The 60,948-nt window shown below is 34.6% G+C and overlaps 1 protein-coding gene, 1 long non-coding RNA gene and 1 other non-coding gene across 25 annotated transcripts; all 3 read left to right on the plus strand.

The window, feature by feature from the left end:
* The first annotated feature begins 14,281 nt into the window (after positions 1-14,281).
* LOC112787483 (small nucleolar RNA R71) lies at positions 14,282-14,389 on the plus strand. The gene has a single exon (XR_003194895.1). It is a non-coding gene; the product is annotated as a small nucleolar RNA R71 (small nucleolar RNA).
* Positions 14,390-19,024: 4,635 nt separating this feature from the next.
* LOC112783322 (ABC transporter B family member 25) lies at positions 19,025-23,161 on the plus strand. 17 transcript variants are annotated; one of them, XM_025826234.3, is made up of 8 exons: positions 19,040-19,278; positions 19,610-19,638; positions 20,167-20,400; positions 20,502-20,620; positions 20,902-21,093; positions 22,407-22,464; positions 22,584-22,659; positions 22,945-23,161. In XM_025826234.3, exons 3-8 carry the CDS (start codon positions 20,190-20,192, stop codon positions 22,949-22,951), a joined length of 663 nt encoding a protein of 220 aa, XP_025682019.1. In that variant the 5' UTR covers positions 19,040-19,278; positions 19,610-19,638; positions 20,167-20,189; the 3' UTR covers positions 22,952-23,161. The 17 variants fall into 17 exon arrangements, 16 of the variants coding, with proteins under 16 accessions (XP_025682015.1, XP_025682017.1, XP_025682016.1 ...); XM_025826241.3 differs by having other exon boundaries at positions 19,153-19,278; positions 20,229-20,400; XM_025826242.3 differs by having other exon boundaries at positions 19,235-19,372; positions 20,229-20,400.
* A 9,305-nt stretch (positions 23,162-32,466) lies between these two features.
* LOC112783652 (uncharacterized) lies at positions 32,467-37,613 on the plus strand. 7 transcript variants are annotated; one of them, XR_003193506.3, is made up of 9 exons: positions 32,467-33,244; positions 33,329-33,515; positions 33,617-33,652; positions 34,396-34,465; positions 34,625-34,680; positions 35,029-35,352; positions 35,969-36,460; positions 36,550-36,618; positions 37,242-37,613. It is a non-coding gene; the product is annotated as an uncharacterized lncRNA (long non-coding RNA). The 7 variants fall into 7 exon arrangements; XR_003193505.3 differs by having other exon boundaries at positions 32,580-33,244; positions 35,013-35,352; XR_011879125.1 differs by having other exon boundaries at positions 32,624-33,244; positions 33,335-33,515; positions 35,013-35,352.
* Positions 37,614-60,948: the final 23,335 nt, after the last annotated feature.

Raw genomic sequence — 60,948 nt, forward strand, 5'->3', positions numbered from 1 at the left:
TTCATGTGTACTTGGATTCAATCAACCATGAGTAAATTGATACATTTTCATGAGGTTTTGTGCTATAATTGCTTATATGTCAAGGATAAGAAGAAGTCTCATGATTTTAGCATAGCTTTGATGCATTTGTTGATTGATGATAGGTGACCAAAAAGCTTGGAGGAAGGTTGAAGAAAGGGGATGGCAGGAATGGAAATGAAGGCAGCATTGAGAAGATCACGTTTGAGTTCACGTTTGCCTCAAACGTGGATAACAGCACAGCCACCCTGGAGGAGCTCAACGTTTGCGCCAACGTTTGCCTCAAACGTGAGGTCAAACGTTGGCCTAAGAAGTACCCTGGAGGAGCTCACGTTTGCGCCAACGTTTGCCTCAAACGTGAGGTCAAACGTTGGCTGAAAATTACCTTGGGGAGAATCACGTTTGAGCTCACGTTTGACCTCAAACGTGAGTGACAGCAAGCACCCGTTCTGCATGATGCCATTACACGAAGACGTTTGAGTCAACGTTTGCCTCAAACGTTGACTCAAACGTGAATGATCCCAAAGTCCATAGTGCAAACGAATTTCTTCTCAAGACCAAGAGCAAACAACGGAGGCTATCTTCAACCCAATTCCATCAAGGCCAAGGGCCCAAATTCAAGGCTTAATGATCATTAGAAGGAAGTGTATAAATAGAAGCTAGTTTGATTTAGAAAGGACCTTTTTTCTTCTTTGAGAATTTTCACTTGTAATTTTGAGAGTTTTTACTTTGATTTTCGATCTTGGAGAATTGGGAGGAGAATTGAGTTCTCTTCCTCTGGGTTTTCTTGTTTTCTTTTCTGCAAAGCTTTACTTGAGTCTTAAGTGTGAAGAATTGAGGAAATTCTTTCTCACTCTCCTCTTAAGATTTCTTTGTTCAATTTACTACACAATTCAAGAATTTGTGTTCTTCTTTACTGATTTGTATCTTCAATCCTCTTTAAATTGTCTTCTAGATTGGATTAAGGAAGGTTGTGAGATCTAGACTTAGTTTTCTAGTCTCTTGACCCCTGAGATCTTGCATTTTCATTTAGTTTATCTGCTGAATGTTTCTACGAGCAAATTTACCTTTCTGCTTTAGATCTACTGCAATCCAATTCATCTTCTACTCTTCTGCTTGTTGCAATTTACTTGTGATTGTTTAATTTCTGCACTCCCAGTCCCCAAATCCTTTTATTATTCAAGCTATTTACATTTCTTGCATTTTAAGTTTCAGTTATTTACATTTCTTGCAATTTAAGTTTCTGCAATTTACATTACTTGCACTTTAAGATTCAGCTCTTTTAATTTTTCTACACTTTAAATTCTTGTCAATTATCCCTTTCCCTTTAAATTTAAAGCAATTTAGCTTTTGTTGGATACAAATCACTCAAATCAACTCTTGTTCGCTTGACTAAATCAACCACTAAACTAAAATTGCTCAATCCTTCAATTCCTGTGGGATCGACCTCACTCATGTGAGTTATTATTACTTGATGCGACCCGGTACACTTGCCGGTGAGTTTTGTGTTGGATCGTTTTTCACACATCAGCGTACACATGGATGACGTGTACGCGTGACCAGGAATTTGTTCAGCGACGCGTACGCGTGGCTGACGCGTATGCCTGATAAAGCATTACGTGCTGCAGATATCAGAATTCGCTGGGGGCGATTTCTGGGCTATTTTTGGCCCAGTTTCAAGCCCGAAAATGCACATTAGAGGCTGTAGAGTGGAATTGGAAGGGAAAATCAATCATTCACTTCTCTTTCACATTAGTTAGGTTTTAGATGTAGTTTTCTAGAGAGAGAAGCTCTCTCCTTTCTCTAGGTTTTAGGGTTTTTAGGTTTATTTCTTCTCCAATTTAGATTTCTATCTTACTTTAATTTAGTTTCTATTCTGCATTCTCTTATTCTAGCATCTTAGTTTATTTTCTCTTGTTGATTTCTCTATTTTCCCAATTTAGTTTATGAACTCTTCATGTTAGATTCAATTTCCTTTTAATGCAATTTGAGGTATTTCATGTTTATTGCTTCTTTCTTCATTTGTTATTATTAATGCCTTGCAATTGTTGGTTTTAGATTTTTCATTCTCTTATTACTTTTCTATGCTTTTATTTCGTGCCTACCAAGTGTTTGATAAAATGCTTGGTAGGATTTTAAATTAGATTTTTATGTTCTTAATTTGGATTGATCAATTAGAGACTCTTGAGTTATCAAAACTCTTTTGTTGATTGGTGATTGAAGATTGCCAGTTAGCTTGAATTTCACCAAAGCTAGTCTCTCTCTATCAGTTGACTAGGACTTGTGAACTCAAGTTGATTGTATGTACTTGACCTTCCTCCATTGGTTTGAGGTTAACTAAGTGAAGGCAATTCACATTTACCATCACAATTGACAATAGTAATAAGGATAGGACTTCTAATCCTCTTTTCTTGTTAAGAGCTTTCCTAAGTATTATTTTATTTTCTTGCCATTTTACTTTCCTGTCTCTTAATTCAAAAACCCCAAAAAATATTTTCCATAACCAATAGTAAGTACACTTCCCTGCAATTTCTTGAGAGACGACCTGGTGTTTAAATACTTTGGTTAATTTTATTGGGTTTGTATTTGTGACAAACAATTTAAATATTGATTGAGGTCTAATTGTTGGTTTGGATCTATACTTGCAACGTGATATTTTTATAAAAATCTTTACCGACGATTTACCCCCCCCATCAATTTTTGGCGCCGTTGTCGGGGAATTGCAAATGTGTGTCTTATTATTGGTTATTGTGAATATTGTGAATATGTTTACCTTTTATTTCTTTGTTAGTTGTTTCTAGTTTTAGGAGTTTATTTTCATTATTTCTTATTAGGTTTTGTTTTTATTTTCTCTTGTTACTATGAATTCTCACCCATTTGGCTATGAGTTTGGTTCAAATTATGTTGTAGGGAATGGAAGCTAAAATGAGAACATGAATCAAGGATGGGACAATCAAAGATGGGAGGAGCCACAAGGATTTGAGCAACCCTCTTGGAAACAACCTCCATCAACGTACTATGAGCAAGAGCCATTCCAAGGTGCATATCAAACCAATAGCTATGGTGGACCCCCTTGTAGTTACCAACAAGCCCCACCATATGCCTATGAGCCCCCTCCTCAACATAGTTTTGAACCATTGTACTCACAAGCCCGATGTTACCAAATACCCCCGTATGACCCTAACCCATATCCACCATACTAACCACCTTATGAGCCATATGAACCATACATAGAACCACCCCAATTCCAACCCAATTACTCCCAAGAACCACCACTTTAATATACACCACCTCTAATGTATGCGAACTTTCAACCACAATATAATCCTAATTATGTTGGCCAAGTGGAACAAGAGCCACCAGATTATTTTAAGGAAGCAATGGATCGACTTCAAGCAACTATCCATCAAATGGAGCTAAAGGAAAGCCGAAAAGCACACAAATCTCTCATGGCTAACAAATTTCAACTTGAGAACAAGGGACTGGAGTGTGTTGTGCAATAAGTGGAAAAGATAGAGAGTGTTGAACCGCCACTTCCTTATCATGACGAATCACCTTCCTATCAAGAACATTTTCTCCCAAGCAATGAAGTCTCATATCCACTCCAATCTCCAATGGATGACACTCTTGGTGTTCTTTTTCAAGGACAAAGAGAGATGCAAAGGGAGGTATTAGAATTCACGGCTGCCTTGACTGAGGTAGTAAGTCGATTAGCTTCCCAACGTTTGGACACTCAAGGAACTCCCATGGCTACATGTGGAGAATATAATCAAGAATGTAGCATGAAGGAGAGATTAGGAACCCCGGTAAAAAATGAGGAATGTGGCTTTGTATTGGAACAATTGGAGGCAACCGTAATTATTGAAGAGGAAGAAGTGGTCGAAGACTTAGGAGATGCCAAACCTCCATGGGAATCTAGAGTTGTAGAGTATTCCTCCAAGAAGCTTGAGATTGATGTTGAGGAGGATAGTGCACAACCTCCAAGGCATGTTCCCTATGAAGAATTGGACGGGATAGATCAAGAAGCAAGTTCCCTTGGTGATGATGATCATGAATCAAGCCATCCTAGTCATGAATTTGCATCCGAAATTGAACTCCTTGAGTTTCAAGAACCTTCTCCCGAAGAAATTGAAAGCGACGTTGAAGTAGATTTCTCTTAACCTCATATTTATAATTTGAGTGACGGAGAGGAGTTGGATGAACTCGGTGAGAAAAAGCTTGAAAGTGAAGAATCTCTTCAAAAGGTGGAAGTCCTTCGAAAAGGATGGACGTATATTATCTCCAACAAAACCCTCTCTAAAAAAATTAGAGTTCTAACAATGTCTTTCCATACGTACGATAATAATCACTTGATTCGGTTATCCTACACATACTTACCTAGCCATTTTGTCTTAATGGTACAAAAATTGCCAAACAAACTTATCAAGCAGAGATATATTTACCATCAGAGAATCCCTAATAAAGCTAAATCACCCTACCTTTTCAGATATCAGAATTTTCCACGAGGTTAAGGGTAAATCGTGACTTCCAGATCCACCCCAATAGATTGTCTCACACAAGACAATCAATTTTTGCACAAAGAGAATTAGGAAAAAGACTAACTTGTATTATACACACTTGGATGGATGCTATGATGCTATCAAAGATTTCACTAAACAAATCATACGACCTGTTGTATCCAAGAAGTTGCCCTTCCAAGAAGCTAGTTACTATTGACTCTATCAATATCATTTTAGGAGGACTTTCGAACCCGCTCATGACATAGAAGGCTTTTAAAATACTTACTTAAGTTATTTACAAATCTAATAGAAACTTTTTTGGTAAAAATGTCTCTCTTCTGATGAGAAACATTCAAATAATATAACGCCTTTTATTGACTTTTCAAAATTTATTTTCATATCCGATACTTGATAAAATTGATCCATGGTATTCAACACCTGATAAATTTAATTTTACCTTATCTTGAAAAAAGGAGCAGATCATCATGAGCAAATGTAAAATGAGAGAAAACAGGTCATTTCAAAGACAATGGAATTAGTACCCCACTAACTATAATAGACTTACTAAGTAACGAAGCATCTAAAATGCTTTATGTAGAGAACAAAGAGATAAAATGACAAAAAATTTCTCTAGCTTGCATCTCTTAAAAGGTTTAAGCTTGTCTAGTTAATTTTTAGTGCAAAGAAAAAAAAGAAAGAGACTGCATATTAAATTCATAAAACAAAAGTTTTAATTTAAAAAATGCAATAGATAATTTATAATATTATTTAAAATATATTATTTAATTTCATTATAAAAAATGCCATAGCGTTCTTTAACAGTTTAAATTGTTTTAGGATTTAAGATCTTTTATTTTTAATGTTTAAAATAAGTCTTAATTTTATTTTTAACAGTTAAAATATCTTATTTTTATCTCAAACTTCTTAATTATTTTATCGTAATTTAGTCATTTAGCTAAAAGAAAATCTTTCATACATAGCTGTTTCTTTTATTATCATCATCTTCTGATAATAATAATGTCGTAATTGGGGTGGTAGTAACAGTAGTTATAGTTATTTGAAAGTGAAATTGGTAAAAGAAAAATAAATAAATAAATAATAGTAATTAAAAAATAATATTTTTGCAAAAAAAATATTTTTGACTAAAGAATAAAATAAGACAAAATAAAATATTTAGAACAAAAATATGATATTTTAAATATTAGAAACGAAATTAGAATTTAACTCAAATGTTAAGAAATAAAATAATATTTTATTCTAATATTAAATTTGTGAGACATTACATCAGTTTTGCCAAAGAAATAATACTAATCAATAAACAAAAATTTTGTTCTTGTCTATTTTAAATTTTAAAATTATATATTTATGATTTTTTAGGATATTTTTCAATTCAATAGATTGAGAATTAATCTGTGTGAATTAAAATTTCATTTAAGAATTTATCGCTGATCAATAATTATTGTGTATATGCATGTAAGACGGGATTCAAACTTCTAATACTTATTTAAATAAATTATAAACTAATCACTCAACCAACTCACCATAAGTTTTACTCCCATGAAATCTAAACTGATATTGATATCTAACAAATGTGGACGTACTATCTAACTCTTGACAATTATATTAGTAAAATTATTTTCTGATGTAATCTTTGTTATCTTTTAGAATTTCAAAGCATAAAATAAAATTTATTTTCTGATGTTCAAAGTTAGAGATTTTCCTTATAGATGGTGAGATGTTTGCTAGAGATCAAGGCTTTATTAGAGGATCCAAGTGAGTTAAAATCGAAAATCTAATAAATTTAGAGGAAGAAATTTATTAATAGAGTGGATAATATTAACTTTAAAAAAATCTTATATAAAATTTTCTTGTGTTATAATTTTATTTTACACTCATTATGTGTAACCCGTAAAAAGTTATTGCAAGTTTGAGACAACAATGACAATTATGTTGCAGATAAACCAGCTAAAATATTATATTTTACCTTTATGATTGATATTTATGTTTCTTAGGTCACATCTATATTGAGGAATCACATCACCAGGTTCTCAAAAGATATGTTGAAGCTTTTGCATTACCAAATGTATGTCATAAATGTTCTAAGTATTTACTTTTTTACTAACTGGGAGATAATTAATTATTTTCATGAAAGTTTTATTGATGATATTGCCTGAGAAATCAAAACATATTTTCAATTGAGGATTTGATAATTGAATCGTCAACTCAGAACAATTTTAAATATTCTGACTTAAAGAGTTTAATTATTATTAGGTTCTATATCATACAATTTTGTTATTGAGGCCTACTTGTACTGGGGACCGAAGGCAGGATACGACATTTACTATATGGTATGATAATGCGCTTAAATATCAAATACTAGGAGAATTCATTACAAAAAGAGCTTAGTCAAAGCGGTTCTATTTAAGACTTAGTTATTGATAGAGTCCAGTTGGATTCCTCAACCTCTTCTAATAGGTTAAAGATTGATTGTTATTGTAGTTGTGAATTTATTAATATTTATGAAAATTTTGCTTCTTTGACAATTTTATTATTTATTTTTTTTGGACAGAGTAATTGGTGCACGAAATTGTGATCGTTCATTCCTTGGTAACGGCGCTAAAAACTTAATACGCACGTTCATAATCTTAGTTCTTTGTCACAACTTCGCACAACTAACCAGCAAGTGCACTGGGTCGTCCAAGTAATAAACCTTACGTGAGTAAGGGTCGATCCCACAGAGATTGTCGGCTTGAAGCAAGCTATGTTCACCTTGTAAATCTCAGTCAGGTGGATTCAAATGGTTATGGAGTTTTAATAATTAAAAGATAAATAAAACGTAAAATAAAGATAGAGATACTTATGTAATTCATTGGTGAGAATTTCAGATAAGCATATAGAGATGCTTTCGTTCCTCCTAAACCTCTGCTTTCCTACTGTCTTCATCCAATCATTCCCACCCCTTTCTATGGCAAGCTTTGTGTAGGGCATCACCGTTGTCAATGGCTACTTCTCATCCTCTCAGTGAAAATGGTCCAAGATGCGCTGTCACCGCACGACTATTCATCTGTCGGTTCTCGATCATACTGGAATAGGATTCAGTAATCCTTTTGCGTCTGTCACTACGCCCAGTACTCGCGAGTTTGAAGCTTGTCATAGCCATCCCTTCCCGGATCCTACTCGGAATACCACAGACAAGGTTTAGACTTTCCGGACCTCAAGAATGGCCGCCAATAATTCTAGCCTATACCACGAAGACTCTGATCTCACCATCAGAAGGCTAAGAGATACACATTCAAGCCTGTTTGCATGTAGAACGGAAGTGTTTGTCAGGCACGCGTTCATAAGTGAGAATGATGATGAGCGTGTCATAATCATCACATTCATCATGTTTCTGTGTGCGAATGAATATCTTAGAGAAGAAATAGGCTTGAGTTGAATAGAAAAACAATAGTACTTTGCATTAATTCATGAGGAACAGCAGAGCTCCACACCTTAATCTATGGTGTGTAGAAACTCTACTGTTGAAAATACATAAGTGGTAATGGTCAAGGCATGGCCGAATGGCCAGCCTCCCAAAGAGATTTCAATCATCAAAACATGATCAAAAGATGTCTAACACAATAGTAAAAAGTTCTATTTATACTAAACTAGTTACTAGGGTTACAGAAATGAGTAAATGATGCAGAAATTCACTTCCGGGCCCACTTGGTGTGTGCTTGGACTGAGCATTGAAGCTTTCACGTGCAGAGGTTTTCCTTGGAGTTAAACGCCAGTTTGTAACCTGTTTTTGGTGTTTAACTCTGCTTTGCAACCTGTTTCTGGCGTTTAACTCCAGAATAGGGCAGAGAGCTGGCGTTGAACGCCAGTTTGTGTCATCTAAACTCGGGCAAAGTATGGACTATTATATATTGCTGGAAAGCCCTGGATGTCTACTTTCCAAACCAATTAAGAGCGCGCCATTTGGACTTCTGTAGCTCCAGAAAATCCACTTTGAGTGCAGGGAGGTCAGAATCCAACAGCATCTGCAGTCCTTCTTCAACCTCTGAATTTGATTTTTGGTCAAGTCCCTCAATTTCAGCCAGAAAATACCTAAAATCGCAGAAAACACATAAACTCATAGTAAAGTCCAGAAATGTGATTTTTATTTAAAAACTAATAAAAATATACTAAAAACTAACTAAATCATACTAAAAACTATGTAGAAACAATGCCAAAAAGCGTATAAATTATCCGCTCATCACAACACCAAACTTAAATTGTTGCTTGTCCCCAAGCAACTGAAAATCAAATAGGATAAAAAGAAGAGAACATACTATAAATTCTAAAATATCAATGAAACTTAGCTCCAATCAGATGAGCGGGACTAGTAGTTTTTTGCCTCTTGAATAGTTTTGGCATCTCACTTTATCCCTTGAAGTTCAGAATGACTGGCATCTATAGGAACTTAGAATTCAGATAGTGTTATTGATTCTCCTAGTTCAGTATGTTGATTCTTGAACACAGCTACTTTATGAGTCTTGGCCGTGGCCCTAAGCACTTTGTTTTCCAATATTACCACCGGATACATAAATGCCACAGACACATAACTGGGTGAACCTTTTCAGATTGTGACTCAGCTTTGCTAGAGTCCCCAATTAGAGGTGTCCAGGGTTCTTAAGCACACTCTTCTTTTTGCTTTGGACCTCAACTTTAACCGCTCAGTCTCAAGTTTTCACTTGACACCTTCACACCACAAGCACATGGTTAGGGACAGCTTGGTTTAGCCGCTTAGGCCAGGATTTTATTCCTTTAGGCCCTCCTATCCACTGATGCTCAAAGCCTTGGATCCTTTTTATTACCCTTGCCTTTTGGTTTTAAGGGCTATTGGCTTTTTACTCTTGCCTTTTGGTTTAAAGAGCTTTTGGCTTTTTCTGCTTGCTTTTTCTTTTTCTTTCTATTTTTTTTTGCCAATTTTTTTTTCGCAAGCTCTTCTCTATTCACTGCTTTTTCTTGCTTCAAGAATCAATTTTTATGATTTTTCAGATTATCAATAACATTTCTCCTTTTCATCATTCTTTCAAGAGCCAACATATTTAACATTCATAAACCACAATATCAAAAGACATATGCACTGTTCAAGCATTCATTCAGAAAATAAAAAGTATTGTCACCACATCAAAATAATTAAACTAGTTTCAAGGATGAATTCGAAACCCTGTACTTCTTGTTCTTTTGTTTTTAGAACAGTTTTCAATTAAGAGAGGTGATGGATTCATAGGACATTCATAGCTTTAAGACATAGACACTTAGACACTAATGATCATATAGTAAAGACACAAACATAAATAAACATGAAGCATAATAAACAAAAAATAGGAAAATAAGAACAAGGAGATTAAGGAACGGGTCCACCTTAGTGAGGGTGGCGTCTTCCTCTTCTTGAAGAACCAATGGTGCTCTTGAGCTCCTCTATGTCTCTTGTCTTTGTTGCTCCTCCCTCATAGCTCTTTGATCTTCTCTAATCTCATGGAGAATGATGGAGTGCTCTTGGTGTTTCACCCTTAGTTGTCCCATGTTGGAACTTAATTCTCCTAGGGAGGTGTTGATTTGCTCCCAATAGTTTTGTGGAGGAAAGTGCATCCCTTGAGGCATCTCAGGGATTTCATGGTGAAGAATTTCTTCATGCTCTTATTGAGGTCCATGATCTCTTATTTTGCAGTCAAATGCTCTACTACTGAGCTATGGACCCTTGAGATGAATCTCTCCATCTCCCATGACTCAGAGGTGGAAGCTTTTGTCTTCCCTTTCCTCTTTCTAGAGGTTTTTCCGGCCTTAGGTGCCATAAATGGTTATGGAAAAACAAAAAGCAATGCTTTTACCATACCAAACTTAAAAGGTTTGCTCGTCCTCGAGCAAAAGAAGGAAGAAGGTAGTAGAAAAAAAAGAAAATGGAGGAGATGGAGGGAGGTGAGTGGTTCGGCCATGTGTGGGTGGGTTTGGGAGGGGGAGAATGGTGAAGAGGTGATGGGGAAGAGAGAATGAGGTAATTGGTGAAGGGTATTTGTGAAGAGTGTTATGGAAAGGTGTGAAGAGGAGAGAAGAAAAGGTGGGGATCCTGTGGGGTCCACAGATCTAGTGGGGTCAAGGACTTAACATCCCTGCTCCAATTAGGCGTGTAAAACGCCCTTAGCATGCATGCTTGGCGTTAAACGCCAGCTTGCTGCTTGTTTTTAGCGTTAAACGCCAAAATGTAGCATGTTTCTGGCGTTTAACGCCACTTCCATGCTCTGTTCTGGCGTTAAACGCCAGTCTGGTGCTTGTTTCTGGCATTTAACGCCAGCTTGATGCTTCTTTCTGGCGTTAAACGCCATTTTGATGCTTCTTACTGGCGTTTAAATGCCAGTAAGTTCTTCCTCCAGGGTGAGCTGTTTTTAAAGCTGTTTTTCATTCTGTTTTTAATTTTTCAGTAGTTTTTGTGACTCCACATGATCATCAACCTAAAAAAATATAAAATAACAATAAAATAGATATAATTAAATAACATTGGGTTACCTTCTAATAAGCGCTTCTTTAATGTCAATAGCTTGACAGTGAGCTCTCATGGAGCCTCACAGATGTTCAGAGCATTGTTGGAACCTCCCAACACCAAACTTAGAGTTTGACTGTGGGGGCTTTGGTTGACTCTGCAGTGAGAGAAGCTTTTCATGCTTCCTCTCTATAGTTACAGAAGGAGATCCTTGAGTTTTAAACACAAGGTTGTCCTCATTCAGTTGAAGGACTAATTCTCCTCTGTCCACATCAATCACAGCTCTTGTTGTGGCTAGGAAGGGTCTTCCAAGGATGATGGATTCATCCTCATCCTTTCCAGTGTCTAGGATTATGAAATCAGCAGGGATGTAAAGGTCTTCAACCTTTACTAACACGTCCTCTACTAGTCCATAAGCCTGTTTTCTTGAGTTGTCTGCCATCTCTAATGAGATTTTGGCAGCTTGCACCTCAAAGATCCCAAGTTTTTCCATTACAGAGAGTGGCATTAAGTTTATTCCTGACCCCAGGTCACACAGAGCTTTCTCAAAGGTCATGGTACCTATGTTACAGGGAATTAAGAATTTACCAGGATCCTGTTTCTTTTGAGGTAGAGTTTGCTGAACCAAGGCATTTAGTTCCTTGATGAGCAATGGAGGTTCATCCTCCCAAGTCTCATTACCAAATAATTTGGTATTCAGCTTCATGATTGCTCCTAAATATTGAGCGACTTGCTCTTCAGCAATGTCTTCATCTTCTTCAGAAGATGAATACTGATGAGCGGATAATTTATACGCTTTTTGGCATTGTTTTTACTTAGTTTTTAGTATGATTTAGTTGGTTTTTAGTATATTTTTATTAGTTTTTAATTAAAAATCACAATTCTAGACTTTACTATGAGTTTGTGTGTTTTTCTGTGATTTCAAGTATTTTCTGGCTGAAATTGAGGGAGCTGAGGAAAAATCTGATTCAGGCTGAAAAAGGACTGCTGATGCTGTTGGATTCTGACCTCCCTGCACTCAAATTGGATTTTCTGGAGCTACAGAACTCCAAATGGCACGCTCTCAATTGCGTTGAAAAGTAGACATCCAGGGCTTTCCAGAAATATATAATAGTCTATACTTTGCTCAAGGATAGACGACGTAAACTGGCGTTCAATACCAGTTCCATGTTGCAGTCTGGCGTCTAGCGCCAGAAACAAGTTACAAGTTGGAGTTCAACGCCAGAAACAGGTTACAACCTGGCGTTGAACACCCAAAACAGCCCAGGCACGTGAGAAGCTTAAGTCTCAGCCCCAGCACACACCAAGTGGGCCCCAGAAGTGGATTTCTGCGCTATCTATCATAGTTTACTCATTTTCTGTAAACCTAGGTTACTAGTTTAGTATTTAAACAACTTTTAGAGATTTATTTTGTACCTCATTACATTTTTAGATCTGAACTTTGTACTCTTTGACGGCATGAGTCTCTAAACTCCATTGTTGGGGGTGAGGAGCTCTGCAGCGTCTTAATGAATTAATGCGATTATCTCTGTTTTCCATTCAAACACACTTGTTCCTATCTAAGATGTTCATTCGCGCTTCACTATGAAGAAGGTGATGATCCGTGACACTCATCACCTTCCTCAATCCATGAACGTGTGCCTGACAACCACCTCCATTCTACATCAGATTGAATGAGTATCTCTTAGATTTCTTAATCAGAATCTTCGTGGTATAAGCTAGAATTGATGGCGGCATTCATGAGAATCCAGAAAGTCTAAACCTTGTCTGTGGTATTCCGAGTAGGATTTAAGGATTGAATGGCTGTGACGAGCTTCAAACTCGCGATTGTTGGGTGTAGTGACAGACGCAAAAGAATCAAGGGATTTTATTCCGACATGATCGAGAACCAACAGATGATTAGCCGTGCTGTGACAGAGTATTTGGACCATTTTTATTGAGAGGACGGGAAGTAGCCATTGACAACGGTGACACCTTACATACAGCTTGCCATGGAAGGAGCCTTGCGTGTGTGAAGAGGAGTACAAGAGAAAAACTGAAATAAAGAAGACAAAGCATCTCCAAAACCCCAACATATTCTCCATTATTGAGTAACAAGTCTTTGTTTCATGCCCTTTTATTCCTTGCAATCAAATTTGATAAGTGAATTGTTTTATTGTTTTCCTGACTAAGAGTTACAAGGTAACCATAGATTGCTTCAAGCCAACAATTTCCGTGGGATCGACTCTTACTCACGTAAGGTATTACTTGGATGACCCAGTGCACTTGCTGGTTAGTGGTACGAGTTGTAAAAAGTGTGATTTACAATTTCGTGCACCAAATACTCATCAGAGCTCATGAATCGTAAAAGGAGGTTCAATGGAATCTCTATGGTCTCTAGATGAGCCTCAGATTCCTTTGGTTCCTCAAAGGGAAACTCCTTATTGGTCACTGAACGTCCCAGGAGGTCTTCCTCACTAGGATTCACGTCCTCCTCCTCCTCTTTGGGTTCGGCCACACCAAGTAAGGTAATGGCCTTGCACTCTCTTTTTGGATTCTCTTCTGTATTGCTTGGGAGAGTATTAGGAGGAGTTTCAGTGACCCTTTTACTCAGCTGGCCCACTTGTGCCTCCAAATTTCTAATGGAGGACCTTGTTTCATTCATGAAGCTTAAAGTGGCCTTAGATAGATCAGAGACTATATTTGCTAGGCTAGATGGATTCTGCTCAGAATTCTTTATCTGTTGTTGAGTGGATGATAGAAAAGGCTTGCTATTGCTAAACCTATTTCTTCCACCATTATTAAAGCCTTATTGAGGCTTTTGTTAATCCTTCCATGAGAAATTTGGATGATTTCTCCATGAGGAATTATAGGTATTCCCATAGGGTTCCCCCATGTAATTCACCTCTGCTATTGCAGGGTTCTTAGGATCATAAGCTTCTTCTTCAGAAGATGCCTCTTGAGTACTGTTGGATGCAGCTTGCAGTCCATTCAGACTCTGAGAAATCATATTGACTTGCTGAGTCAATATTTTATTCTGAGCCAATATGGCATTCAGAGTATCAATTTCAAGAACTCCCTTCCTCTGAGGCGTCCCATTACTCACATGATTCCTTTCAGAAGTGTACATGAACTGGTTATTTGCAACCATGTCAATGAGTTCTTGAGCTTCTGCAGGTGTTTTCTTTAGGTGAATGGATCCACCTGCAGAATGGTCCAATGACATCTTAGACAATTCAGACAAATCATCATAGAATATATCCAGGATGGTCCATTCTGAAAGCATGTCAGAAGGACACTTTTTGGTCAGTTGCTTATATCTCTCCCAAGCTTCATAGAGGGATTCACCTTCTTTCTGTTTGAAGGTTTGAACATCCACTCTAAGTTTGCTAAGCTTTTGAGGAGGAAAGAACTTGGCTAAGAAAGCCGTGACCAGTTTATCCCAAGAGTTCAGGCTATCTTTAGGTTGAGAGTCCAACCATACTCTAGCTCTGTCTCTTACAGCAAACGGGAAAAGCATAAGCCTGTAGACCTCGGAGTCAACCCCATTGGTCTTAACAGTATCACAGATCTGCAAGAACTCAGTTAAGAACTGAAAAGGATCTTTTGATGGAAGTCCATGAAACTTGCAGTTTTGTTGCATCAGAGAAATTAATTGAGGCTTTAGCTCAAAATTGTTTGCTCCAATGGCAGGGATTGAGATGCTTCTTCCATGTAAATTGGAATTTGGTGCAGTAAAGTCACCAAGCATCTTCCTTGCATTGTTATTATTTTTGGCCATGCCTCCTTCTTTTTCGAAATTTCTGTTAGATTTTCTCCAGAGAGTTGTGTTTTAGCTTCCCTTAGCTTCCTCTTTAGAGTCCTTTCAGGTTCAGGATCAGCTTCAACAAGAATGTTCTTATCCTTGTTCCTGCTCATATGAAAAAGAAAAAAATAGAACAGAAAATATGGAATCCTCTATGTCATAGTATAGAGATTCCTTTATGTGAGTAGAAGAAGAAAAGAAATTCGAATACAGAAAGAGGGAGAGGGTTCGAATTTTAAGAAGAAGAGAAGTGTTAGTAGATAAATAAATAATTAGAAGGAGCTGAGAGAGAAGAATTTTCGAAAATAATTGAAAAGAAAAGAAAAATATTTTTGTTTTTAATTTAGAATTAAAAATTAAAATTCGAAAATTAAAAAATAAAATTAAATAAAATTAAATATTAAAACAAATAGTTAATTAAAAAGGAATTTTGAAAAAGGGGAAGGTGATTTTCGAAAATTAGAGAGAGAATTAGTTAGGTAGTTTTGAAAAAGATATGATTGAAATAGTAAACTTTTAAAATCAAACAAAAAGTCAAGTAGTTAATTGAAAAAGATTTGAAAATCAAATTTTGAAAAGATAGGAAGTTAGAAAAGAAGTTAGAAAAGATTTTGAAATTGATTTTGAAAAAGATGTGATTGAAACTTATTTTGAAAATTAAAGTTGATTACTTGACTAACAAGAAACAAAAAGATATGATTTAAACTTTAAAGATTGAACCTTTTTTAATAGGCAAGTAACAACTTGAAAATTTTTTGAATCAATCACATTAATTGTTAGTAATAATTTTGGAAACATGAAATAAAAATAAGAAAAAGATTTTGAAAAATGATTTTAAAAATTTTCGAAAATTATGAAAGAAAAATTAAAAAGATTTGAATTTTGAAAAAGATTTGAAAAAGATAGAATTTTTTTTTTAAATTGAAAATTTGATTTGACTCATAAGAAACAACTAAATTTTAAAAACTTTTGACTAGATCAAATCAAATTTTCGAAAATTATGAGTGAAATAAGGGAAAGATAATGTTTTGATTTTTGAATTTTTTATGAAGAAAGAGAAAAACAACAAAAAGACTCCAGACATGAAAATTATGGATCAAAACAAGGGAAACATGCAAGAACACTTTGAATGCAAAGATGAACACCAAGAACACTTTGAAGATCATGATGAACATCAAGTATATATTTTTGAAAAATTTTCAATAAAAGAAAACATGCAAGACACCAAACTTAGAATTTTTTTAATATTTAGACACTGAGAATTCTAGAATGCATATGAAAAACAAGAAAAGACACAAAACAATAAAAATTAAAGATCAAACAAGAGGATTCATCAAGAACAACTTGAAGATCATGAAGAACATCATGCATGAGTTTTCGAAAAATGCAAGAAAGAGATAAACATGCAATTGACACTAAACTTAAAAACTGACACAAGACTCAAACAAGAAACATCAAATAATTTTTTATTTTTATGATTTTATTAAATTTTTTTTGTATATTTTTCGAAAATTATTTTGAAAAAGAAAATAAGGATTTCAAAATTTTTAATAGGAATTCTAGGAATCTTACAATGTTAGTCTAAAGCTCCAGTCCAGGAATTAGACATGGCTTACTAGCCAGCCAAGTTTTCAGTGAAAGCTCCGGTCCAAAACACTAGACATAGCCAATGGCCAGCCAAGCTTCAGCAGATACAAATCAGACATACAACAGCTGATACTTCATTCAACTTGCTTCTGTGCTGATGAGTGGAAGCCTCGGTCCAAAAGAATTAGACATGGCTTTACAGCCAGCCAGACTTCAACATGTTTCATGAAACTCTAGAATTCCTTCTTAAAAATTCTGAAGAACATAAAATAATTTATTTTTGAAAATTTTTTGAAAATTTTTTGAAAATAAAAAGAATAAAAACAAAAACTTAAAATTAAAATAAAATTACCTAATCTGAGCAACAAGATGAATCGTCAGTTGTCCAAACTCGAACAATCCCCGGCAACGGCGCCAAAAACTTGGTGCACGAAATTGTGATCATTCATTCCTTGGTAACGACGCTAAAAACTTAATACGCACGTTCATAATCTTAGTTCTTTGTCACAACTTCGCACAACTAACCAGCAAGTGCACTGGGTCGTCCAAGTAATAAACCTTACGTGAGTAAGGGTCGATCCCACGGAGATTGTCGGCTTGAAGCAAGCTATGGTCACCTTGTAAATCTCAGTCAGGCAGATTCAAATGGTTATGGAGTTTTAATAATTAAAAGATAAATAAAACGTAAAATAAAGATAGAGATACTTATGTAATTCATTGGTGAGAATTTCTGATAAGCGTATAGAGATGCTTTCGTTCCTCCTGAACCTCTACTTTCCTATTGTCTTCATCCAATCATTCCCACTCCTTTCTATGGCAAGCTTTGTGTAGGGCATCACTGTTGTCAATGGCTACTTCCCATCCTCTCAGTGAAAATGGTCCAAGATGCGTTGTCACCGCACGGCTATTCATCTGTCGGTTCTCGATCATACTGGAATAGGATTCAGTAATCCTTTTGCATCTGTCACTACGCCCAACACTCGCGAGTTTGAAGCTCGTCACAGCCATCCCTTCCCGGATCCTACTCGGAATACCACAGATAAGGTTTAGACTTTCCGGACCTCAAGAATGGCCGCCAATAATTCTAGCCTATACCACAAAGACTCTGATCTCACAATCAGAAGGCTAAGAGATACACATTCAAGCTTGTTTGCATGTAGAACGGAAGTGTTTGTCAGGCACGCGTTCATAAGTAAGAATGATGATGAGCGTCACATAATCATCACATTCGTCATGTTCTTATGTGCGAATGAATATCTTAGAGAAGAAATAGGCTTGAGTTGAATAGAAAAACAATAGTACTTTGCATTAATTCATGAGGAACAGCAGAGCTCCACACCTTAATCTATGGTGTGTAGAAACTCTACCGTTGAAAATACATAAGTGGTAGTGGTCCAGGCATGGCCGAATGGCCAACCTCCCAAAGAGGGTTCAATCATCAAAACATGATCAAAAGATGTCTAACACAATAGTAAAAAGTTTTATTTATACTAAACTAGTTACTAGGGTTACAAAAATGAGTAAATGATGCAGAAATTCACTTTTGGGCCTACTTGGTGTGTGCTTGGGCTGAGCATTAAAGCTTTCACATGCAGAGGTCTTCCTTGGAGTTAAACGCCAGTTTGTAACCTGTTTCTGGCATTTAACTCTGCTTTGCAACCTGTTTCTGGCGTTTAACTCCAGAATAGGGCAGAGAGCTGGCGTTGAACGCTAGTTTGCGTCGTCTAAACTCAGGCAAAGTATGGTCTATTATATATTGCTGGAAAGCCCTGGATGTCTACTTTCTAAATCAATTGAGAGCGCGCCATTTGGACTCCTGTTGCTCCAGAAAATCCACTTTGAGTGCAGGGAGGTCAGAATCCAACAGCATCTGCAGTCCTTCTTCAACCTCTGAATCTGATTTTTGCTCAAGTCCCTCAATTTCAGCCAGAAAATACCTAAAATCACAGAAAAACACACAAACTCATAGTAAAGTCCAGAAATTTGATTTTTGTTTAAAAACTAATAAAAATATACTAAAAACTAACTAAATCATACTGAAAACTATGTAAAAACAATGCCAAAAAGCGTATAAATTATCCACTCATCAGTAATGCTGACCTGTTGTTTGGAGGTATTACAAATGTTTGTGGAATTTCTGGTGGTATGTTAGCTGGAGGCTTGATTCTTGATAAAATGACTTCAACAATCTCTAATGCCTTCAAGGTAGACTTAGTTGATTTTCATTTATTGTTTATTACGGAGGGATGATGTTAAGGCTATTGTTGTCACATGTATTGCAACATGCTTCTGAGTTGAGAAGCTTTTTTCTTGGATGGAATGACACTTCTATTTTATTTTATTTTCCAATTTTATAAGATAATCTTGGTCCTTATGCCAAGATATATCCTTGTTAGTTAATCTCATTTTTCCTTAAAGTTCCAATGCATTTAGTCCAATTATGATTTTGTGCACTACAAAAAAAGAAGTTTAAAATGGCATTTATATTACGGCGATTTCAAAGAACCGCCGTAATATTTGGATATTATGGCACTTTTGGTCGCTGCCAGTAATAAATTTGTATTTGATGGCGGTTTTAGTCATTATAGCGGTTTTGAACCGCCTTTATCACTTGTATATAAAAACACAAATTGAACATTCCTAGTTACAGAAACACTTGGGTGAAAGTTGAAGCTCGTGTACGACGCTACTGCAGTGACCTCTCTCTCTTGTGTTCTCTGACGATCTCGTCCAACGAAGATCTTCTCCGGTGACATCTCCTCCAGCGACAGCTTTCCCAGCTGCAATCTCTTCCGATGACGTCCCCTCTAGCTTCCTCTCCTTGCCATCCCCTGCGTCTTCTCCGCCAAAATCTCAGCGCCTCCCTTTCGTTCTGGATCAGAAAGGTTGGCTTACCTCTTTTAAGTAGTTTTCGAGGATTCATCGCGAGTGGTTCCACTGTTTGCGCAGCAAAATCAACAGCAACAGCAAGAATAAGATGTGTGGTTGAATCTAGTTTATGTCTTTTTGTAAACTTGTAATTGCGGTTTTAGATTGCTATTGATGTGATTATGATTATGATTGAGCTACTGTTATTGCAATTGAAATAAGAACCCTAGGTTTTTGGCAAGCATTTGCACCTAATTGTGACTAGACAATACGTGATTGAATGAGAATGCATTTGAATGTTAGTGTTTTGATTTCTCGTAATTTATATGCTGTATTTTTGCATTTCAGTTACAGTTGATTGAAGAACAGGGATTTTGGTAAGGATGTTTAAACTTGAAACATGGAAATGGACCCCTGACTCATTAAGATTTTGGAATGATGAGTTCTATTTTCGTTTCTTTTAGTGCAACTCAAAGTTCAGAGTTGTTTTCAGTTGATATTTGTTGTGACTAGCTCTTACAATTTCTTGCAATTTCTTGTCCATAAGGTGTGTTATTGTCTTTGAGTCTAATATTTCTTTTGAGGAGCTTATGCTTTATGCATTTTTCGTGCTTGGGTCATCATTCATTCACTTTTGCTTTGTTGATATGATTGAGATGGATTGTTTCTAAGCCATAGAGGAAGTATCTAAAAGAACAGTAGCGTTAATTGACTGCTTTTGAAATGATTTCTCTAGTAATCTTTGTCAGCAGTTGAGTTTGAACATGTTTCTTGCAATTTCTTGTCCATAAGGTGTTTGTGTTATTGTCTTTGAGTCTAATATTGTTGCAATGACTCTTGCATTGTGTTTCTCTGTGCTATTTTTGGTCCAATGAATTGGAGAGTAGGAATTTTCAATCTTGCAGATTGTAGCTGCCCTTGCTGCTCAATGAAAGCTTTTGTTTATTATGGAATCGCGATTTTTCAGGAGATTGCTTTCTTCGATGTTACTCGAACGGGAGAAATCTTAAGTAGGTTGTCGGAAGATACACAGATCATAAAGAATGTCGCAACTACCAATGTTTCTGAGGCCATGAAGAACCTAGCAACAGCACTTACGGGTCTCAGCTTCATGTTTGCAACATCTTGGAAGTTAACATGTGAGTAGTTGAAGAGTGAAGGTTTATTTCATAGACTATAGACATACATTTATTCCATTGTTCGAATTCTAACTTCTCTCTCTTCCCTCAATATCTTATAGTGTTGGCTTTGGCTGTTGTGCCTGTAATTTCTGTTGCTGTCTGTAAATTTAGGCATTTCCTGCGTGAACTATCTCACAAAATTCAAACTGCAGCTGCAGTAGCATCTTCAATTGCTGAGGTATTTCTCTTCCATCAAACCAACATTAGGAGATGATATTCATTTTCAATCTAATCTTAATTTTGCATGCTGCTTAGAAATCATTTGATGCCATAAGAATAGTAAGATCTTTTGCCTAAGAAGATTATGAAATTTCATGCTACTTTGAGAAAGTTAGTGAGACACACAGCCTTGGCCTTAAGCAAGCTGTGAGTTAGTCCTTTCTGGTTTGATCTATGTGCTACTTTGTACACTAAGTTGTTTTGCCTATGCATTTTAACCTTATCCACTTGATGTTACAGAAAGTCGTTGGACTCTTTTCTGGAGGCTTTAATGCAGCGTCCACACTTTCTGTTATCGTAGCAGTGGGATCTTCTATATCTTCTATATCTTTTTTGTTAATCACAACCTGTCTAATAAGAATAAATGGCTACCGGAAACCTGGTTTGATTGCATTGTTTGATGTTGATGTCACTCTTATAGCCCCAAGGAAGGTATTTGTTCTTCTTGAGCCAATGGCATTAGTATTGTATAGATAAAAAAATATATTAATGGAACAATTTGATGTGGTCTGAGTCACATTTATTGTTTACAAGTAGTTTAAGGTTACTAATTTTACTTGCGCCCTCAGCGCTAAGCTTAGAGGTAAATTTGATTTTGGTCCACTCTTCTATTTTACTTGCGATTAAAATGGAAGCTTCACTTCTAATTAAGAAGCTATAGACTCTACACTATGACATATTATTATATCTTAATTTAACATTATAAATTTGTTTCTCTCTTATTCTGAATTAATATGAATATGATATGATTCTTTCGGCTTGGTGTATATCTAGAATAAAAATGTATAAAAGAAAAGTCGTGATGCTTTTCTTTTCGCTGAATGAATGATTTATTGAATTTAATATATAATAAGTACAAGCTAAGCTTGAAAAATATATGATTTGAAGTGGCATGAAAGTCACTCAAAGTAATGATATTCTGAAAGGGTGCAGCTGTATAAACAAGACCAAGTTGAAAAAGTATATTCATATCATATGCCATATATATTCAATTTCACTCTCACTCAATATTATTAGTTTAATTTTGCCTCTACTATATAAAATACAATATAAAGGACATGAGAGAATGAAAAAAAACTACTTAATGTAGACCGTCAATTTTTTTTTTACTTTTTTCCTATAATTTTGACATGAGTGATATTTCATTATTATCTGAATTTTAATTGGCAGGTGACACAATTTGCAATACACAAATGAAAACTATAAAATTCAAGGTGTCTATGGAAAGCATTATTTTTCTCTTAATAATTGTTTCTCTTTTTCTTTGAAAAGATACCTCCAAAACCAATGAGTGGAATAAGTGGCTTGATCTTATTCTTCTTCTTCTCACTCCCAATTGAATGGTGCCTCTTCAATTTTTCAACTTCAAGTGTAAGCGGTTGTGGTGACGGTGAAATAATGAGTTAATGAGGGTGTATTTGCAAAAGTCACATACCTTTTCTTTTGCAATTCATCATCATCAAACTTTGTTACATTATTTTTATTTTTATTATTCTCCATGTCCTTGACATCTTCAATAATAACCGGTTGTTCTTCTTCTTCTTGCATTATGGGATGATGCTTATTATTATTATTATTATTATTATTATTATTATTATTATTATTATTATTATTATTATTATTATTATTATTATTATTGTTGCCCATGGATTCTTGCTTCAATTGTTGAAGCTCTTGCCTTGTGAGTTCAAGCTCTTCTTGCAATGAAGAAAGACAATGCGCCATTGACATGGTTTCTTCTTTAGCTTTTTGAAGGTTTTGCTTTGTCTCTTCAAGCTCAGCTTCAATGGCTTCATGCCTCAGGTTCAAAGGCTCATCAATAATAACCCTATTTTCCATTATTTTGTAATAATACACTCTATGTGTTTGTTATTTTACTTCTTAGAAATTGGAATCATTTAAATATATATTTTGTTGTCCAGTTGTTGCAGCTGAATCTTTAGCTCTGACCCTGCAAGCATCTTGCAATTTAAAAGATTCAAAAGAACTTTTTGAAAGGTTATTCCAATATTATTAATTTGTTATATCCTTGGATTTAACTTTCGCTATATCTGGTTATGATTTATGAAATGTTGTGTTAGCAGAATGTTGTGTGAGAAAATCTGCTTCCTTTCTTAATATATTCTTGATGATTTCATTGCTTGAGATGTCTCTTCATTATAAGATGAAACTAAATGAGTAAATGACCCTTTTCTCATAGGAAGCTAGAGCTTTACTAGGAAGCCTTGAATATCAGAAGGGTAATTTTGTTTATTATATTTTCAAATTATATTTTTGTTGTAGGAATTGAATCAAGAGAGTGAGATTTCATCGCCAAAAGAGTTAGGAAGTAGGTCTTCTGGAGCAAGCAATAGAGCAGCATGAAATATGATGGAGATTTTATGTATTAAGAGTTACATGTTATGACATTTATAGTTGAAAAATTATGTTATGTTTGATACTTTGTATAAGAGTTATTACTTTTGATTTCTAATACTAAAAAATCATATATTATGTTTAATACTTTGTTTCTGAGTTATATAATATTTTGTTTATGGATTATGATTTCTAATAATAAATATTATTTGTTTAACACGATAAAAACGAGGGTAAAAATTGCATTTTTAAACGATAAAAGAGTGTCACTGTTAGGGTTAAAACGGCAGTTCAAAAATGACATTTTAACCAATCAAAAGCCACCTTGTAAGGGTAAAAACGGCGGTTCAAAAATACCATTTTAACCGACTGAAATGCCACTATTAGGGTAAAAATGGCGGTTCAAGAATACCATTTTAACCGACTAAAATGCCATTCTGTGAGGGTAATAATGGCGGTTTAAACTGCCATTTTAACCAACCCTTAAACCGCCGTTTTAACCTGGAAATAACGGCGGTTTGAACCGCCATTTTAACCCAGTAAAAAACCGCCGTTTTAACCTGGAAATAATGGCGGTTTGAACCGCCATTTTAACCCAGCAGAAAACCGCCGTTTTAACCCCAGGAAATTGTGGCGGTTTTCAGAAAACCGCCGTAATAACCAGAATGGCGCCCAGAATTACGTCGCTTTTCAAAACCGCCGTACTTGGTAATAATGGCGGTTCAAACCGCCGTAAATACAAAAAAAAAACCGCCGTTTTTACCAAAATTTTTTGTAGTGAAAGACCCTGAAGAAAGGTATAATCATAAAAAGACGGTGATACTTCCTCAAGCCCGATATGAATGGACGCACTTGCGTCTACAAGAATTTAAATCCATAAATGAATATAATTCTGCAATGTTTCGAATCACCTCACGATTGAAATTATGTGGGGAAAAGATATCTAATAATGATATGTTAGAGAAAACTTTCTCAACCTTCCATGCCTCGAATGTGCTCCTGCAGCAGCAGTATCAAGAAAAAGGATTTAAAAAGTATTTTGAGTTAATTTCTTGCCTTCTTGTTATTGAACGCAACAATAAATTACTTTTAAGGAATCATAAAACACGCCGAACTGGTGCCGCCCCATTTTCTGAAGCAAATGGGGGAAAATCATTACCCCAGAAGAGGTAATGATAAAGGTTTTGGTCAGACATTAGTGATCGATTTAGCAACCGATTTTATTAGTAACCGATTTTTTTAGCGATCAATTTAGTGACCGATTTTATTAGCGACCAATATCGTTTGGTACTAGTTTGGTAGCATTGGTTGAAAATCGATCGCTAATATCGGTTGCTAACGGTTAGCGACCGAAGTTAGTCGCTATTTTCAAATTAGCGACCAATGTTTTTGCGACAACCAGAATCAGTCGCTAAATCGGTCGCTATTCTGATAATTTCTTGTAGTGAAATCTACATTAATGGATTGTTGAGTGATTTTAGTTATTTCTCTAAGGGTAAATACCCATCCCAACCCCTGATAATTTCTTCGAAGCACTATGAGGCGTAAAGTAACAATTACCCTTTTCGGCCCTTGACATTTAACTTTGTGAAATTGGTTAGTTCCTATATCAATGATCTCTTTTTATAATATATTTATGTAACACGTTAATCACTAATATATCTCTATTTAATTTTTATAAGTATAAACAATTTAAAAATTACTAATATTTTTTAGTTTTACATAATAAATTTAGTCAATGTATTTAAGAAAAATGACAAAAAGATAAAAAAAATTTAAACGGCATTGACAATTAATCTAAAAGACAACGAGATTATCAAGAAAAAAGAATTTGTCAACTTTTTTTTTTTACTTTTAATAAATAATAAATCAACAATTTAATATATCATGTAAGTTTATTTTATTAATACAAAAAAAATATTAACAAAATAATTAATTAGTCTCATAAAAATAAATATAAAAAACTAAAAAAGATATTTTTTACTAAAAATTTTGTTATCATTTAAAATAATTGTCCAGTCTATTTAAGATTTTTCTCTTTCTTCAACAAATATTCTCAGAAAAAAAAGGAGGAAATTAAACAACTTTAATCAATGACCACCAATGGTGGGAACAGCTCATGCGGCTTTTATTTTTTAGTAGTTTTGATGTCGGTCTTTTAATATTATACACCATAGATTTAATTTAAAGAACGAAGCATTTAATTTGGACATATATAATTAAGTGTTTTTTTTTTTACTGCTCTACTCTTTTTGAATATGTCTAGTTTTCCGACATATTAGATTTGAATTTTATTTAAGAGTTTGTTGATAGTTAATAAATTACTGTATGTACAAAATAAAATTTAAATTTTTACTTAAACAGATAAATAAACTCACCACTTGACTAATCTAAATTAATTATATATAATTAAGTTTATCATAAAAAAAGCACTGATATATCAGTTCAAATTTTATTTTATGTGTATAGTAATCTTTTGACCAATAATAAATTTTTAAATAAAATTTAAATTCATAAAAATTAGTGATTAACTCTTGAAATTAAAAAATACTATTAAAAAAAAAAACTAACAGCTAGCTTATCATAATTCATAACTTGCTGATGAGCTTTTCATGTGCTGGAATTAAGCCATTAACAATTTTTGTGTTGGCCAATCCTTTCAATCGCTCGACTGTGGGTTGAACAACATATTCTATTTCAATCTATCACCGATCATGATTACATGTGGCAGTCATTATAGTCATTAAGTTTGTCTTTTAAAAAAAAAAAAATTAGCAACTACTAAATAAATTCTATTTTAATAATTATTGCTCTCTGGTCAACTTGGCGAATATAATAATAAAAGGATAGTAACAATAATTAGTACTAATTGTCTATACCTAAAACTCAGTTTTTAGCATTTATAAATCAAAGACAACACTACAATCAATAATGTTGAGTTAATCAAATGATATATATTCAATTCAATTTTTTAAAAACATATGAGAAATAATAAAAAATTAATTTAGCAATAAAGCTACACAATCATGTCTTTTTTTAATGACGTCATTATTTTTTTGTCTTTTTTTTTTTTGCCTTCTTCTCCTTCAACGTGGTTGTCATCAATTTATCATTGTCATTGTCAATTTTTTATTATCTTCTTCTCTTATTTGATTTTTTTCCTTTTTTTCTCTTCATTCTCTTTTATTATCATCATTTTTTTATGATCTTTTTCATCTTTCTTTTTCTCCTAGCAGTACAAATTTTTCAAAAGATTATATGTTAAAAATATTGACACCTAACTAACAAAATACATGAAAATATAAAAAAATTTTATGCACATTAACTTTTTATGAATATCACATAAATTTTTGAAGAACCACAATTGACTCATCCAACCAACAAAATATATTCGCAGCAAAAATTTATATGCTATGTGAAAAAAATTTCGTGCTATGGTAACAACCAATGTTTTGAAAATCGAACCGGACTGGCCGGTTCGACCTGATTAATCGAGAATCGGTCATCTGGCCGGTCCGGTTGATGCCAGAAATCGAACTGCAAAAAACTGAGAAAAAAATCAAACGAATCGGTGGTTAGCTAGTAGACCGTATGAACCGGCCAGGTTTTTTAGCCTTCCGGTTTGCTACTTTATATATTAAAAAAAAAAAGAAACCAGAGAGGCAAGAGGCTCTCTTCTCAGTTCTCTCTCCAAACACGAAACCCTATCGCAGCCACCTTCAAGCTCCAGAACGCGTGCCAGCCCCCGCCACTGTCGCCGCCGACAGTGGCAGCCGTCTTGAAGGTCTGCTCGGCCCTCTCAAAGGTCAAGCTAGTTGTCGTCGTCGGCCCTGAGTTGCAGTTTTTTTTGTTTTTGTCATCGTCTCCAAACACGAAACCTTATCGCAGCCACCTTCAACTCAGTTGTGGACTTCTCTCATCGCCGTCACTCACGTATGTTTGCTTCTCGTCGGTGTTTTTCTTCTTCGTCTCTGTTCTCTCTTTCTCATAGCTCAGTCACTGTTACCATTGCCTGTTGGTAAGCGTCCATCCCTCTACTGCTTCTTCAGTTTTCATTTTTAGGAGTTAATTTCTATTTTTCTGGATTTAATTATGTTGATTATTGATTATTTTTTTCTGGGTTATTTAGTTGTTTTCTGAGTTAATTTTCTTCGTTGTTCATTGTTGTTAACAGGGCTGGATTGTTGTTTTGTTCTGACTTCTGGGTTAATTCTTGTTGATTATTGGTAAATTTCTGAGTTATTTTTGTGCTATTTGTTCTAATTCTGAGTTAATTTACTAATTGTTGGCTTGTTGCTGAGTGAAATTAGTTAAACTTAAAAACTGAGTTTTGTTTTGTTATATTGATTTTGATTTCTGAGTTGTTGGTTGCTGATTTTTTCTAATTCTTCTAATTATGAGTTGTTGATGGTACTTTATTGGGAATGAATGTGTCGGCATATAATTGAGATATTTGTGCTCTTCAACTGGTTCTAGCTCTGATTTGATGTTGAAAGAAGAGTTTTCAGTTGAAATTTCGGATGAAAAAACTGATAAGCTTCACTCTATTATTCTTTTGTTGATTTATGCTCTTTTGGTTGTGCTGGAAATACAAAAAGGATGTTGCTGGTTAATTTTTTTATTTTGTTAATTATATGAATTAATCATTCTGTAATTTTGATTTTGATATAAGTTCAATTTTAGAACCTAGGATTTTGAATTTTGTTATATTGAATTTTGTCATATAAGTTTAATTCTATTATATTGAATTTTACTGGATATAAATTCTGGATTTTGAATGTTGTATGAATTGATATAATCTTCTGGATTCTGAATTGCTGTCATTCTTAATTGTTGTATATAATTTGAATTTTTAGATTTTAGATTCAGATCCGCTTATTAAGCCATGGCAAATCCCTCACCCGATTCAATCAATCATGACATTTGTGGACATGTTTCTGCATTGAACTGCGTATTTTTTCTTTTGTTAATCTCCTTATATGTTATATTGTGTTGTGTTCTCTTTGACTGGTATAAAGCCACTATTGTTATATGGTGGAAATGTCTAGAATGAGGTAATTGTTAAGAATGTAGTTTAGGGAATTTTTTTTTTAATTTTTATTGGTACCATTTACATCTAAATAATAGAGGAACTTTGTGTTAATTATTATGAATAAATTATTTCTATTAGTGTTTTTATTGAGCATCTTAATGTATCCAATGTTAATGTTTTTAAGAAAACTACTAACCTCTAATCTTGAGGTATAACACCTTTTAGTTTCATGTTGAGGTATAACTCAAAAATTATTTTCATATTAAAATTTTTTTATTTAGAAATTATTAATTATTTTTAATAATTTTATTTAATATTTAATTAAACCGGTTGAACCCCGGTTAAATCCTGAAACCAGTGAACCAGTCACTTCACCGGTTCATTGACCGGGTTTTTGCAACCTTGGTAACAACTTTTATGATATGTTTAAAATTTTTTATGCTATATCGATAAATTTGTATTATGTGTAAAAAATTTTGTACAATGTGAAAATAATATATGTGCTATGTTAATAAGAATTTGTACTCTTTAATAAAAATAATTTTATATTGAAAAAGTGCAAAAAAAAAAAAATAATGATGCATGTACGTGGTTTTTTTTGTTAGACTTATATCAATTTAGTTAGACTTGGTAGACTTATTATAAAAATGTTTGTATATATATCATCACCATTTTTTTAGGACCGTTAGAATAATTAAATAATATTAAATATAATAAATAAAATTATAGATATATATTTATAAAATTATATACGTTAAATTAAATAAGGTAATTTTAGGTTATTTTTTTCAAATATTATCGCTAAATTTTTTTAATAGTTTCGAATTCAACTTTTAAGAATAAAATATTTTAAAAAAAATACAGTTACAGTTCACTAAGTAATTAGGTTTTTAGTAATAATGTTCGGATATGGAACATTTTTAAGAAAAATGTCAGTGCATTAATCTGCATGCAATACAGGCCACGGAGAGAAGAGAAGAAAGCTCAGCTGGTTATTATAATTTTTAATTAAGTGTGGCCGAAAAGAAGAACTCTATGACATTCTTATTGGTGACATTATTAATTATAGAAAGCTAGCTTTACATAAAAAAATAAAAGAAAATTTACCAGATTAAGATGTAAGCACTAGCAGGCCATTAGTGCAATAAAAAGATAATGTTTTTAATCTAAGCTTTCTGTTTTAAAAAAATTATAGTACGTAGTGGGAGAAAATAATATAGATAAATAATAATTATTATCTCATGATGATCAACTAACTAGTTTCTAAGAAATTCATGTAGTTTTTTATTCACATTAAGTTGAGGGTAAATCACTCCAATAATAAACTAAAGCATTGCAAATATTACATACATTATCTAAAATTAAAAACATTATCATATTAATAGAGAAGAAATTCATATAGTTTTTTATTCATGTACTCATTTGATTTATTTAGAGTCTAAGCATTCATGCATAAATCGAAGTAGTTTGATTCATTTTATTATATTCTTTACTAAATCGATATGATCTCATTCGAGTTGCTATTAAAATTTGTAATTCGATAAATTCTGATTCAATTTATATAGAAATATAAATGGAGACATGTATATAACATTTTTAACTTTGAATGATGTATGTAATATTTGCAATGCTTTAGTTTATTGAGGTGATTTACCCTAAAGTTGATGCAATTGAATCGCTTCAGTCATAATCAAGTTCAGCCATGATATATGTGTTGTTTAAGTGATGGTGGCGATCTTTCTTATAAGAAGGGAACCACTCAATTTATATATATGTGGTTTAGGGAATTTAACGGTCCATGAAGACATATTGTATACATATCCAAGAAAAATATTATTAATAGAGAAGCGCACTTGAAAAGATTGGGGAAGAAGGCTAAGTGATGAGAGGGTGATGTTTCTTTACTATGTTTTCCAAATTATTATGTGGGAATATATATCTCCTAGAAAATAATCCCACTAGTAAGGTGTGATATGGTATGATATATCTACATGTTATGTGTAATTAGTTTCCAATGAGAAATTCTCTTTTATAGGTGGAAAATGCATGTGATATTCTAGACATGTTTTCTCCGTCGTGCAGGTACATATATTTGTATGATAGTATGTCATGAAATTGAAATACCATGCCCTAGAGTTTACTCAGTAAAATCTATCATCGACTGGAGTGGTTATTGCGGCATAAATGAATCGTCGCAGCATATTTTCAACAATATTTGGGATGATATACGTGGTGGCCGAATTGTGGTCTAGTATTACCTATTAGAGAAATGCTATTTGTACACCAAAATCAGTCACCAATGTATTTGTGTATAATTATATATGTGTGGTTTAATTTATTTTCAATGTGTATTTGTATTCTAGTATGTATTTTATACTAATGACTGATTTTGGTGGCTGATTTTAATGTATACGTAGCATAACCCTACTCATTAATATTATTCTTATTTATGATAATTACTACAATAAAATTGCATATTCGTGACAGTATTTCTTATTGTTTAGTGATGGCTATTGTTAAACTTTTTTGTCACTGTTATAAAACTGTCGTCATTTAAGCGTTATCAGTGCACTTAGGAGAGGTTTTAGTCTTTTAGACAACAGTTGATAGAAGTATTTCTAAATAATTTGCAATGGTTTTAGAGGTATCAAACTGCCGTTAATCTGCAACACTTTTTGGAGTTTTTTTTTTTTTTTGTTATTTTCAGTGATTATCACAATTTTTTAGAGTACAATCTTAAAAGTTGTTAATATTATTTTGTATTATATTACTAAAATTTTCAATTTCAAACCAAATAAACTCATTTCTCAATAAAAAATTCTACATCAAAGCATTTATATAATTAAACATCTAATTTGTTATTCGTCAAAAGTATAATTCATATATCTATGAAGAATAAGTACTACCATACACAATATAAATCTTGCACCTAACTTAATGCTAATCAAATATAGCATAAAATCCTCAGAAGTGTAAATAGTTTTCAAAATATGAGGTGTCAAAATATTTTATAATATGATGACAATCCTTAAATCATGTTGTGGTTCGTGTGTAGCGCAGATGAAAAAGGCCTAACTCTTGTTAGCGAGTTCAAATCTTCTACTTAAAATGAAAATACACAAATGTACATATGATTATCAAGGTCAAAGAGACATGAAGGTGTTTTTGAAAGAAATATTTTAATTTTTAACTAAAGGATTAAAATAGAATAAAATAAGACATTTGACATAAAAAAAAAAAAAAGAAAAAAAAAACGTTTCAAAAGTTAAAACAAAATTAGAATTTATTGTGCTAAATGTTAGAGACTAAAACATTATTTTATCCAGTTATGGAAATAGTTCAAAACCATAATGATGTATTTAACTTTTCTGGATGATTAATATAGTTTAAACGTTCCTTTGGGTCTTAGAAGGATATGCATGCAGATACAATGCAATCGGCAAGTAATTGAAAGTCAGTTGGGATTACTTAGGATTGGTTACCAATTAAGAAATAAAGGTTTTATAAATTTGTTATTTTAGTTCCTGTTCAGCTAGGATATATTGCTCTTGTTAATTCTGTCAAAGTGGGTAGCTTATGCAATTTTATTCTATCTTAACAGGGTTTGTTAAAATAAAACAAACTCAAAATGTTCATTTTCCCGCGGCGATTGGTAGGATGACAGACTACAGCTAAGACACCTAACTCTTTTTTTTTTTTTTTCTAAAGTAAAATTAATTAAAATAAATCTAATAAAAAATAATAAGTAAAAATTCAATCATAATTTTATCTCAAAAAAAAAAAAAAAATCAAATTAGAACACAATTTTTTCATAATCTTCTTTTAGATTCTCAACATCAATAGAATTATTTATTATAATATCTGATTTCAAATTACTGGAAAAAAATAGTTTTAACTTAATTTTTAAGTAACGAAGAATTTTGAAACAACAATATTTACAATACAATACAAAAATAGAAAAAAATCTTTTGATAAAAAACAAAAGAACTATCTTTATTTTAAGAACCAAATTTAGTGATATACACTACAAGAAAAAATCTTGCCGCCACCTTTTTTTAGCCACGCTTTAAAAGCGTGACCTAAAATATTCGATCAATGGTCACACTTTCATTAGGAGGTAGCAATTGGTTAGGCATTTGGCCCCGCTTTTTATGTTATGCTTATAAAACGTGATCGTAGTTAGATCGATACATTTTTTAAGCGAGGCTAATTTTTTTATTTTTATTTATATTTTAGTCATATTCTCTAAGTGTGCATGCCCATTTTCTCTAACTATTTGGGCACCTATTAAGTATATGACTATTTAATAGAGCTGCTAGGAGTCTTGATCTGTTTCTTGTTTTAGTGGAAGTCTTTTACCTAAATCAGGATGATTAGCTATCAGGTAGAAATAGCCAAATTCTTTTGTACATTTAGTTAAGTTGATAATAATAATTTTTAATTTAGCAATTCATTCCTTGTTCTCTTCTCTGTTTCTTTCTCTTTTTATTTTTCAATATCATTTATATGGTATCAGTGAGTCAAAAGATTCATGGGCGATGCTATTAATGATCCCACACTCACTAACACTCCGGCAGTCACCACCACTGTTGCTGTTCTAGTAACAAAATTCTTCGTTGTTCCTCTATCTGAAAAGCTCTCCAATAAAAACTTCTTCACATGGAGTCATCTTGCAACCTTAACAATTTGTCGCCAAGAACTCTAGGATCATCTTGACAAAGAAAAGATTCCACAACAGTATACAATTCTAGCAAATCACTACAAAAAAAGAAGTTTAAAATGGCAATTTATAGTGTTGCCATAATTAATTTTTATAAAATAACATTTTTAATGATTCAGGCAGTTTTAACAGCCATAATCGAAACCCATCATTAAAAAAAAATGCCCAAATAAAACCCTCTCCAACAACGGAAAACCCTAATCCAAAAACCCATTACTATTGAAACCATAGCGTGCTGCCACCAAAACCAAAAACGAAGACTTGTGCTCTGCTCCGGCGACAATATGCTCCAGCGACTGCTCCGGTGATAATCTGCTCCAGCGACTGCTCCAGTGATAATCTGCTCCAGCGACTAATCCGGCGATGATCTTCTCAGTGGTGTTATCCTCCAACGAGATTGTGTGCTCTCTCCAGCGATGATCTCCTTTAGCAGGTTCTCCTTCGGCGGCGCGTTCTACTCCGGCTACAATCTTCGTGTGAGGGCAAGGCTGATCTTCTTTCTCTCTCTCAATTTTCTACTTTTGTCAAAAATACCTAAAAATTTGAAATGAAAAATCAAGTTGCAGAAATTTCATAAAACTACGAGATCTGTTGCGCAAGTGTTTCCTCCAACGATCTTCTCCAGCGGCGATCTCCTGCATTAACGCTTCTCTTCCATTGATGAGATCTGTTGTGCAAGCGTTTCCTGCGGCATCGAGTTGTGTTCTGCGATTTCTCCATATCCATCGAGCTTCGTTGAGCATCTAGGTTAGAGTACAAATTTGCATTATCTTCTTCTGTTTACTCACGATTGGTAAATATGCTATGTTCTATGCTAACAATGACTATGTCTTTTTCTTTAATTCTAGGTTTTTTATTTTCTTCTTTGTCAGACGAAATTGGAGGTTAGGAATTCACTAAATTTTCTTCTAATTTTGTATGTATGTATGTTAGATGATTATGGATTATGATGATATCATGTTTGAGCTCCCTTCTCTGTTCTATTCTTCCCTCTGTTCTATTATGATGATATGATGATATCTTGTAAATTTATATATTTGTTATCTTTAATAATGTTGATTTCTGACTTTTCTAATTGATCAAATGTATAGGTACTTCTATTACTTCTATTACTTCTGGTTTATCAAAATCTGTCATTTCTTGAATTTTAATTGTGGTTTATTATGCCTTGAGGTTTGAATATAGTTATGTTTCATGATATCGAATACTATGGTGCATGGCATGGTGTTCTTCAAATTGTTATTAATGTGTAAGTAACTGTTTAGGGGGCTAGTAGTCAGGGAAGACTGTAACTCAATCTCTTTGAAAACTTCCTACTTTAGTCATTCTAGTTTTGATGATAGTGACACCTTTGTTTTGGTTTAAAAGTTTTTAATCCATTATTTCACAATTGTTTCTGCACTCAGGGTCTTCAATTCTTCCTTGCTTTTGTTTTCTTAGTTCATCAGAGGACGGGAACTGTCTTTGTTTAATTTTGTTTTATTTATCTTGATGTGTCATTCTATTTTAAATTTCTCCACACGGTGTACAAGTGTACAAGTGAGTGCTAGTTTTGACCTCTGTATTTTCTCTTGGCTCGGTTAGTGTACCTTGCTTCTTTTTCAATCTTTTCCCTTTGTTTGTGCAGCATTCTTGGCGGCAGTCATGGTGTGCCTCAAGTACATTACAAGGGCAGGCAAGGTGACTATTATATTATGGTATGTTTCTGGGTCTTATTCTAGAGATTTTTTTCTCAATTATTACATTTTGTTCTATAATTTTGAATTTTCAATGGTGCTGCAATATTTCCCTCATCAATGTTTGCCTTTTTTTTTCTTATGAAGAGTCTGTTTGACTTGAGGAATTCATTTTTTTAGGTTATGAATATGCTGGGTCCGAGCTTGTGGGACATCTGGAATAACAACTCCCACAGGTAAGTGCCACATCACTATTTGTATGAAGCTGAATTACTGTGTTATAAGATGGGATGAGCTTGTCAAGAGAGATGCCTCTTTTTCAAAAGGGTGATATTAATTTGTTTAGGACAGAACATTGGAAACAAAGACAACAACTGATAAGTTGAATAAATTCTGGAAAATTTAACCATATTTGTTTGGGTCGGTTTTTACTGTTTTGCCTATGATATTCTGCTTAATATGCAGAATGTATTTCTTGTAGGTGGTACGATCTATTGTGCCCTTGTTAAATGAGGTGTTAAATCCAAAATTATTGACACTTCTCCCGTGTATTTTTAAATGCATTCAGCATTCTCATGTTGCAGTTAGATTAGCTGCTTCACGCTGCATCACTTCCATGGCTCGGTCAATGACTGTGAAAGTTATGAGTGCTGTGGTTGAAAATGCTATCCCAGTGTTGGAAGATGCATCATCAGTTCATGCTCGTCAAGGAGCAGGCATGTTGATTAATTTTCTTGTTCAGGGCCTGGGGGTAGAGTTGGTCCCTTACGCTCCATTGTTGGTAGTTCCACTTCTAAGGTGCATGAGTTACTGTGATCAGTCTGTCAGGCAGAGTGTGACCCATAGTTTTGCTACTCTTGTGCCTTTACTTCCTTTGGCACGAGGCCTTCCTCAACCACATTGAGAAGGTAAATTGGACTTCATTTTGGAGGCTTAATATTTTCATCATTCCATTCTGAAAAATTTGTGAAATATAAAATCTCATCAGGTTTTGGTAGAGTTGGTTTCTGCACTATAAGAAAACTTTTTATGACTCAGTCCAAGTGATATATGGATGCTGAAGTTGAATTTCTTCACTTTGGTCTATGTTTAGAGCCCAAAAGGCTTTTGCATGGAGGTGCATGCTAGATATAGAGATCATATATGAGTCTTTACCCAAGAATTTAAGCTTTTGGGGAGGGAGTTATTAAAATATGCATTGACACCTTTGCCCAACTTAAAAACATTGCATAATTATGTTTTAGATCTTCTCATAGCTACTTATCTCTTCCCCTCGCCCTCTCCCTCTCCCTCTCCCTCTTTTTTTTTCAAGAGATTCTTCATGTTGAACATTTCAAGACAAATCTGAGATTGAGATCTTATGTTGTATACGGTTTTACTTCATCTGTTAAAAGACATTCTTCTCGCTTGATCTTCATTTAAACCCCAATTTCTATTTTGTAAATTTGTGATAAAAAAACATGAAGATGTGCTCATAATTGTTCATTTTTGTTATTGTTATTACTAATATTGTTATGCTTCCAGGTACCAACAAGAAGGCATAAATTGGTTAGCTTTTTTGAAACGTTTCAAGCTTCATGGAATTTTATGTGATGACATGGGGCTTGGTAAGACGCTTCATGCATCGGCTATATGGCCTCTGATATCACTGAGCATCGAACTCAGTCTGGGAATGGAGATCTTCTACCATCTTTGATTATTTGCCCATCAACCCTAGTTGGACACTGGGCCTTTGAGATAGAGAAATATATTGATGTTTCAGTTATATCTTGTCTTCAGTACGTTGGTTCTGCTCAGGACTGAATGATTCTTCGAGATCATTTTTGCAAGCATAATGTCATTATAACATCATATGATGTTGTCCGTAAAGACATCGATTATTTGGGACAGCTTCTGTGGAATTACTGTATTTTAGATGAAAGGCATATAATCAAGAATGCTAAGTCCAAAGTTACACTTGCTGTAAAGCAGTTAAAAGCCCAACACCACTTGATATTGAGTGGGACTCCAATACAGGTTGGTGTGGTGATTTTTTGTTCTCATTAAAGGTAAACATATCATGACTAATTAAATAAACACACTACCTCTTTTTTTTTTTTGTGCAGAATAACATCATGGACTTGTGGTCCCTTTTTGATTTTCTAATGCCTGGATTTCTTGGAACATAGAGACAGGTAAAATTGTGATTCCTTTACCAAGGATTAGGAGTTTGATGCTTGCTTCCTCATTTTTCATAATTAAATTAATTTTTGGCACATGGAAAAAATGGGCCTATGCTTATCCATGTTTAAAAGCCAAAGCATGTAGGTGTGTAGCGAGGTATAAAACAATTCTTTGGCCTTATACCTAATATTTTATTCTCTTAAATTGATTTGTTTCTTGATATTAGTTTTATACTTTTATCCTTTTTCGTCACCATCTTCTCATTTATCAGTTCATACACTAGTACCCAATTTTCAATACCTACAAAAGTTTTGTACCTTTGTATCTGTTCAATTCATACATGATTTATTACTTCTCCTCTCTTTCATACACACACGTGACAGAGAGATGGAGAGAGAATCAGATCATGATATATCATTCTTCTAGTGATAATTGATAAGACAATTCACCAGTATTTTTAACTGTTCTTTTTATGTAATTAATTCATATATATGTCTCTTTTTATGTCTTTGTTTGATCTTTTGAACTTGTTTTATTTTCCTTTCTTTTTCTCTTGAGGAGGGCCATATATACATGACTTGATGTAAGTAGAAAATAATTAAAGGTTGGTCCTATCATTCATTTTGTTTTGCAGGTAAAGTCTTGTTTTCCTTTCCTCATACTAATTATTACTTCTGCTCTACTGATTTGGGACGAAAAGAATTTGAAGAGGCTTAAAAGCAGTGGAAAGTCAAAGAAAGTTCTTTGAAGACTAGGAATTTTGGTGGCTTAGTTTTTCAAGCTCATGCCAATGCTATCAGAAATGTTATGATGCCAGAAGTCAACTTTTTAACTTACAGCTCATGTCCTTCGAGCTCCTTTTTTCTTTTTTTTTTGTGCATGTCTATGCTAATACTTCTCAAAGTAATAATTAGTGGATATGATTTGCTTAATTATTTGTATAGAAGTTATTACTTTTGATTTCTAATACTAAAAAACTATATATTATGTTTGATACTTTATTTAAGAGTTGTGTAATATTTTGTTTATGGGTTATGATTTTTTATTATTGTGAAATTTTAAGCAAAAAATTATTTGTTTAACGTGGTAAAAATAATAGTTAAAAATACCTTTTTAAACGATAAAAGATGTCATTTTTATTCAGTAAAAATAGTAGTTCATGAATTCCATTTTAAACAACATGAAATGCTATTTTAATTCGGTAAAAATGTCGGTTTTAAACGTCGTTTGAACCAATTAAAAAATGCCGTGTTATCTGGAAATAACGGCGATTTGAACCGCCATTTTAACCAACCAAAAAAATGTCATTTTATCAAACCGCCATTTTAACCAACAAAAAAAAAGTCATTTTATCCGGAAATAACGGCAGTTTGAACCGCCGTTTTAACAAAAAAAAATGCTGCTTTATCCGAAAATAATGGCGGTTTAAACTGCCGTTTTAACATGTTAAAAAACTGTCATTTTAACCATAGGAATTGTGACAGTTTTTTAAAAACCGCCGTAATAACCAAATGGTGCTTAGAATTCAGGCGGTTTTTCTTAACCGCCATTCAAGGTAATAACGGCGGTTCAAACTGCGATAATAACCCCAAAAAACTGCCGTAATTACCAAGTTTTTTTTGTAGTGAATGCAACTTCCAAAATAGAAAGTAAAGCTTATAAAGATTAGAGAGTAGATGACTACAATGCGACCTCATGGTTCTTTGCATCCATGGATGCGACATCGAGTTCTTGGGTTCCATTTTGCTCATGAAATTTGGAGCAGAGTGCATACCTATTCACAAACCAAAGCAAGGATTTGACAACTTCAACTCTAGCTAAAATTAATAAAGAAATTAGGTTCCACTTTTGAATACGTACTTCAAATAAAAAAATTAGTGGATTCCTTGGCAGTTGTATGTGCACCCATCACTAAATCAAAGTATAGAAACATTATTCTTGAAGGATTGAATAAAGATTACTAGTGCACAAATCCCCACACTTTGTACAACTGAACCAACAAGTGCACTGGGTCATCCAAGTAATAACTGAGCGAGTCAGGGTCGATCCCATGAGGATTGTGGTTTGAAGCAAGTTATGGTTATCTTGCAGATCTTAGTCAGGTGAGTAGGAGATGTTGGTATGTTGTTTAATTGCATAAAAGGAATAATGAGATCTAAACTAGGTTGACCTGTTTATAATGATAAGAAGATGGTTAAGGTTTGGAGATGCTTTGTCCTTATGGATTAACTCTGGTCTTACTGTCTTCTTCAATTGTGAATGATTTCTTCTATGGCAGGCTGTATGTGATTAACATCTTTTTTAAGAGATCGCTAATACTCCTCCAGATCTGAACCCCAGGGTTAGTGTGGATCCAGTTTGATTGAAGGTGAAGCTCCTGCAGTTCATTCTCCTTGGTGATCCAACTCAAAATACCACAAAAAGGGTCAGATCTTCTGGATCAGAGAATGCTGTGCCTTTGGGTTCTAGCCTCTACCACAGAGACTCTAATCTCCCCATACTTCGGCTGAACTGGTGTTTTGAGAAGTTCCCAACGAAGTCGTGGATTAGACATCTAAGAGATGTATAATCAAGCTGGTGGTTCATCATTGTCCGATGAAAGACACACTCTGAACCCATGTAGAATGTAATAACCTTATGCCAGTTCAACGCATTCATATTGATAAAAAACGAAGATACATCTTAGAATAGAGAATCAAACATGAATTAAGAAAGAATAGTAGTACTTTTATTAATCCATAAAACTCAGTAGGGCTCCTCCCCTCAACCTAAGAGGTTTAGAAACTCATACTGATAGCAAATACAATGTGAAAAATGAAATATGGCAGATCTCTCCTGTATGCCTCGAAGATCAAGTGTAAAAAGTCCTTAAATACTGAACTAATAACTAAGGATTACATAAGAAAGGGTAAAACAGTCTTTTAGTGCTAAAATCTACTTCTGGGGCCCACTTGGTGAGTGTTTGGGCTGAGCTTTGATGAGATCCATGTACTAGGAGGCCTCTAGGGCCTGAACACTGGCTACGGGGTCCCTTTTGGGCGTTTGGACGCTGGTCTCCTCCTTGTAGGCGCTGGATGCCTCGACTGGGGCAGGAGGCTGGCGTTGGGCGTCAGTTTTAGACCTTCAATTCTGAAGCAAAGTATGGAGTATTATATATTTCTGAAAAGCTCTAGAAGTCAGCTTTCCATAGCCGTTGAGAGCGCTCCATTTGGACTTCTGTAGCTCCAGAAAAGCTCTTTTGAGTGCAAGGAGGTCAAATCCAGACAGCATCTACAATGCTTTCTCTGTCTCTGAATCAGACTTTTGCTCCAACTCTTCAATTTTAGCCAGAAAATACCTGAAATTGAATAAAAATACACAAACTCAAATTAGAATCCAAAAATGTGAATTTTACACTAAAACCTATGAAAACTTAATAAAACTTACACAAAACATGCTAAAAACTATATGAAAATGATGCCAAAAAGCGTATAAAATATCCGCTTATCACAACACCAAACTTAAATTGTTGCTTATCCCCAAGCAACTAAAAATAAATTAGGATAAAAAGAAGAGTAAGACACAATAAATCTCAGAGTTTCCAAGAAAGCTCAGTTTCAAGTATATGAGCAAGACTTAGTAGCTTTTTACTTCTGAATAGTTTTGGCATCTCACTAACCATTGAAACTCAGAAGTGTTAGTCTCTTTAGGAACTTAGAATCCAGATGATATTATTGACTCTCCTTGTTTAGTTCTTTTTTATTCTTGAACACATCTTTTAGAGTCTTGGCCGTGACCCTAAGCACTTTGTTTTCCAGTATTACCACCGGATACATAAATGCCACAGACACTTTAACTGGGTGAACCCTTTCAGATTGTGATTCAACTTTGCTAGAATTCCCAGATAGAGGTGTCCAGAGTTCTTAAGCACACTCTTAGGATCTTTGGATCCTTTTACCCTTGCCTTTTGGTTTAAAGGGTTATTGACTTTTTGCTCTTGCCTTTTGGTTTAAAGAGCTATTGACTTTTTCTGTTTTTTATTTATTTATATTTTTTTTGCCTCTTTTATTATTTTTCGCATGCATATATTAATTTTTTTTGCAGCATGTTTTTTCTTTTTCTTTTTTGCTGCTTTTACTTGTTTTAAGAATCAATTTATTTAGATTTTTCAGATTACCAATAATACTTTTTCTTTTTCATCATTCTTTCAAGAGCTAATATTCTTAATTTTAATTTCAAATATGCACTGTTTATTCATACATTCAGAAAACAAAAGCAATGCCACCACATCAAAATAATTGATTATTCTTATTATGAAACTCGAATATTCATGCATCTTTAATTCTTCTAAAAAAAATCACTATTTTATTCATATTTAATGATGATAAGAGGAATATTTTATAGCTAATTGGAAAATAAAAATTAATTATTACTAATGCTTATGTAATTTGAAAAATTAAAAGGCATAAAATAAAAATAAAGACTTAAATACTACTAGTGATCATGTAACTCTAAATTATGATGGCAATATGAAAAACAGGAATTAGAATAGTCACAGAGTTGAAACTTAACAACCTTCAGCTTGAGGGGCGCTGGGCTCTTCAGGGGAGAGCTTCTGGCACTTCAACTCCTCTATCTCACACCCTTGCTTCTCTTGCTCTTTGATCAGTTTGCAAATCATGCTAGTCTGATCTTTCTGCTCCTCTCTGAGTTGATCTAAGGTGGTTTGCAAGTGCATCACAGACGCCTTCAGCTGGTCCCAATACTCAATTGGAGGGATCTCTTAGGGAGGCTCAAGTGCCTTCCTTTTGGGTTGATCCTATGGTATCCTGGAGCTTTCCATCACTTGCTTAGTGATTGGGCTTTCCACTGGAATAAAATTGTCCACGTAGATTAGGACCTTGGCCTCTTGGCATAGGCGAAAGATAAGATTTGGATAAGCCAGCATGGCATGAGTAGACATCATGTTTGCTAACTTGTACATCTCACAGGGGATTATTTGGTGAACTTCTACCTCATTCCCCATCATGATACAGTGAATCATCACAGCTCTCTGAATAGTGACTTCAGAGCGGTTACTTGTAGGGAGTATAGAACACCCAATGAAGTATAGCCATCCTCTAACAATTGGCTTGAGGTTCATTCTTTTCAGCTGGTTTAGCTTGCCTTTTGTAACCTCAATCCATTGAGTTCCAGGCAGGCATATGTCCTCTAGGACTTGATCTAGCTTTAGGTTGGCTACCACCCTTTTATTGTAGGATTTAGGGTCATCCCTCTGTAAGGGTAATTTAAAGATCTCTCTCACCCTATCTAGATGAAAATAGATGATCTTCCCCCTGACCATAGTGCGAAAAGTATGGAATGTTGTTCTATATTTCTTTTGCTTATCTGTCATCCACATATTTGCATAAAATTCATGGATCATGTTATATCCAACAGTAATCTCGGGATTAGTTAGAATCTCTCAGCCTCTCTTTCGAATCTGCTCCTGAATCTTTGGGTACTCTTCTTCTTCTAATTTGAACCTAACCTCAGGGATCACTGGCCTCTTACTATTTATCTTGTGATAATGTTCTTCATGTTGCTTGGTGTAGAATCTAACAGGTTTGAAAACAACTGTTGGGTCATCTTCTTTCTTGTTTCTTGGAGCGGTCTTGCCACTTCTTGGAGCCATGGGTTTCAAATTTTTGATGAGAGACTAGGGCTCCTTCCACACCAATCTTAAAAGATTTTCTCGTCCTCGAGCAAAAGGTAAGAAAAGAAGAAGAAGAAAAGGTGAAGTAATGGAGAAAAGAAGAATAGAATTCGAATAAGAGGTGGTGAGTGAGGGAGAGGGAGCACGGATATATATATATATATATGGAGAGGGGAGGGATTTTTGAACACAATGTTTAAGGAAAGAAAAAGAAGTTTTGAAAAAGATATAAAAAAGATAGGTTGTTAAACTTGAAAGATATGAAAAAGATAAGGACAAGATATAAAAGATAAGACAAAAAGCATGAAAAAGATTGTAAAGCTTAATAAAAGATATGAACAAGAATTCTTAAAGATAAGAAAAGATTTTGAAAGAATTTGAAAACAAGTTGAAAAAGATATGAAATTTTGAAAAATATTTGAAAAAATTTGAAAAAATTTTAAATTTGAAATTAAATTGAATTTGAAATATTTGAACAAGATTTGATTTAAAAATCAAAGAAATTCAAAATTGAATTTGAAAAAGATAGATTAAATAAAGAAAAGATAAGATTTTAGAAATTACCTCCCATACTGTCTTGCTGGCATTTAAACGCCCAGAATAGCTGTATTCTGGCGTTTAACGCTGTTGCCTCTACTTGCTGGGCGTTGAATGCCTAGAATGGCACCCATGCTGGCGTTCAATGCCATACTGCCCTCCTTTTTGGGCGTTTGAACGCCCAGTCAGGCTCACTGGCTGGCATTCAACGCCAGGCTTGTCTTCCCCATTGGACATTGAACACCCAGCCAGGCTCCCTGGCTGGTTTTCAATGCCAGACTTTCTGCCTCCATGGGCGTTTGAACGCCCAATTTCCACTCTTTTCTGGCGTTGGATGCCAGGGAGATCCCTTCTCCAGGGTATTCTGTTTGTTGTTCTGCATCATTCTATCTCTGTTTAAGCACTGTTCATTATCACTAACGTTAAAATCAACCTAATTAAAAACTACTAAAAAACTAATTAAAACAGAAATAATTAGAAAATTAAAAAAAATAATATACGAGTAATCATTGGGTTGCCTCCCAACAAGTTCTTCTTTAATGTCTTTAGCTGGACTTCATTTTACTTAATTTAGTACCAATGTTGAGCCTCCTGGCTCTATATCTCCTTTAAGGTAATGCTTGAATCTCTGTCCATTGATAGTGAACCTGTTTTCAGGATCTTTACCTTGAAGTTCTATGTGCCCGTAAGGTGATACACCAGTAATCACATACGGTCCCTTCAAGCGGGATTTGAGTTTACCAGGGAATAATTTGAGTCTTGAGTTGAAGAGCAGGACCTTTTGTCTTGACTCAAAGACTCTGGAAGATATCTTCTTGTCAAGCCACCTTTTTGCTTTTTCTTTATAGATCTTAGCATTTTCAAATGCAGTTAGGCAGAATTCATCCAACTCGTTTAGTTGGAGTAGCCATTTTTCTCCTGCTGCTTTAGCATCAAGGTTGAGGAATCTAATGGCCCAATAGGCCTTGTGTTCTAGTTCCACTGGTAAATGATAGGATTTCCCATATACCAACTGATATGGTGAGGTTCCAATGGGGGTTTTGAAAGTTGTTCTGTATGCCCACAGAGCATCAACAAGCTTTCTAGCCTAATCATTTCTAGAGGTGCTTACTGTCCTCTCTAGGATTCACTTTAGTTCTCTATTTGAGACTTCAGCTTGCCCATTTATTTGGGAATGATACGGTGTTGCTACTTTATGGCAAACTTCGTAACGGCTTAAGACAGAATCAAGCTGTCTGTTGCGGAAATGAGTACCTCCATCACTAATTAGTGTCCTAGGGACACCAAATCTACTGAAGATGTTCTTTTGGAGGAACTTCATTACTACTCTAGTGTCATTAGTGGGTGATACTATTGCTTCAACCCATTTAGACACATAATCTGCTGCTACAAGGATGTATGTGTTTGAGTATGAAGGCGGGAAGAGTCCCATGAAATCTATGCCCCATACGTCAAACAACTCAATCTCTAGGATTTTTTGCTGAGGCATGCCGTGACCATGAGGTAGGTTGCCAGCCCTTTGGCAACTATCACAGTTACGGACAAACTCTTTGGAGTCCTTAAAGAGAGTGGGCCAGTATAAGCCACTTTGGAGAACCTTGGTGGCTATCCGCTCACCTCCAAAGTGTCCTCCATAATCTAAGCCATGAAAATGCCATAGGATTCTCTATGCCTCTTCTTTAGACACGCAGCGTCAGATTATTCCATCCGAGCATCTCTTAAAGAGATATGGCTCATCCCACAGGTAATACTTTGCATCATGCATGAGTTTCCAAACTTGCTGCCTGTTAAACTCCTTGGGAATGAACCTTATAGCCTTGTAATTTGCAATGTCTGCAATCCAAGGTGCTGTTTGGATGGCATAGAGTTGCTCATCTGAAAATATTTCGGATATGTTAGTGGAGGGAGAAGAAGTCCCTGCTACTGGTTCAATCCTAGACAAGTGGTCAGCTACTTGATTTTCTGTGCCTTTTCTATCTCTAATTTCTATATCAAACTCTTGTAGGAGTAATACCCATCTTATAAGTCTTGGCTTAGAGTCCTGCTTAGTGAGTAGATACCTTAGAGCAGCATGGTTAGTATAGATAATTACCTTGGATCCTACTAAGTAGGACCTGAACTTGTCAATGGCATAAATCACTGCAAGTAATTCCTTTTCTGTAGTAGTGTAATTCTTTTGCGCGTCATTTAGAACACGATTGACATAATAAATAACGTGCAGAAGCTTGTCATGTCTCTGCCCTAGAACTGCGCCAATGGCATGATCACTGGCATCACACATTAGTTCGAATGGCAAGTCCCAATTGGGTGCAGAGATGATAGGAGCAGTGACAAGCTTGGCTTTCAGGGTTTCAAAGGCATGCAGACATTCTTGGTCAAAGACGAATGGAACATCAGTGGCCAAGAGATTACATAGGGGTTTTGCGATTTTCGAAAAATCTTTTATGAACCTCCTGTAAAATTCTGCATGTCCTAGGGAACTTCTGATTGCCTTGACATTAGTTTGTGGTGGCAATCATTCAATAACTTCCACCTTAGCTTGATCTACTTCTATTCCCTTGTTTGAAATCCGATGCCCAAGAACAATGCCTTCAGTCACCATGAAGTGGCATTTTTTCCAGTTTAGAACTAGGTTTCTTGACATTTTTTCAGAACTAGGGCCAAATGATCAAGGCAAGAGTCAAATGAGTCTCCAAAGACAGAGAAGTCATCCATGAACATTTCAAGGAAATTCTCTACTATATCAGAGAAGATGGATAACATACACATCTGAAAGGTGGCAGGTGCATTGCACAAACAAAAGGGCATTCGCCTGTAGGCAAATACACCACATAGGCATGTGAATGCTGTCTTCTCTTGATCCTATGGATCCACTGATATTTGATTCTACCCGGAATATCCATCTAGAAAATAATAAAATGCATGCCCTGCTAGTCTCTCTAGCATTTGGTTAATAAATGGTAACGAAAAATGATCCTTCCTGGTGACGTTATTGAGCCTTCTATAATCAATGCACATATGCCAACCTGTAACTGTCCTTGTAGGAATCAGTTCATTCTTTTCATTATGAACCACTGTCATCCCTCCCTTTTTGAGAACAACTTGGACAGGACTCACCCAAGGGCTATCAGAAATGGTTTAAATAATCCCAGCCTCCTAGAGTTTAGTGACTTCCTTCTGCACTACTTCCTTCATGGCTGGATTCATTCGCCTTTGTGGTTGCACCACTGGTTTGGTATCATCCTCTAGCAGGATTTTATGCATGCATCGGGTCGGGCTAGTGCCCTTAAGGTCACTTATAGTCCACCCAAGGGCGGTCTTATGTGTCTTAAGCATTTGAATTAGTGCTTCTTCTTCCTGTGGCTCTAAGGTAGAGCTTATGATCACAGGATAAGTATCTCCATCTCCTAGAAATGCATATTTCAGGGAGGATGGTAATGGCTTGAGCTCAAGCTTTGGAGGCTTCTCCTTTTCCTTAGGAGTTTCCAAAGGATCCTTTAAATCAGGCTGGGCATCAGTAAGGATGTCATTCAGCCTTCCTTGAGACTCTTGGCCATGTTTACTTATTCCATTAGGGAATCAATGAGGTCAATACTCATGCATTCCTCTGGGGTGTCTGGATGCTGCATGGCTTTTACAGCATTCATTACAAACTTTTCCTCATTGACTCTTAGGGTTACTTCCCCTTTTTCAACATCAATGACGGTCCGTCCTATAACTAGGAAGGGTCTCCCTAGGATAAGGGATGCACTCTTGTGCCCTTCCATATCCAACACCACAGAGTCAGTGGAAAAAGCAAAGGGTCCAACCTTAACAATCATGTCTTCGACTACTCCTGATGGTATCTTAATAGAACAATCAGCAAGTTGAAGGAATACGCGGGTTGGTTTGACTTCCTCAATCAAGCAAAGCTTCTTTATTAATGAAGCAGGTATTAGGTTGATGCTTGCGCCAAGGTCACATAGAGCTGTCCTTGTACAAGCATTCCCTAGAGTGCATGGTATCATAAAACTTTCAGGATCCTTAAATTTCTCTAGTAAGCTGTTTTGAATGACTGTACTGCACTATTCAGTGAGGAGGACTATTTCTGTCTCTCTACAATCCTTCTTATGACTTAAGATGTCCTTCATGAACTTAGCATAAGAAGGTATCTATTTAAGAGCCTCTGCAAAAGGGATATTGATCTCTAATGTTCTGAGATAATCTGCAACGCGGGCAAACTGTTTATCTTTTTCCTTTTGACAGAGTTTCTAAGGAAATGGCATCTTAGCCTTATAATCATCAATCTTGGTTGATAAAGGCTGAGTGTCGTGTGTATTGGAAGGGGGGTTACTAGCTTGTTTAGGAGGGTTGTTATCAGTATGTGACTGACCTCTCTTGCTTGAGCGTTCCACGCCCATATTGTTGCCTCCTTCCTAGCATTCAACGCCAGGAATACTATTCTCTTTTGGGTGTTCAACACCCTTGTTGGTGTCCCCAATTGGGCGTTTAATGCTAGGGATGGATACCCCTTCTTGGTGTTGAATGCCAATGACATTCCTCTTTGGGCATTCAATGCCCTCTGAGATGTCTTAGACACCAGTATGGTGTTCATCTGTTGGTTTTTCTTCCTTTGATCTCTTGTTGTACTGAGGTTGGGTGTTTAAGGATTTTCCACTCCTCAGTTGAATAGCCTGACATTCCTATGTTATCTGCTTAGATAACTACTGCCTTGTTTGACTCAACTGGGCTTCTACATTCCTGTTAGAAGCCTGAGTTTCTCGCAATACCTCTAACAGTTCCAGTAATTATTGGGCAAGGGCGTGCAGTTGCTGAGTCAATGGGCCATCCTGTTCTGGAGGGTTAGGTTCAATAGATATTGCCTTAACCTCTCCTTTCATAGAAGTCTCAGCAGATGAGTACAGATGCTGACTAGTGGCAACTATCTCAATAAGCTCGTGAGCCTTTTCAATGGTCTTTCTCATGTGTATGGAACCACCAGCAGAGTGGTTCAAAGACATTTTAGCCATGTCTGAAAGTCTATAGTAGAAGATATCTAACTGTACCCATTCTGAAAATATTTCAGTGAGACATTTTCTTAGCATCCTTCTATACCTCTCACAGGCATCATGAAGAGATTCATTATCTCCTTGTTTGAAGACTTGGATGTCCAGTCTCAGCTGGATCATCTTTCTTGGAGGAAAGTATTGATTTAAAAGCTTGTCTACTAACTGTTTCCAAGTTTTCAAGCTAGCTTTGGGCTGGTTATCCAACCACCTCTTTACTTGGTCCTTTACAGCAAAAGAAAAGAGTAATAGTCTGTAGACATCTTGGCCTACTCTCTCATTGTGTACTGTGTCAGCAATCTTTAAGAAATCTGCCAGGAAATCAGCCAGGAAATCAGTAGGTTCTTCCTGTGGAAGTCCAGAATATTGACAGTTTTGCTGCACTAAAGTAATGAGTTGTGGGTTTAGTTCAAAGCTACTTGCTCTGATGTGAGATATGCTAATACTTCTTTCATAGAAGTCAGCAGTGGGGTTTGTCTAGGACTCCAGAGTTCTTCTGAAGTCTTCATTCCTATTTGGGTTCATGATGAAGAAATGTAGGAGAAGAAGAATAATTAAGGAATTAAGATGTAAATTGTAATTAAAATATTTTTTATTTTATTTATTAATTAAGTCCGAAAATAAAAGTTAATTAATTAAAAAGAATTGAAAATTAAATGATGAATTTCAAAAAAGAAGAGAGAGAAATAGAGGAAGGATTTTCGAAATTAGAAGAGAGAGAAGAATTAGTGAGGAAGTTTGAAGAATTAGGGATGGTAGTACATCAGCTTGATGACATTGGTCATCTCATGAGTACACGCGTTGTTGTTCGATGCAAACCTAACAACAACCCACAAAGAAAACAATATGGCATAACCATAATCAGGCAACAAAATATACCTAAATCCACTAAGCAGCAATCAATTTTTAGGAACTTTCAGTAATAACCATAATCAGTAAACAGTAAACAATAACCAGGCAACCAAATAAATCTAAATCCACTAAGCAAAAAATCAATTTTTAGGAACTTTAGTAATAACCATAATCAGTAAATAGAAAATACTAATCAGGCAACCAAATAAACCTATATCCACTAAGGAGGAATAAATTTTTAGGAACTTTCATCAATAATCATAATCAGTAAATAGGAAACACTAATAGGGCAACCAAATAAACCTAAATCCCCTAAGCATGAATCAATTTTCAGGAACTTTCAATGGTAATCATAATTAGTAAATAGGAAACACTAACCAGCCATTCAAACCTAAATCCACTGAACTAGAATCAATTTTCAGGCACTTTCAACAATAACCATAAACAGGAAATATATAAGACTCAAAGTGATATCTACCCCGTGCTGCCATCAGGCCAGATGGTCAACCGCACGATGGGAGGTGGTGGAGGGCCATCAGCTGCCTCACTTTCGTTGCTAGACTCTGGGGCCACGGCATCCGTCACTTAAGGCAACAACACCGTGGCTGCAGGCTGTTGAGCAGTAGGAGGCAATGGCGTCACCGTAGATGGAGGCACATAGATGGGGGTTAAGGACCATGATGAACGACTGGTCCACACCCGCAACCTATGACGTCACTGAGGTAGTTGGAATAGAGCAAGATAATCTAGACTTTTCGAGGGTATCGAAAGAAATCCTTCCTCTACCACAACCTTGACCACGTCCACGACCAGTAGCCTGATACGCAGCTCCTCTACCTGTCGTCATGTTTACAAATATCTTACCAATTAACAGAAATTCAACACAACAAATCAACAATAAATTATAACAATACCTAGGTAATTCTCATAACCAATACCACAATATTAAGTTCAACATTTGATAATCTGAATAGCAAGTGTCTTAGAATACAACCATATCAACCATAATGTGCATTATTGGATCTAAATCAGATACTAAGTGTTGAGAATAGTTTAATCAAGCAACTTGGCATTTACATACAACATACATACACAAAACTCAATTAGCAAATAATATCCAATGCATTACAATCCTGTATCACAAAGTGATTTAATTAACTATGCCAAGCAAAAATCAAACATCCTAAATCACATGGTAGTTACAACATGCAATTTAAAACAGACAACAGACATAGAGGCATATAAACGAACACTTGGCAACTACATTAATCAAAGATGCAAAATCAACGCTACTAAGTAACAGTTGACTGTCTCAAATTCAAGTTAATCTTATTCAACCAAATTTCAGCAATTGTTCAACAAAACAAGTAGTCTTTTAACATCAATTCATACAAATTCAGCATATTCTACACAAAATTAGTAGCATTATCCATCAATTCAGTCAATTTTCAACACTTTCAGCAATATAACATAAACTAATAATCCTAAACTAACCTATTCTAACCTCCAAAAATTCACTAAAATAAAAAAAATTCTAACTAAATTAACTAACTAAAATTAGAATAATGAAACAACCTAACAAAAATAGAATTTAAAGAAGAAAAAGAAACAGAGTTTAAAGAAACCTAGAATGCAGAATGGTAGAACGGTGGCGGATTGGTGGTCATCGAAGCTAAAGGTGGCGAAAGGGTGGTCGCCAAAGGATAGGGAACTCACCGAAGGCTAGGCAGCCATGATGCGATGATTGCGGGGGCAACAATCATTTGCCGTTGCGAAGATAGAGGAGAAGAGGGGAAGAAGGAGAAGAAGGAGGGTCGGTAGTGGGTTGACGGCGACGGAGATAGGCTGTAACGATGGTGGTCTCGGCGGTGGTGGCAAATAGTGGTGACAGAGGCTCTGGAAGGAGAGGGGGAGAGAGAGAGGGGGGATGGTGGTGATGGTTTCGAATAAGTGGGAAGAGGGTTCGTTTTATGCCGGTTTAACTACTTTGCTGGTCCCTATAGTTTCACAAAATTTTCAATTAGGTCCCTATACTTTTTTTTTCTTTTAATTGAGTCCTTGCACTAATTTTTTTTAATTGGGTCCCTACACTTTTTTTTCTTTTTATTTAGGTCCATGTACCAATTCTTTTTTTTTAGTTGGGTCCCTATAAAATTAAGCCAATTACTACTAAGAGGGACTTAATTGAAAAAAAAATTGGTGCAGGGACCCGATTAAAAAGAAAAAAGTATAGGGACCTAATTGAAAATTTTACGAAACTACAGGGACCAACAGAGTAATTAAACCTATTATGCCCCTTTAATATCATATTTATCGTCGGATTTTGCGGATCACCAAAATGCATCGTTTCACTAATTGGAGTTACCGTCGGAAAAATCTGACGGTAAATCCAATGGTAAAAAGGACGTGCCAATTTAATGTATTTTCCCTCCAAATGATATCGGTAGATTTACCGTCAGAAAACAAAATCTACTGATAATTACTTAACCTTACAAATTCGACGTCGTTACCTGTAAATGCGATTGTAAATCTGTCGTTACTCTACAACGCTAAATTTGATAGTACTCAACATTTTTCTTGTAGTGCCTCCACCTAACAACAACACACTTGCGTATGGATGCATGAATCCTATTGTCCTGAAATTAGTGTAGACCCGAGAAATAAGTATCAGTAAATTAAAAAATAAATACTTTCACAATAACTATGATATATAAAAGGATTAGCTACCTTATTGTCTTGGAAGATCATCTCTATTGATCCACATTTCTTCTCGTTGTATTTGTTTGGAACCTCCAAAATCCTCACCACATATACGTTAAAATTCCATGCCAGTTTTCTTGGGTTGGCATCGAGCAGGTAATCAAATGTTTCAGCCATTATACTTTGTTTTCGGTGTTTGAGTTCTCATACAAAATGGAGGCAAAATATTTAAAAGGAGGGTTTACTTTTTTTTTTCTTTCTGAAGATGGAGAAGCATAGTATTTAAAAGGAGGGTTAGAATAAATTAAAATGCCAAAAATTTAAGCACATATGATAAATATAAAGATTTTGAAAATTTGAATATTCCTTATTTTTACACAATGTGTAATGTGTAATAATTTTTTAGATAATATAAGTGACTCTATTTTAATACTCTTTTTTTATAATTGCCATTTGTTAAATATTGAAGTGCAACACTTGTTATTCATTGGCTACTCTACTTGTCAAGTAGATAACCTTGAAGTACTCTCCTACTACATATAAAGAGATTAATAGATAAATAGGTATATTCAAATCAGTACTACTAACTTAAATGTTAAATAAAGATTGGAGAAGATTTTATATATAATTTCTTTATTATATTATTATTACTAAGCAAAAATCTTGGATGATTATTTGGTTATTGTATATAATATAAAAATTGGGCGTCCAACCCATTCAATTTCGTTGTTTTAAAAAAATAACAATAAAATAAAGAGTAAATTACTATTTTTACTCAAGAAAGTTAAAAACGTTGATACATCTACTCATATAACAAAAAAATTATTATTTGTATTCATGAAATATGGATTTCGCACAATAAAATTATTCAAACACTAAAAAATTACCTAAATATTTCAAATTATCCTTATCATCATCACATTACTCTCTCTCTCTCTCTCCCCCCTCTCTCTGAAACATGTGTGTTGTTACGACAGAGACACCAACAACAGTAGTAGAACATATCAAATGGAGAAAAACCAGAAATCAATTAAACCAGTGCAACCACATTATCACAGAACATGTCCAAGGCCACAAATTCAATCTGCAAGGTGCAAGTCTACCATTTCGTCTCTACTCCTTTCCATATTCTCCAACAACAATAACAGCATCGGCAACAATGATGAAGGGGTAACAGAAAATGAGAGAAAAGATGAAAGGTCAGAAGAGTACCATTACAGAACTAGGCATTGAAGTCATAGGTGATGGTCCTTAGCAAGCTCCCCGCTCTTTGGTTCTCCGGAGACAACAACCACCAGTGGATGAAATTCTCCCCTAATCTTCTCATGAAGGCACAGAGTCCAGTACTCGTCAGAGACTGTGTCCTTATGCTCTGCAATATCAGCTTATCGTAGCTGATGGAGGTCGCACGACGGTGCCGATGGTTGGTGCATTAAAGTCATTTTGGCTGATGGAGGTCGCGCAGTAATGCTTCACGGAGTCCAACAAGTTCAAGTTTTTTAGAGGCAGAGATGGGGTTTGTTCCTCGGCGAAGCAGATCAGGAGTGGGAGGGCATCAGAGGCCTTGGGAGGTAGAGGGGAAGGTGTAGCGGTGGTGATTGTGGGTCTCTTGGCCGCTGCAGTAGCGTTGGCCGTTGGGGGAGGCCGGCGGCGGAAGTCCATTGTGAAGATGGGTAAAAATGAGAAAAATAGAGAATGAGAAAAATAAAAAAAGGAAATGCGAAGAAAGAAAGGGAGATGATGGTAGCGTTGGTGAAGATAAAGATAATTTGGGGTTTTTTTGGTAATTTTTTAGTGTTTAGATAATTTTGTTATGCGAAACTCATGTAAAGTATCGTTTTTGTCCCCAACGTTTTGGGTAAGTTCTAAAGTTGTCCCTAACGTTTAAATCGTCTTATTTAAGTCCCTAACGTTCTAAAATTGGCTCAATGTTGTCTTGCCGTTAGGGATCAATTAACAGAACTGACGGCGGGACAAGATCGAGACGATTTTAAAATGTTAGGAACTTAAATAGGACGAAAACATTGAGGACAAAAATGATACATAGAAATAAATTTTAATTTTATCATTCAATAATATTAATTTTTTTATGGTACATAGTTATTCACTTATTTTTTAATTACATCTAAGTAAACTACACTTAATCACATTACTTTCATTCTAAATAAATTTATTTTTTTATAATTTTACTCTTAAAGATTTTTAGTCATCATGAAATATTTGTAGAATTACTAGTAAAATTAAAAAAATTTTATTTTTTTATGACAAATATTTATTTTTTACTAGTCATTCTATAAATATTTATTTTTTTTAATTTTACTAGTCATTCTACAAACATTTCATGATGAGTCAATACAGCAGAAGCGGAGGCTAGCGGCGGCTAAACAGCGGGCGTGGCCAAAATCGCCGCTAATTGGAAGGATCCCGGCAGAGGTAAGTGGCGGTCTAGCAGAAGCTGTAAAACGCCCCTGAATAGCGGCTGTGCAGTTAGAACCGCTGCGAAATTGGGGTATATATCTTTAAGCTTCCTTATTTTACCCTATCCTCTTGGCGCGAACAAAAGCAGGAGCAGAGGCGCGAAACACACCCACCCACCCTCCCTGTGCCGCAACATACCCAGTGACTACACCCAGAAACCCCGCTAGGTGAGTTTCAATTCATTGCTTCAATTCCCCTTTTATCTTACAACCAGTAATTGATTCCCCTTCCCCCCCCCCCCAGTTTTGCAGAAACCCATCAGTTGATTTTGGTAGCGCGCCAAACCAGAGCGGGAGCAGAGGCGCGAAACATCAGCGGAAGAACCCACCCATGTGAGGATCTTATCTTAACTCAATTTTTCTGTTCCCCCTTGTCATCCTACAACAAGTAATTGATTCCCCCAATTTTGCAGAAACCCCCAAATTTTTTAAGCTTTTGCCTGCCATACACAATTCCTGAAACCCATACTCCCCCATCCACGGTGTGTAATATCCCCGACCTTTGCTCCACCCTACACCTTCGTGTAGGTTGTCGAGGCGCGCAGCTGCCATCCATGCTTCTCTCACCGCCGTCGAAGTTGAGCATCTCCTTGATCGTGAAGGTCTCCATTAAGGTACGAATAAAAATATGCTCTTTAGATTTGATGTACATGAAGTATTGTTTTTTAGGATATATTAGATTTGACATGGACTTGCTTGTTTCTATTGTTATTGTTGGTATATACTTGTCAAGAACTGTTTAATAGTAGTCAACACGATAAGGTAACCAGCGAGTACTGCTAGTTAAGCTTGGTAACCTGATGAGTTTTATAACTTGTAATGATTGTGGATTGCTGGATTTTAATAGTAAATAACAAATATTTGAAGAATAACACTATCTGGCTCAGAGAAGCAACTTCAAAGATTTTTCTGAGAAAAATCCGGCTTATGGAAAACATGGAGTGATAGAATCATGAGTGAAATGCTAATAAAAGGAACAAAATTTGACAAAAATTTTTCAAGGATTATGATAAACCACCATTTTATGGTTTATCTTGTGCTCAATTGAGTGGTTTCATCAAGTCTTTGCACACTTATTCATACAAATTGCATGGTTTTACAATTCCTTCCTAGTTTTGTTTTATGGTTGAAAACTTGCTTGCTAAACCTTAAATTTGTGTATTTTAACACTACAAGAAAATGAAGCATTTGTAACAAAAAATTTGTATCAAATTTAAAATTGTTACAAATTATGCTTTTTTTGTAACAACAAGAAAATTTGTTACAAAATATTTCAATATTTTGTAACAACGTGATTTCTTTTGTTACAAATTATGTTGGCTTTCGTATCGAATTGTTGTTTTGTTGCAAAATATTATAATATTTTGTAACAAAAGATTATATTGTTGCAAAAATTCAAAATATTTTGTAACAAAAAATTAATTTGTCACGAAATACAATATTTTTGTAACAAGTTATTTACCTGTCACAAAATTTAAAGATTTTTTTAACTAATAAAAAATTTTATATCAACATATTAAATGTAAGATTTTTTTTGAAAATTAACATAATGAGTTATTTATGATTTATTATATTTATATAAGATTTTATATTCAAAAATTTATTTTACTAAAAATATTTAAGTCAAACTAATGAGAGTTTAAAATTATTTTAAAAATTAAATAATATTTCATTTATGATTTATTATATTTATTCAATATAAATTTTTAGAAAATTTTATATTAAACAGGATATTTTTTTATTTATAATTTAAAATTTTAGTAATTAAAAAAATATAAAAATTTTATATGATTGATTTAAATATTTAAAATTTTTAAATTCAATACTGTAAGTGTTATGAATAAAAAAAATTAATTTAATTATCTCCAATTTTATCTTAATTAGTATTTATTTAAAAGTAATTTATAAATTAATAATAAAATAATATTTTAAAAATAATTAATTTAATTATCTTCAATTCTTAAAATTAGAATATTTATTTAAAAATAATTTTTAAATTTATAATTAAATAATATTTTTATATTATAAGTTAATTTTAATTTATGTATTCATTAAACATTTTATTTTTATAAATTATTTTATTAAAAATAACTAAACTAAATTTTGATAGTTAAGTTAAAAATTTTATTTAATTTTATAATTATTAAACAATTTTCTATATTTAAATTAAGAATCTTAATAGTTTTAAAAGAATAAAAATTTTATATAATCTAATTTAAATAACTGAAATCTTAAAATTTAATATTTTAATTTTATAAAAAAATAAATTATATTATTTTTAATTTTAAATTAAAATATTTATTTAAAAATTAATTAATTAATTAATAATTAAATAATATTTTTAAAATAATTTTAAAAAATTAAATTAAATTTTAAATCAATACAATATACCCTAGTTTTATCTAATCCTAACGCCCCTTACGACCCTAACACTAACTAACAGGAGCCACCGTCTCTTTTCTTCCCCCAGCTTCAACACAAACATACACACAAAACCTGAAATTAGAGAAGAGAAGGAGAGCTGCGATCAAAAAAGAGGAAGAGCCATGCTGCAGCCATTGTCCAGCCGCTTCGCCACCACCGTCGCGTCACCGCTAAGCCATCGCAGGAGAGAGAGATGCGTCTGAGAGAGAGAGAGAGCTCTAGAGGGAGTTGCTGCGAACTCGCCAACAGGTGAGCCTGCGTCGCCATCGCCTCGGCTGCTTCCACCGCCGTTGGACCCGTCGCGCGTGTCGTCGACCAAGGAACGCCTCTGACTCGTCGCTGCTGCCACTAGGGTTTACCGCCGCCGCTGTGCCTTGTCATCGCCATCAGAGCCGCCGCAAATAAGAGAAGGAAGGGGCGCTGCTTCACACTGTCGCCATCGCCGTGGGTGGAGCCACCATCGCCAAGGTCCGCCATGAAGAGGAACGTGAATGGAAAAGAAAACAGGGAAGCTACTATTGGGGATTTGGGGAAATGGCTATGTTCTGCCTCTGCCGCTTTTCCTCGTCTCCGTCGCGTTTTGAAGTTCCAACTCCTCCTTCTTCTGTTGAATTTCAAAACATATGAAAGCCTCTGGTTATTTTAAGCTCTCTGAACTTTTTATGTTTCTGATTGTTATTTCCTTAGGATTTTTTTTTTCTAAATTTGTTCTCGGTTATGAATTTTGATCTAATTATTTGGTTTCACTTTTTTTTGACATATTTCTGCAATTGGGTGAGAGGGATTCTTTTAATCTTGTTTGGGCATACTAGGAGATGCAGTTTGATGGAGTCGATTGGGGTTTACAGGAGAGATTCGTAATCTTTGCAACAGGAAGGGGAAAACTTGATTATGAAATGTGGCTTACAACCTTTGGAGGATGCATGCAAATGAAAAGTTAAGCTCTTAATCTCCACCCTAAGAAGTAAGAAGACCAGAGCCATTCACAGAAGGCTCACCAAGCACCAGGTATTTGCCTTGCCTTGTGCTTATTATGGATTTGATTTGACAACGTTTTATGTAACTTGATCCCCCTTGTATCAATTCTGCGTGTTTAAATTCTTTAATTAGCTTTGAATTTTGTTCCTATTCATTCATCAGGCTAATTTTGGTTCTAAATAATTAAATATGTTGTTGGGTGAATTATTTTAAATTTATTCAAGATAATGTCATGAGAAAGTGAGCTAGTATTTGCAAATTATAATATAATGAAGTTAGTTGTGAGTTAGAATATTGACACTAACTCTGTTTTTTATGTGAATTGCAATATTAATACCCAATCTGTTTATCTAAGTGAAACTTGACGTAACCATGAATTTTCAGCTAGTATTTTTCAGCACGCTGGCGGCGCCGCCTGTAGCAGCGTCCTCTATCCACCGCAGCTGCAACACCCCTGTCCCCTTTCTTTTTGCCTTGCTGGTTCTCTGCTTCCAGGTTTTTGTCAATTTTTCTTTTTATTTTTGTTAAGTTTGATTAATTTTGGTCAATTAGTTATTTGGGTTAATTATCTTAGTTAGATTAGTTGCTGTTAGTTGATTATAGGTGGGTAAGTTAGGATGATTTTATTTAGATTGTTAGGTTTTGATTGTTGCTGAAAGTGTTTGGAGCTAGTTTGCTGTCTATGATGGAATTGTTGTTTTGATGAGAAACTGTGTTGATTTTCTTTAGATATGATTTTGTTATTGTTATTCATTCATCTTATGTTTCCCATCCTATGTTGTCTAATTAACATCATGCATTGATTTTTGTTGAGCTTGACCTCTGTACTTCGAAATCTCTTCCAAGATTGGCTGTTCGTCACTCTTTTTTGTTTATTCTCCTGAGTTGAATTATTCTTATTATTCTGTTGTTGTTGAGCTTGGAAAGAAGAAGAATTTCTAGCTGTCAGCATCCTGTTGCAACTTATGAATTATTTCACCTTATGTATTACTTTTCTTTTATATCTTTTATACCTTATAAGAAAATGGGAAGCATTAAGGGGTGTTTCAAAATTGTTGGATTAGAGTACATCATAAAGGTATTCATTAAGCAAATTGCGAAATAGTTTAATATTTGTTGAGTTGATAAAAATGTAAAAATAGAGATTAATAGGCTCTAGCTACTAGTATTCCGGTTCAATACAGCTTACATCATATTGATATTTTTATAAGTCTTCCAAACTCCTAAGTGCTAAGATATTTTTTACAAAGATATTAGGTTTGGACATATGTGGAGACACATTGGAGGGTGATGAAATTCTCAAGGGCATCTCAGAGGGACAAAAGAAGTAACTTATAACAGGTTTATTATAACATTGACATATAATTTGTCTTATATTTTAGTATGTGCTGTGAGATTTGTAGGAGATTTACTAATTGGAAATATGTTGATAATTTTGTTAATTTAAGTTTTGTTAATTAAAATTGTTATGGCCAATAATGGCTTCCTGATTTCTCTTTTTAATTCATTTATTTTTTTTGTTAATTGTTATTGTCAATGCAGGAGAGTTACTAATTGAAAATATGCTTTTTAGGATTTCTCATTGGGATTGGTTTATAGCCTAACTTGATGTAACATACTTATAGGTTTGTAGCATTTTTTATTGTTTAGATTTGTAACATGTTTTATTACTTTTCAAGAAAAATTTGTGTATCAGTATTTTGAGTTTAATAAAATATCTCATTTTATAGTAATTAATTTCAGTATATTTCAATATATTTATATTATGCATGCAATTTGTATTAAAAAAATTGATACAAAATAATTATTTTGCTTTTGTAACTAAAGAAAAAAAAGTTACAAAATTAAGTTACATTTTGTAACAAAATTTTATGATAGGAAAAAATAGATTTTCACCAAAAATATCTTGAAGATCAAAATTTGTTACCATTTTTGTAACGACTTCTAGTTTTTTGTAACAGAAAAATTTGTTACAAAATATCACTTTGAATTGTAACAGTTCCATTTTTTGTTACAAAAATTTTTTGTAATGGGACATACTACAACGGCCCCTTTTTTTGTTACAAAATCCTTTTGTTTCAAAGTTTCGATTTTTTGTAATTTTTTTTGTTACAAATATTGCTTTTTCTTATAGTGTAAATTCCCTTTTCTACCATTCGATGTTGTGATATGTGTGTTCAGTGTTTTCAGGCTTTATAGGGCAAGAATGGCTCAGAGGATGGAGAGGAAGCTTGCAAAAATAGAAGGAATACAAGAAATAAAGGAGACAACCAGCGAGCATCGACGCGCACGCGTACCTGACGCGGACGCGTGGATTGGAGTTCGCACAATGACGTGAGTGCGTTCCTGACGCGCACGCGTGGCAAGGAAAGTCGTCAAATGACGCGCACGCGTGACTGACGCGTACGCGTGACATGCGCGATCTGCAGAAATTATAGAAAACACTAGGAGCGATTTTGGGCCGAGTTTGGACCCAGTTTCCGGCCTAGAAACACAAACTAGAGCATGGGAACATGCAGACTCAACAGACATTCTCATTAGCATAGTTTTAGTTTTAGTTTTAGATCAGAGAGAGAAATTACTCTTCCTCTAGGTTATCTACACATTCATAATTTTCTAGTTTTATGCTTTTGCTTTGGATATTGAGAAGAGCTATTACCTCCGTTGAAGTTGCTATTATTCTAGTTTGTTTTCTTATTCCCTTACTCTTCCATATCCTTAATCTTTGTTCAGAGTTACAATTGGATTGTTTTTAGAATTTATTAATGCAAAGAACAGTTTTTAGTTTTAATTAATTTGAAGTTATTGTCTATTATGTCTTCTTTCTATTCCCTTTTCATGTATGTGAAATTGGCTTCCATGTCAATAGAGTAGACTCCCAACTTCACTTGGGAGTTGATTAAAAGGAGACCCTTGAGTTGGAATGCTCAAGTGATTAGTTAAATTAGAAGTTGTTGGCTAATTCTCTATTTACTAACACTAGACCTTCCCAAGGGAGAGGACTAGGATTTGCAAATAAGAGTTAGCTCAATCACTTGACTTTCCTTTATTTAGTAAGGGTTAACTAAGTGAAAATAACAACCTCTTTATACTACACTTGAGAGAATTCCAACAAGGATAGAACTTCCAATTAACCATTCCCCCAGTCAAGGCTTTTTATTTTAAATATATAAATCTTTTTTAATTTACAATTATTTATTTTCTGTCATTCAGCTCTCAAAATTTCTCAGAAAACTCCTGATTAATAAGATAGCACCCTTTTGTGAACTCGTTGGGAGACGACCTAGGATTCATACTCCCAATATTTTTATTCTAATTTTGTGACACCCTTTCTAAATTGATAAGCGGATTTTAGCTGGTTAAGAACTGTACTTACAATGCTATTCTTATATCATAAATTCTTAATTGGCTGATTTCCGCCAGCATCAATTTTTGGCGCCGTTGCCGGGGAGTTACAATTGTGTGCTAAATTATTAGTTAGTGTATATATTTTTAATTTTCGCATATTTTATTTTATTTTATTTTATTACCATGAGCTGTATGTTTCTTTCATTGAATGACGCGTTCGTTGCCTGATCCGAGCTTAGCCGCATTTGATCCTGAAATTGAAAAAACTATTTCACATATTAGGCGAGCTCGGCGTAGGCTAAACTC

This window comes from Arachis hypogaea, chromosome 20, assembly GCF_003086295.3.
Source record: "Arachis hypogaea cultivar Tifrunner chromosome 20, arahy.Tifrunner.gnm2.J5K5, whole genome shotgun sequence".
NCBI lineage: Eukaryota > Viridiplantae > Streptophyta > Magnoliopsida > Fabales > Fabaceae > Arachis > Arachis hypogaea.

Bases quoted from the DNA above. Each gene is read 5' to 3' on its own strand.
- LOC112783322 (XM_025826230.3), top strand. From the start codon at position 19,189: ATGACGTCCCCTCTAGCTTCCTCTCCTTGCCATCCCCTGCGTCTTCTC. The intron at 19,373-20,166 runs GTGTGGTTGAAT...TCAATCTTGCAG, and splicing joins AGCAACAGCAAGAATAAGAT to ATTGTAGCTGCCCTTGCTGC. The intron at 22,465-22,583 runs GTTCAAAGGCTC...TTTGTTGTCCAG, and splicing joins TCAATGGCTTCATGCCTCAG to TTGTTGCAGCTGAATCTTTA.